The sequence below is a fragment of the Dryobates pubescens genome, chromosome 29 (assembly GCF_014839835.1).
Source record: "Dryobates pubescens isolate bDryPub1 chromosome 29, bDryPub1.pri, whole genome shotgun sequence".
NCBI lineage: Eukaryota > Metazoa > Chordata > Aves > Piciformes > Picidae > Dryobates > Dryobates pubescens.
Genome location: NC_071640.1, coordinates 3,497,887 through 3,552,608, shown reverse-complemented (window position 1 = coordinate 3,552,608; position 54,722 = coordinate 3,497,887). Strand labels below are relative to the sequence as shown.

General features: G+C 53.9%; 4 protein-coding genes, 1 long non-coding RNA gene and 2 other non-coding genes across 7 annotated transcripts; 2 read left to right on the top strand and 5 right to left on the bottom strand.

Moving 5' to 3' along the window:
• The first annotated feature begins 12,467 nt into the window (after positions 1–12,467).
• DIPK1B (divergent protein kinase domain 1B) lies at positions 12,468–19,236 on the top strand. Its single transcript, XM_009907449.2, has 5 exons — positions 12,468–12,730; positions 15,451–15,585; positions 17,176–17,283; positions 17,422–17,598; positions 18,175–19,236. The coding sequence occupies exons 1-5, from the start codon at positions 12,668–12,670 to the stop codon at positions 18,985–18,987; spliced, it is 1,296 nt and encodes a 431-aa protein (XP_009905751.2). The 5' UTR covers positions 12,468–12,667; the 3' UTR covers positions 18,988–19,236.
• A 7,576-nt stretch (positions 19,237–26,812) lies between these two features.
• Positions 26,813–28,775, bottom strand: LOC128898654 (uncharacterized). The gene is made up of 3 exons (XR_008462933.1): positions 28,505–28,775; positions 27,911–27,967; positions 26,813–27,107 (listed from the first exon to the last, which is right to left on the bottom strand). It is a non-coding gene; the product is annotated as an uncharacterized LOC128898654 (long non-coding RNA).
• LOC128898671 (small nucleolar RNA SNORA17) lies at positions 26,881–27,017 on the bottom strand. The gene has a single exon (XR_008462940.1). It is a non-coding gene; the product is annotated as a small nucleolar RNA SNORA17 (small nucleolar RNA).
• On the bottom strand, positions 27,622–27,756 carry LOC128898670 (small nucleolar RNA SNORA17). The gene has a single exon (XR_008462939.1). It is a non-coding gene; the product is annotated as a small nucleolar RNA SNORA17 (small nucleolar RNA).
• Positions 28,776–29,455: 680 nt separating the features above from the next.
• Positions 29,456–31,794, bottom strand: MRPS2 (mitochondrial ribosomal protein S2). The gene is made up of 3 exons (XM_054174174.1): positions 31,618–31,794; positions 31,217–31,410; positions 29,456–30,353 (listed from the first exon to the last, which is right to left on the bottom strand). The coding sequence occupies exons 1-3, from the start codon at positions 31,792–31,794 to the stop codon at positions 29,810–29,812; spliced, it is 915 nt and encodes a 304-aa protein (XP_054030149.1). The 3' UTR covers positions 29,456–29,809.
• A 105-nt stretch (positions 31,795–31,899) lies between these two features.
• Positions 31,900–33,643, top strand: PIERCE1 (piercer of microtubule wall 1). The gene is made up of 3 exons (XM_054174340.1): positions 31,900–32,082; positions 32,175–32,253; positions 33,319–33,643. Exons 1-3 carry the CDS (start codon positions 31,970–31,972, stop codon positions 33,502–33,504), a joined length of 378 nt encoding a protein of 125 aa, XP_054030315.1. The 5' UTR covers positions 31,900–31,969; the 3' UTR covers positions 33,505–33,643.
• Positions 33,644–38,261: 4,618 nt separating this feature from the next.
• PPP1R26 (protein phosphatase 1 regulatory subunit 26) lies at positions 38,262–42,917 on the bottom strand. Its single transcript, XM_009907448.2, has one exon. It carries the CDS (start codon positions 42,856–42,858, stop codon positions 38,815–38,817), a length of 4,044 nt encoding a protein of 1,347 aa, XP_009905750.2. The 5' UTR covers positions 42,859–42,917; the 3' UTR covers positions 38,262–38,814.
• Positions 42,918–54,722: the final 11,805 nt, after the last annotated feature.

Here is a 54,722-nt window from a genome sequence, read left to right as displayed (position 1 = left end):
ACACACCTGGAATGCTGGGTTCGGGTTTGGGTCCCTCATACCAAGAAGGACATGGAGGGGCTGGAGTGGGTGCAGAGAAGGGCAACGAAGCTGGTGAAGGGTCTGGAGAACAGGGCTGAGGAGGGGCAGCTCAGAAACCTGAGGATGTTCAGCCTGGAGGCTGAGGAAAGACCTGGCTCTCTACAGCTCCTTGAAAGGGGGGCATGGGGGTGTCAGTCTGTTCAGCCGAGTAACAAAACGAGGGGAAATGGCCTGAAACTGTGCCAGGGGAAGGTTTAGGTTGGACATTAGGAAAAAATTCATTTGTGCAAGAGTGGTCAGGAAACAGGCTTTGGAACAGGCATTGGAACAGGCTGCCCAGGGAGGTGGTAGAGTCACCACCCCTGGCTTTGCTCAAAGAAGATGTAGACGTGGCACTTTGAGACGTGGTTCTAATAGCCGTGATGGTGTTAGGTCAAGAGCTGGATTCAATGATCTTGGAGGTCTTCTCCAACCAAAACGATTCTGTGAGCCGTGGTGCTGTGTGTGGGTCCCTTCGTGGCACGGTGAGGAGGGCTGTTGAACCCCTTGTGGTGCTCTTCAGGTCCCTTACAGTGCCATACGGTGTCTTTAGGTCTCCTCACAGCATGATGTGGAGATTTTGGGTGCACTTTTGTCATTATCTGGGGGTTCTGGATCCCCTCGTGGTGCCATGGAGGTTCTTTGGGTCCCTCTTGGCATGATGAGGCATTTTTGGATCTGCCACAAAAATTCTCAACTGACTAAGAGCAGCATGGCTCAGCTGCAGGTTTTTGTGACAGATTCCCACTCCCCACATCTCCCTGCCCCTTGTCTCGCCCATATTCTCCACTGGAGCTTGATGCTGGTTTTCCACTTGCACAAATGTGCTGAGTGGCATGGAGCTCTCCCCACTGGCACTGGGATTAGGTCAGGATCAGGCCCTACAGCTTTGTGGGTGCACAACTGGCAAGGGAGATGAAAGAGTGCCTGCAGAAACTGACACAAGCTGTTTGCTGGTTCCCTGGCCTCAGCAGGTTTTGCAACACTTCTCATAGCAAAGCCCCAGCCCCATGGTGGTGGTGATTTCACCAGGGTTGTGTGATCCTGAGACCATGGTCAGAGCATCCTGAGGCCAAGCTGAGGGAGGCGGGGTTGTTCAGCCTGGAGAAGAGGAGGCAGTGGCTGTCCCCAACTGAGCTGCCACCAAAACAGAAGTGAGGTCACTGCTTTTTTGCTGCTCCTCACCAGCTTTAATGCTTGAAGGAGACAAGCTTCTCTCTGGAGAGCTGGAGGCCAGCACTCCCTACAGCTGCCAGGCAATGACATCTTCGAGCTGGTCTCATGATTCCAGCTAAGGCCACAAAGAACCTTTATTGTATTAGCATCTCGACACAGCATTAGATTAATCCCTCTGGCCCATGTCGTGCAGGCTGTTCAGAGAGCCTGGCTCCAGTGTTGTGCCAGCCAGCATATGCCTGGAAGTCACTGAGACCTTTCCAGCTGAACACATGCTGGCCTGCATTATGCTCATGACTTTTTGCTTCTGATGACATGGGAGGAAAGTCACTGGAGATAGAATAGAATTAACCAGGTTGGAAAAGACCTTCGAGATCATCAAGTCCAACCTATCACCCAACAGCATCTGATCAACCAAACCATGGCACCAAGTGCCTCATCCAGGCTCTTCTTAAACACCTCCAGGGATGGGGACTCCACCACCTCCCTGGGCAGCACATCCCAATGGCCAGTCTCTCGTTCTGGGAAGAACTTCTTCCTAACATCCAGCCTGAACCTCCCCTGGCACAGCATGAGACTGTGTCCTCTTGTTCTGGTGCTGGTTGCCCAGGGGAAGAGACCAACCCCCACCTGGCTACAACTTCCCTTCAGGGAGTTGTAGAGAGCAATAAGGTCTCCTCTGAGCCTCCTTTTCTCCAGGCTAAGCTCCCTCAGCCTCTCCTCCCAGAGCTGTGCTCCAGACCCCTCCCCAGCTTTGTTGCCCTTCTCTGGACATGTTCCAGCAACTCAACATCTTTCCTAACCTGAGGGGCCCAGAACTGGACACAGTAGAATCATAGAGTTGTTTCAGTTGGAAAAGGCCTAAGACCACCAAGATCATTAATCCAGGTCCCAAAGTGCCAGGTCCACAGGTTTCTTGACCACCTCCAGGGATGGTGACTCCACCACCTCCTGGGGCAAACTGTTGCATTCCATCTGTCTGTGTGAGCCAGTCTGCTCCACTTGCAAATGCCATTGGTGGACATTAGGACATTAATTGCTGGAGTGTGTCCAAAGAAGGGCAACAAAGGGTCTGGAGAAAAGGTCTGGTGAGGAGCAGCTGAGGGAGCTGGGATTGTTTAGTCTGGACAAGAGGAGGATGAAGGGGGACATCATTGCTCCATACAACTCTGAAAGGAGGTCGTAGTGAGCTAGGGGTTGGTCTCTTCTCTCTGGTATCAGGTGATAGGATGAGAGGAAATGGCCGGAAATTGTGCCAGAGGAGGCTTAGGTTGGAGATTAGGAAAAACTTCTTTGCTGCAAGAGTGGTCAGGGATTGGCACAGGCTGCTCAGGGTGGTGGTGGAGTCCCAGTCTGTGAAGGCGTTCAAGAAACCTGTGGCCATGGCACTTCAGGGCATGGTTTAATGGCCCTGGTGGTGTTAGGTCAGTGGTTGGACTCGATGATCTTGGAGGTCTTTGCCAACCAAAACAGTTCTATGGTTCTCTGATTCCATGAAGATGCAAAGCAACTGCCAGCACGGCCGCGATGCGCTGTGTGGGGATGGCGGCTGTGTGGTGGCTTGATGTGTGGGCTCCTAAAGGAGCTTGGCTGTAATTCCCTTCTCCCCACGCTCTCCCAATGGATTATCCAGAGCAATGCAAATGAAACCTTTAATATTAGGCTGCATCTGAAGGAAGGGGAGTGATTTCTGATGCCAGATTAGAAGGCAGACAGGGGCCTGCCCGCTGGCGAGCGGAGCTGTCACGCCGAGTTATTTCATGAGGCCGATGGTTACGCTGCCAGATGACGACAGCCTGTGTGTTGACATTACCAGAACAAACTGCCTGATGGAGGAGGGCCTGCAAGCCTCAGCATGCTGCAAAACGCACCAGGGAGTGCATCATCACCCCTGAAACTCAGCCATTTAGGGGCAGAGGCGAAGGCAGCCCCTTCCCTGCCCTCCCGAGCTCCCAGCAGCCAGAACGAAGCTGTTCCAAATTCTCCTCAAACCCCCAGCAGCTCACCAGATTGTGCTGCGTGTTTGGCATAGTTAAAACCTCTGACTGAATTACTTAGAGGCATTGCAAGTGTACCCTAGCTGAGGGGGGCCAGGAATGCTGGCAGGAGCAAGCACCCAGGCAGTAAATGCTCTGTGGCAGGTGCTGCCTGTTGAAGGTGCGTGTGGCACCCAGTGCCTTCCAGCACCCTCGGCAGGGACCTGCAAAAGCTGCCTCGAAATAGAACAAGTCTTAGGAAGAGCATCTGAGGGAACTGGGATTGTTTAGTCTGGAGAAGAGGAGGCTGAGGGGAGACCTCACTGCTCTTCACAACTCCTGAAAGGAAGTCAGAGTGACATGGGGGTTGGTCTCTTTTCCCTAGTATTTGGTGATAGAAGGAGAGGAGATGGCTTGAAATTGGCTCATCTTACTGCCCCCAAGTTCACAACAATCGAGGCTGCTTTGCAGCAGGGGTTGCTGTCTAAGAGCTTGAGCAAGCCAGGGCTTCATGCTGCCTGTGCTATCAGCCCTCCCTGGGAGGGCTCACAAGCCACTTACATGCTTGCCTCGACATGGCCCAGCATCAAGAAGCTTGGCTGGTTGCTTCCTCCTGCCCCTGCTTTGAATGTCACCAAACCCAGCTGCTGCTTTCAACACACGTCCCTTGGCAGAGGGGAAGAGAAGCAGGCCGCTGAGGAGAGCTGCCAAAGACACCAGGGGAAGTCAAGGGCAGCTGCACGGTGAGGCAATGGGGAGTGAAATGGAGCCAGCCCTCCTCCAGCACAGGGGGGTCCTCACTGAGTGTCCCCCTGCCCAGCCTGGAGCCTCCTGCTGCTCCACACCTGCTCAGCCCTGCATGGTGCTGCCAGGCAATGGACACATCTCTCCTCCCTTCCTATCCTGCTGAGCGCTTTCCCTCTCGTGTGTGGGAGATGTTCTCCCTGGCTCTGCTTCTTTTCCAGTCAGGAGCTAGGCAGCAGGAGTGAGGTCACACATGGTTTCCAAAGGAAGTAATAAATTAAGTCAAATACAAGATAAAAGGCACTGCCACACTATTGTAAGACATCAGAGAACTAAGGTCAAGGGTAAGGCTCTTGGCTTTATGATCAGCCACAGAAATGCCATCAGCAGCAGCGCCCTGTGGAGCCCTCTGCTCAGCACACATTGCTGCCAGCACTCTTTTGCCTTTTTTTGAGGCAGATTTTCAGAGAATCCTGGAATTGTTTCAGTTGGAAAAGGTCATCAAGTCCAGCCATCAACCTAAGGCCACCATGGCCCTTCAATCCATGTGTTTCTTGAACACCTCCAGGGATGGTGACTACCTGTCATGGGTTCAGCTGAAGCTGCTGCTGCTGTTGTGAGCACTGCAGTAACCCTCAGGACTATGTAGCAATGGAGTTGCACCAAAGACCAGAAGCATGAGGTTGCTCAACTGCCCCAGTGCTGGAGTTCTGCATGCACAGCCTTGGCTGGTCACTGGAAAGAGAAAGAGCCTGAGGTAGTTTGGCCCTGGGAACATGCAATTAGGAGAGAAACATACTGCAAAAGTCTATTAGATCATCAGAGCCTTCCTTCCTGTGACCTTTACTCACCTACAGATAACTGTTGAGAAAGTTGCTGTGATAGCTGCTTGAATGTTCCCTGCAGCTGTGATTTCGTGGTCCTGCTCAGCAGGGATTGGGACACTTTTCAGGCCCCACAGAGCCCCTGCCAGCCCCACAGACAACACCCCAGTGCTCTGCGGGTGCCTTGGGCCACCCAGCCCAGTCAAGGATCACTGCTGGGCCTTACCACCCCACCATGTCCCCCCACCACTGGTTTTTACTTTTCCCTCTTGGCAGACTTTGCCAAAACCAGGAGGCAGCTAAAACATGAGGCTGCAAGATCTCACTGTTGCATTTACACCTGACCACCCAGGACTGGAAATCCCTCTGCACCTGAGGTCCTCTACAAGACATCTCACCAGGAGAGGCTCTGGAGAAGCATGGGAGTGTAGCAAGCACAGGACACAGCCTAGGAGAGAGCATCTCATCTGGCTGCAGCCCCAAGGTTGCAAAATTGGCATGACTGTAGGTTGGTTTTGTTCCAGCTGCAATAGGATTAGGCTTTTCCCCAAATGTCATCTGTAAATAAAGGAAATCAAATTGTTTCTAATGGATTTTGTGCTGGTGGAAGGGGCTGGGTGGTTGACCTGGAGACTGATGGCCTGAACAGGGAAGGTAAAGCTGTTAGCCAAGGTCTTCTCTTGATGGGCAGCCTGGAACTGAAGAGGCATTTGCTGCATGTCCCACATCAGAGACTCCTGTGGCAGGGAGCCACCAGCCAGCAGCAGTACAACTTGCTCCAGCCAGGCTAGATTCAGGTGGTGGTGCTGAGCTCTGAACGTGCTCAAGGCTCTGTTGGGTGCCTGAGCGTGTGCCTGAGGTGCCTGCCGCATGCACCACGGTGCAACCTGCTTCCGAGACAGCAGCATCCTGCTCTGCTGCCTCTGATCCCTGTGCTGTGGACATGGAGCTGTAATTACAGCAAAGATGGAGATCCCCTTTCCCCTGGGAGCTGCTGTAATTACTGCTGGAGCAGCAGGAGGCTGGAGCTTCGGGACTCGAGGCCAGATGTGCCCCAGGGAGGAAAGGGAAGCAGATCTCCATTGGGATCTCTGTCCCTGCCTCCAAAAGGGCATTTCCCTTACTCTGAGGCATCACTTTGGTGCCTGCTCAGTGCAGACCCTGTTCACAGGAGCTGTGCTCCCTCCCTGTGCTCCCTTCAGTATGTAGGCAGAGAGCAGCAGGCTGAGCATGGCATTCCCAGGCTGCCAGACCTGCTGGTGCGGCGCCACAGGGTGTGCCAGAGCTGTGGGACGCAGCAGGACTGGGTGTCCTCTGGGTGAAGTCCACGAGTGCAATTAGAGAGCAGCTCAGCTCCTTCGTCACAGACTGTTCCCCAAGCTGAGCTCAGCCCATATGGGAGCCTGCAGCACCTCCATGGCCTGAGGTTGCCCTGGAGCTGCTGGTTGCTTTGCCTGCAGCAGGTGCTTGGCTTTGAAGGCAATCCCATCCTCCCTCTGCTCGGCACATCTCCAGCTCCTTTTTTCCAGCTCTCTGGGGGGAAAAAAATTGGGCTCCAGCACCTGCACAGACAGTTGCTGGGGCTGAGCACAGGAGCTGCTTGGAGAGGAAAAACGAGTGCTGCTGCCACCACCCAGCCATGGAAATGTACTGGCACCGTTGGGGCAGGGCAGGAAGCAGTGGCATAGCCTGGAGTGCTTTCAGCCTGAGGACCATTTCTCTCACAGGCAGCTCCAGTCTTGCCAAGGAATGAACTCCAGGTCTCACCTGCAGCGCTGTGGGCTGAGCCACTGGGCAGAACCTGAGCTCAGACGTGGGGCTGGATCATTGAGCAAGCTGCTCTCAGCCACTGCACTACTGCAAGGTGGCAACTGGATTGGGCAGAAGCATGATGTGAAACCAGTAGCCAGCACTTTGGGCATATGAAATCAATACCTAGCTCTTGCTGGGACAATGTGTGGGAGCAGAGGGCCTGGGTGATTCAGAGTGCCAGGTGGGCTGCTGGGTGCCTGGAATTGGATGCCACAAACTCCACATCTGGCCCCCTCTCATTGCATGGCTTGGCTGGGAACTGCCAGCATGTTGCAACCGACTCAGGATCTCCTCCAAGTGCCAGAGTCCAGCAGAAGGTGAATTCTTTTCCTGGCAGGTCTCTGTGGCTGCTGGAAGTAAACCACACGCACCAGTGGGCTGAGATCCACAGGGGGAATATATCTCCATGAAACCACCAGTTTCTCTCTCTCTCTGTTTCCCTAGTTATTGATTAATGCCTCTTAATGACTCCAGCTAAAAAAACCTTGTAGTTGCTGCCTGTCAGGGAAGATCAATGGGGCAGCATTAGTGAGAGATAGAGAGGCAAACTGTCCCGGGTGAGTTCTTTGCAGGAGCCATCTCTGGGAGCAGCACTCAATCAATAGTTCATCATGACCTCTCCCTCTTGCTTGCTTTTTTCCCCCCTTTGAGCTAGCCAGGTAGCAAAGGCTGCTCCAGGATTTCACAAGGAGTAGATTATAACTATCTAGATTGATCTGATATGTAAAGAATAAAGGAGCCTCTTAAGCCAGCTGTCTGCACTGGTGGAACTCAAGTGGCAGCGCAGACAGGGTCAGACCCTCGTTAATTCCTGGGTGCTGGGGACCCTGCTCACGCCATGAAACCTGCACCTTAGTGCTCCAGGGACTCAATTAGCCGTGACAAATCCAAACCCACTCGTCCCTGGAGCTTTCCCATTGCTGCCAGGGCCTTTTCAGGAGGCTGTCACCACTGCACCCACCCATGCACTATCCCTCCCAGCCCCCTTCTTGTGGTAACTTCTTGTTTCTCCTATTAACCTTTCTCCAGAATTCATGGTGTGTGGGGAGGAGGTGCTCAGCTTGGGGCCCTCCACTCCCAGAAGGTCATTGAGGTGCTGGAGGGAGTCCAGAGAAGGGCAACAAAGCTGGTGAAGGGTCTGGAGAACAGGTCTGGTGAGCTGAAGAATCTGGGGTTATGTGGTGTGGAGAAGAGGAAGCTGAGAGGAGACCTCATTGCTCTCTGCAACTCCCCAAAAGGAGGTTGTGGTGAAGTGGGAGTTGGTCTTTTGTCTCTGGTATCAGGTGATAGGACAAGAGGCAGTGGCCTGAATTTGTGCCAGGGGAGGGTTAGGTTGGATATTAGGAAAGATTTATTGGTGGTCAGGCATTGGAACTGGCTGCCCAGGGAGCAGAATGGTTTCAGTTGGAAAAGACCTCTAAGATCATTGAGTCCAGCCAGCAACCTAACACCACCATGGCCATTAGACCATGTCCCAAAGTGCCATGGCCACACATTTCTTGAACACCTGCAGTGCTGGTGACTCCACCACCTCCCTGGGCACCCTCTTCCAATGCCTGACCACTCTTTCAGTGCTCTGGCAGCAACAGGACCAATCTGGCTCAGGGCAGGGAGCTGTGCAGAGGGGATGGGGGCTGTCAGAAGCTGCCTGCAGGCACTGGAGAGGGAGAAATCCCCTGGGCTGTGTCTCCTAGTGCAAGCTGTGATGATAAATAACTCTGCTACCAGCTAAGCCTGTGCAGGGATCTGCTTGCTCAGCCTCCATGCTCCTTTGCAAGCTCCTTTTCCTCCTCAGCTGGGAAGAGCCCACGGCTGGCACATGACAGAAATCCTAATGAGAGCAGCTCTCCTCCAGAGCTGTTGGGCTGGCAAAGCTGCAGGGCTCTCAGCCACAGCCACCATGCTCTGCTTTTAACCCCAGCACCAGCTCTTGGGCTGCCCCTCTTCCACCCCATGGTTCAGTGCCAGGGCTCTTGGTGACAGGCAGGGGGTCCCTGGGGTGTCCCCAACCCAGTGGTTGGTGGTGAGTGGAGAGTGAGAGCCCCAAACCATCCCCAACAAGCTCTGCATGCCTGGCATGTGAGGAGCCCCAGCAGCTCCCGTTTTTGTCCCCCTCCCTAATTCCATAGTGCTGATTCCATAGGGATTCGGAGAGGCAGCCGAGAGGGTGAGCATAGGACAGATTGGAGGGAAGATTGTGCTGGGGGTGGCAGGGCTGTCAAGTCAGAAACACAAGAGCTGATTAGCATTTCTAATTATAATCGCTGCGTTCAGCCCCACCAGGGCCCGGCAGAGGCAGCTGCCGGCGTTGTGCGGAGCCAGCTGTGGGTGCCGCGCAGGAAGCTCGGGCGATCAGCCTCAGATCCTTAAAGGATGCACAGAAGAGAGCCTTAGAGCCTGGATCCATCATTTCCTGAGCTGCAGCAGCGCCTGGGAGTGCCGGGTGCCATCACACGCCCCAGGGCAGGAACCGGGGCCATGGAGCTGGTCCTGCCGGCATCGCTCGGAGAGGGGAGTGCGCGGGCAGGGGGTGAGCCTGGGCCCCTCTTTTGGTTCTGGGTTCTGCATCCCACTGCCAGACAGCAGCTCTGGGCACTGCAAGTGATGGCCTTGGGCTGTGCTGTCCCCAGCTGTCCCCCATCACTGGCATCCTGCCCAGAGGGAAGCAGGTGGTAGAAGGTGCTGCGGAGGGCACGCAGGGCTGGCTGGTTGGAGGTCCTTGCTCACAGGTCAGCGCTGCTCGGTGCTTTGCCGCTAGCTCTGGCGGCCAAGAGAATTTATTCAGAGTTGGAAAGCGTTGTCAGGTAATTGGGTGGATATTATGGGCCAGCAAATGACCCTTAACAAGGCTGTGGGTACCCTGAGAGCTCCCGTGTCCTGAGGGCACAGGGATGTGCCCGCAGGGTGGCCTCATGGCTGGGAAGTGATCAGAGGTGAGCGTGCAGCGTGCTGCGGGCTTAGCAGACGTTAGCAGGGCTTCGGTGGGCTGAGTGACCAGGAGAAACTGAAGGGACTTCAGCAAGGGAGCAAGGGAAGGATTCCCAAGGAGATCAGCACTGACTGCTTTCTGCATCTTCTGGATGCTGACAGCTGCTGGGGGACCACGTTCCCCATCTCCACACCACACAAAGCAGCTCTGGATGCCTGCCTGCTGCTGAGAGACCAGCTTGGCAGTGCCAGGAGAGTTTGGGAAGAGGAGAGACCCCTGGCACAGGGGCAGCCCAGGCTTCAGGAGTGGGATAGCAATGCAAGCATCTCCAGTGCCAGGTCCTCCATGTTGCCTGGGATATAAACAGGAGATGGGCACCGTGGGGAGAGCTCTTCCTGCCTGTGCACATGGAATATAAGATATAATCACACCTGCAGAATTTGGATTACTCTTTTGATTGGATTAATTAATCATTCAGTGATAACTGCTCATTAAGCATTCCAGCGGTCAATACTAATCACTTAATTACTTGGTGTATTACAGCTCAGGAAGGTCTGCTCTGTCCTAATTAGATTCTCCAGACAATCCAGCCCTGAGCATTGCAGAGCCCTGCAGCTGAGATCATGGCATTTCAGGCCCCTCTCAGCTTTGGCCCAGGCATGTCACTTCCCATCTCCTGTGAGGGTCTCATTCTGCCTGCATGCACAGTGCTCAGCCTCCCCCCCCCCCATCAGGGCTCAAGGCATAGGGAACTGCAGCAGGAGGCTGCTGTTGAGCCCAGGCCATGGGCACAGGGGTGACTTCACTACAGGCAGCCACCCCAGCAGGACAGCTACCAAAAGGCATCCTCTGTGCTTAGTTCTGCTGAGTTTCAGCAGGCAGGAGATGAGGTAGATGTGAAGGGTCCGGGGTGGGTAGGGCAGGAAAGCTGCTGCTCAGCCTTCTGAGATGCACTGAAGGTGCTGGGAGGTAAATCTCGGTGAGGAAGGCTCAGGCAAGCGTGCAAGTCACCATCTCCTGGCTGGGAGAGAAGTAAGGGATTTATTAGTGCTTGAGCAGAGGAGCTGCTTTACTGTAGCTGTGAAGGAAAGCAGCACTGGGAGCTCTGGGAACCCTCCTCATCCTCACAGCTGGCGCAGCTACCAGGCACCCAGCAATGCATCTTCCTGTCCCTGCTGCTTTCCAAATTGCCAACCCCACCATAAAATAAATAAAAACCACAGAGGCTGACTCTTTTACTGTGCTAATTAAAACTAAAAATAAGCTGTGTAAGCTCCAGAGAACCATCCTGGCTGCAGCAGAACATAAAAACCTGCACAAACGAGAGCTGGAGGAGGATGAGGTGACATTAACCTAGCCCTGGTGCCAAAGCAATGCTGGGGGCAGCCCTGGCTGGGCAGGAGGTGAGCACAGAGGTGGTGGTGCTGAGCTGGCCTTGCCCAGTGTGAGAGCAGCAGGGGTCACCTCCATGGCAGCAAACAAGCCACAGGGCTGGGGTGCTTTGGTTCTGTTTTGTTCTGACGCTCATTATTCATTGTCCTTGTTCTGACGAGGCCAGCAAAAGCTTTTGGTTAAGTGGTCCCTGGGCTCTTGGTGCTTGACACTGAGTAGGAACCAGCGAGTATGAAGCAAGCAGCTTGTTTTCAAAGGTCATTTTGATCCAGATTCAAACATAAGGAAGCAATCTGAACCCTGAGAAGGGGACAAAGGAATAAACTGAACATTTGCTAACAGTGACTGAGGGATTATCTTAACGATGGCCTCAGGACTGACCCTCCCAGACCATTTTCTGTCGTTTTTGCTTCTCTTTCCTCTTTGCTGTACCTCACCTCCATGAACTGCAACCTCCCTGGAACAGAGGCTGCCCCTGGCCTGTGTGCTCCCTGCCTGACACAAAGCAGCCCCTGTCTTGCCTTGAGGTTTCCCTTCCCAGAGCAATGCAAACAGGGAGCACAGGAGCTGCTGCTGCTGCTGGGCTTTGAGACTGAGGTAAGCAGGAGCCATAGCTGATCTCAGCCCTGAGGGGGAAATTCAGCCCCCTTGCTTGCAGACCTGGGGGGCTCTTCCAGGCTGACACCCAGAATTGGTTTAAATTAAACCTGAGCTGCTGTGCATGCTGGGGTCAGGGGGGTGAGCATCTCCAGGAACCATTCTCTGCTAGGGTCAGCAACACCTTGAGGGGTTGCTGGGTCCAGTTCTGGAGTCCTGAGCACAGGAGAGACAGGGAACTGTTGGAGCAGACCCAGAGGAGACCACAACGATGATCCAAGGGCTGGGAGCCCTCTGCTGTGAGGACAGGCAGAGAGAGTTGGGGTTGTTCAGCCTGGAGAAGAGAAGGCTCTGGGGAGACCTTCTGGTGGCCTCTCAGTACTTAAAGGAGCTGAGAGGAAAAGTAGGCAGGGGCTCTGCATGAGGGATTGCAACGATGGGACAAGGGGTGATGGCTTTAAACCAAAAGAGTGAGATTCAGACTAGAGAGGAGGAAGAAATGTTTGACACTTAGGGTGGAGAGACCCTGGCCCAGGCTGCCCAGAGAGGTGGTGGATGCTCCATCCCTGGAACCGTTCCAGCTCAGGCTGTCTGGGGCTGTGAGCAGCCTGCTCTGGTTGCAGACGTCCCAGCTGGCTGCAGGGGGGTTGGACTGGATGAGCTTGAAAGGTTCCAACCCAGACCAGTCTGTGACTGAATCTGTCACCTGCCAGCGCCTGTACGGGACCCCTGCTGACCCTGGAGGAAGGATGCCTGGGGAGGGTTGGGGTGCTCGGGGAGTGGGATACTTGGAGGGGTGGAACCCTCGGGCCTCGGGGTGGGACCTCGGGCGGGATCTCGAGGTCTGCTTAACCCAGCGTGGGTTCCACCCACGGAGCACCTCGAGGCCGGTGGGGGGTGCTGATGCTTCGGGGCGGAGCCGTGCCGGTCTGAGCCGAGTCGCGCTTTGCCATGCTGGGAGGAGCCGAGCCGAGCCGGGCGGAGCCGAGCCGAGCCGGGAAGAGCCGCGCCGGGCGGAGCCGGGCCGGGAACTGCAGCGGAGCGGCTCGGCCTCCATCCCGGTCCCCCCCACCCCGGCCCCCGGCGACGAGGCAGGGGGGGGGGTCCCGGCCATGCCCCCCGGAGCCTGAGGCCCGCGGCCGCGGGGTGCCCGCAGCATGCGGAGGATCCGGCGGCTGGTGCATCTGGTGCTGTTCTGCCCCCTCTCCAAGGGCCTGCAGGTACCGGGGGCGATGCACCGGGGCTCGGAGGGGTGGTCCGGAGCTGGGGAGGGCGGGGATGATGCGTGCCGAGGGGGCTCAGTGATGCCCGTCTCTGCATCCTGGCACCAGCCGTGCACAAAGGGATGCTCCGCCGCGGTCCCCACGCCGACCGGTGCAAGGGGTTAGGGGGCCGGGGACCGGCACTGGGGAACCTGGAGCAGCACCGGAGGGACCTGTCCGGCACCGGGAGCCGCAGACCGTTGCATAACCGGTGCTGGGGGAGCCTCACTGACCGTGGAGCATCCGGGCAGCCCAGCCCTCCGCCAGCCCGCACCGGGGAGCGAAGGAGCCGCTGCAGCGGCAGGGATGGATCCTTCCCTCTCTTTCTTTTCTGTTTCATTCCCCCTCCCTCTTCCCATTCCTGAGCTGCCGAGGGGAATGGAGATCTGTCTCAGTGCTCTGGGATTCTATGACAGGGACTGGGGTGTTGGCCTGGGTGTTTTCCCTGCAGCCATGGGATGAGAAACCCAGATTCTGGTGAAGGTCCTGGACCAGTGAGGTTATCCCCCTGGAGGTGACATGGAAGGGGATATCTGTCAGGCGTGGGATGCTGGCAGGAGGTGGGGTCAAAGCTGGGACAAAGCCCTGGGCTTGCCGTCTGCAGGAAGGGCTGCACGGCCAAGGGGAGCGTTAAGAGCATCTGTGGGTCCCCAGGACAGCTGAGAACTGGCTGGGTGCTGCTCCATGCCCAGGGGAGATGGACCTTCGGCTTCTGTCTTCTCCCAAGACAAAAGGCTTGAGGAGCAGTTGTGAGGGGCCGTGGTGATGGGCAAGGGCTGGGGACTGGGTCTGGCAGGGTGGGCAAAACTGTGTGCAGAGTGAGGGTGGGTGGGAGCTGGGGGTAGCCCTTGTGCTGGACTCATGTGCGTGGATCCCCCACGGGAGGGAGGTGACAGTCACTCCAGGCCACCCCTGGGAGCACAGCAGCCCTGGCACAGTCCCCACTGCTGGGACTCCTCAGGAAACAACTCCCTGTGTTCCCAGGGTGCTGCAGGGAGCAGTGGGGATGGAGCAGGACTTTGTGATGCTGCATGCACTTTGCCTTTGAAGTCAGGTCCAGAACAAAGTCACTTCCAGGTCCTCCAGAATCATCCCAAGTATTGCATGGGTGAAGGGGTGACACCCTTTGGCAGAGGCTGTTGGCCAAGGTGATGTGCCTCTGTGCCTTGAGACTGAGCCTCTGGAGGAAACCTTCGCACCAGTTATGAATCCAGAATACTCCCAGGGGAACCTCTTGTAGCAATGCATCCCCCACCTCCTGCTTCTTTCCACCATTTAGGGATGAGGAGGTGAGAACTTGGTGCTGGATTCCCCTGTCAGGTTGCAGTCCTGACCCCCATCTTCTGTCCCAGGAGTCTGATGGATTCTAGCTCTGCATGAGCAAAAAGGGGTGTTTTGGCTGTTCCAGGGCTTTGGCATGCCAAGATGTGTCTCTAGTGGGAAGTCCATGGAAGGAGCCCCTTTGCTAAGGGCAGGATCATGTACCCACCACTGGCCACTTTTTTGTGGGACTTCCACACTGAGGTTGCTGTGGTGTGTGTCTGACCTCAGGGACGTGAGCTGGTCTGTGGCTCTCAGAAGCAGCCACCCATCCTTTGTCTTTGCCAAGTCCTCCCTGTGGCTGGGTTCTCTTCAACAGGCATTAATTAGCAGTGCCCTTGCTCGATGGGCAACCTGGGCATCGTGGCCACTGCAGCATTTCCAGCTGACTTGCAGGGTACCACGACCTCCAGGCAGACCTGTCACCCTCACCTGCCCACCCCTGCGAAGCTCATTTGTCAGGGCTGGGGCAAGCAAGAGGGCAGGAGGCTTCACCAACTCTGCTTCCTGCTGTGGGGCAGCGTTGGGAGAGGTTTTGGGCTACAAGAATCAAGCCTGGATCCCTGGCAGGTCCTAATAGTGGGGCAGCCACTGGGATCCAGCAGCTGGCTGTGGGCTCATTTGCTGATCCAACACAAGGAGAGAGGAGGGTTTGAAGGTGGCCACTGGCCCAGGGCTCTCTTGGCCTGGCATGAGGGAGAAATTATCCATAGAGACCGGAGGGAATGGGATGTTTGATGCAAGAATTAATCCCTACCTTCAGGAGTCACCAGGGATCTGTGCTGTGCCACACAAGTCAGGTGAACAGCCTCCACTGTGGGGAGAGCAGATGGCATCAGTGCTGCTCTTAGCAGGTCAGAGGGCAAGAGATGAAGCCAGGAAAAGAAAATCATGCTGGGAGCCTGAGCTGTTTGCAGGGGCTGTTACCCCTACCCTGCCAGGTTTGCTACTTGCCCTCTCCCCCACTGGCAGCAGCAGCCTCCTGTGCCCATGGGGATCTGCAAGAGGGGTCTGCCAGGAAGGGTCTCCCCAGGCAGGATCAAAGCCTCTCACAGCCCTGCTGGTGAACCTCAGGCTTGGCAGGAGAGTGCTGGGCATAGCAGCTGCGGCTCCTGGGCACAGGGATGTGTGGCAACCAGCTCCTCACAGCCCAGTGCTGTAATCTCCCTGCTTTTAGGGAATTTTAAGTGACCTACTTGCAGCAGGAGTTGCATAATAGCCTGGTGGCTATATCTAAAGAAGGCTGTGAAGGTTGCAGCAGTGCTCAGGTTGGTTTGGAGAGAAGGAGCTGGCCTTGCCCCCCAGCTGCTGACCCCTGCAGAGCCCAGGCCTTCACCAGTGTTTCCTTTTCCTTCCAGAGTCGCCTCCCGGGCATCAAGGTGAAATACCTGCTGGTGGTGTGGCTGGGCATCTTCGTGGGCAGCTGGGTGGCATACATGCACTACTCGTCCTACTCTGAGCTCTGCCGTGGCCACATCTGCCGGATGATAATCGTGAGTGGGGGGCAGCAGCCCCTGCAGACACACACTGGCCCCAGTCCGGGCTGCTGGTGCGAGTGAGGAGCTCCATTTCTATCTCCCCAGGCTCTGTGTGGTGCTTTGCAGCTGGGCAGGCAGTGCCAAGGCAGCATCCTGCACAGAAGCTGGGCCGGGAGCCCTCCTGGCAGCTGCTGCCGTGGCATCACGTGGAGCTGGGAGAGGTGACCTTATCCTGCCAGGGTGACAGGGACAAAATTTAATGAGATGTCAGAGGGAAGCAGGCCAGGGCAGGCTGGGCAGGGCTGGCCAGATTAATGTCTGTGGAGATGAAGTTGCAATGTCAGAGCAGGATCTGCAGGCAGGCAGAGCATCACCCCAGGCCCCCCTGAGCTCTGCAGAGCCAGAGAAGAAAGGGGAGCAGCCAGTCCGTGGGTACCTCTCTGTAACTGGTGGTGTGCCCTAAAGAAAGCAGCAGCCTGCACAAAGAGCAGGCCCCTCTTGGAAGCTTGCTTTCGTGCCTTTTCCCCCCTGCCTGGGGTTTACAGGCTGCTCCCTGCAGCATCCCTGGGGGCAGCAGCCGAGTGGAACCCCCCTGGGACTGCCGTGTGCGCTCCGTGGCAGGGGAGCAGGGCTCTCACCCAGCCCAGGAGAGGAAGGGGACGCCAGGCTCTGGCTGCTGGCGCCTCGTTCATCAATCCTTCGGCAGAGGGGGGAGGGAGGAATTGCCATAACAACGGCGCCGATCGTTTAATTTGATTTTCTGCACGACTCTGACCGCGGGGGGCTCGAGTGCTAATTCCTGCTCTGAGCTCGGGGCTTAGCATGCCGTCTCCGGCCGTGTCCCCTGTGAGCAGGTGAAAGGGCTAATTCCCATCCCTGTCGAGGGAAGAGAGGCAGTGAATGTCTGCAGCTCCCGTTTCCAGCCCTGAGGCTGTTGTGCTCTCGCCGAGAAGCTGCAGAGCTGCAGCCTTTCCTGCCCGGAGATGGTCTCCAGCTTCTGATCGAGCTGCCTGGCTTGTGGAGCCGAGCCACTGCCTGTCCCTGTCCCCACCACTGCCTGGACTGGGGCCAGCTCATTTCACAGCAGGGGCTGCTGCTCTGCGGAGCACCGTGAGCTGCTGCATCTGCATCTGCATCCTCATCCTCACCCAGCTCCAGGCTGCCCTCTCCTCCAGCCCTGGCAGCTCCCCTAGACCTCTGAACTTGCAGCAGGAGAAGCAAATCCCCTAAGGTTCCTCCAGCAGCACAGGGGGAATCCTGCCAGGCCAGCCCAGCACCACCTTGCTCAGGACACCAAGTCATCCCAAAGGGCTCTGCCCAGAGCTGCTTCCCTCTCAGCCTACATGCTTCTCTCCCTGTATCTCCCCCGTGAAAATCCTTCCTCCAGGGCCAGCAGAAATCTTTGGGTTTGAGGCTGGGCAAGATTTTGGGCTGGGATTTCTTTGGAAGAGAGAGAGTAGGGAGTCTGGGGTGTTAGAAGGGGCTGGACTCTGAGCAACTGGCACTACAGCTCCTCAAGGGAAGTGGGGAGTACAAGGCCTCCATCAGGCTTCTTCAGGTGAACCAGGAGCTGCCCATGCTGAGATCCTCTCTCTCTCTCCCCAGTGTGACCAGTACAAGAAAGGGATCATTTCTGGCTCCACCTGCAAAGACCTGTGTGAGGAGCGCAGCCTCATCTTCCAGCACTGCCTCTCCTCCTCTCCCACCCAGCAGGTAAGGTCTCTGCCCCAGCAAGGAAGCCACTGGATGGGTGCAAGCATCAGACTCACCTGAACCAAGACAGAAACCAGTTCTCTGCTCTGCCTGTGGCTTTCCCCCTGTCACAGCCACGTCCCCTTCCCTCTGCTGTAGGTTTACAGTGGGCTCTGGAGGGGGAGGGAGGTGATCATCAAATGCAGCATCGAAGAAGCCCTGAAGGCAGACCACCACCCAGACTCTGTGCCCAGGAGGGACGTGGTCCTCTTTGACAAACCGACACGAGGGACCTCGATGGATGAGTTCAAGGAGATGCTCCTCAACTTCCTAAAGGTCAGTGCAGAGGATCCCTCTGGGACTCTGTGCCTCTGTAATGCCACAGAGCTGGGAAGGCCAATTGTGGCTTTCCTTCCCCTTAATTAAGAGCCCATACCCCCCCCCCCCCCCCCCCGCCCCCAAGCAGCTGCTGGGTGCTGGGGAAAACTCTTTAGATATTCTGCAGAGCAAGTGCTGGACCAGCTGAGGAAGTCCTGCAAGCTCACATAGCAATTCCAGCGACCCTGGAGCTTCTGTGCTGTTGCTGTGGGTGGAATCCCTGATGGGCAGAGCTTCCTCATGAGCCCACAAGAGGCCCTGGCAGTGCTGCAGCAGTTACCTCACTGCAGTGGTAGGACAGAAGAGCTGCCTGGCCTTTGCTCTCAAAAACTTGTTCCCACCAGGGTCTAGAGCTGGTAATATTCTGCTGGAGCTGACTCCATCCAGCCACACTCATTAGAATCTGCCCAAGCAGGGTAGCCGTTTCCTCCTCCCCCAAGCTCAGTTCTTTGCTTCCCCAGTTGAGATTTGTGCCATGAAGCCCAAACACAGAGAGCTACAAGGGTCTGATGCCACTTCTCGTTGCGTTTGCAGTCCAACCTGGGAGACCAGCCATCTCTTGCAGCCTTGGTGAGCCGCATCATCACCATGGCAGACGTGAACCGGGATGGGAAAATGTCTTTAGCAGAGGCCAAATCCATCTGGGCACTCCTGCAGCTCAACGAGTTCCTCCTCATGCTCTCCTTGCACGAGAAAGAGCACACCCCCAAGCTGCTGGGGCACTGCGGGGACCTCTACGTCACCGAGAAGATCCCCCACACCTCCCTCTACGGGGTGGACCTCCCTCCCTTCCTCCAGTCAATGCTGCCCTCAGTCGTCCACCAAATCATCCACCAGTGGTTCGCCCCAGCGTGGCCCCGGCGGGCGAAGATCGCCATCGGCCTCCTGGAGTTCGTGGAGGAGATCTTCCATGGGACCTACGGGAACCTCTACATCTGCGAGAGCAGCCTCAAGAACGTGGGCTACAACGACAAGTTCGACTTCAAAATGGTCCACCTGAGGAAGGTGGCCACGGAGATGACAATCAGAGGCTTCCTCAAGGGCCGCCACTGCGAGCAGAACGGGGACTGCACCTACGGCAAGGACTGCACGGCCTCCTGCGACAAGCTGCTGAAGCAGTGCAAGGGCGAGGTGGTGCAGCCCAACCTGGCCAAGGTCTGCGGCTTGCTGCAGGACTACCTGCTGCACGGAGCCCCCCTGGAGCTGAGAGAAGACCTGCAGAAACAGCTGCGAACTTGCATGACCCTCAGCGGCCTGGCCAGCCAGATGGAGGTGCACCACTCCCTCGTGCTCAACAACCTCAAGACCTTGCTCTGGAAAAAGATTTCCAACACCAAATATTCTTAACGAGGCCAGGGGCGGGTGGCTGGGTGGGGGGGGAAAGCATGGCCCTGGGGCTTAAAAGCTGCAATCCAAGGGCTGAAGGCTTGGCTCTCTCCATCCTCTGCTCCACACAGGGAGCTCAGCATAGCTGCAGCCCCTTCTCCCTCCATGGCAATCCAGGCTTCGTGACTCGCGCCGCCCGGCGGGATCAGCGACAGGGTCAGCTGGAGCTGGGGCGCCGGGAGCCAGGCGCAGGGGGAGAAGAGGAGCTGGGGACGCCAGCTGGCCACGTGGAACTGTTGGCTGATGAGCAGGAAGGCAGCGCAGAGCCATGAGGATGAGTCATGCACGCTGTACCTGTCACATCTCCCTTTGATGAAGGTCTCTGATGTAAATAAACAGCTTTTACGTGAAGCGCACCAGGACACCGGCAGTCAAGCTGCAGCTCTTTGAGTGCCAGCTCGCTTTCTGATAGAAACAGGAGGGGAAAGGCAGAGTTCCCTATTCACAAATCTCTCCTGAAGTGTCTGAGTCACACACACCACCCCACCCCCTCCAGCTCCAGCTGTAGTTTAGGAGGCAGCTAAGCTGTCTTTTCCACAGTGGAGAGTCCTGGCAGTTCTTCCATTCCTAAGTGCCTGACCCCAGACAGCGATGCTGCGGCTCGTGTGAGGCTCCTGCCCACGGTCTGCAGCTGGCAGCAGAGGCCATTCCCTCTCATGTGTGTCAGCTTTGGAATCCAAGCCCAAAAATAGCTTAAAGGAAAAGAGCTAACCATGAACCACCCTGATGGGGTAATGTGTGTGCTCCGTGGGGGACTCCTGCGGGACCAGACTCTTCTCAGTGGTCCCCAGTGACAGGGCATGAACTTGGACAAAGCAAGTTCCATCTAAACAGAAGGAACTGCTTTACTTTGAGGGTGGCAGAGCACTGGAACAGGCTGCCTTGAGAGGTGGTGGAGTCTCCATCTCTGGAGCTGACTAAACAGCTCCTGCTCTGCCACCACCACTCCTGCACCCAGCCCAGAGCCAGGGGCAAGACCCTCACCAGCCAAGACACCACCCAGAGGAGCTCAGCCCCAGTGAGGAGCCCCAGCCAGCACCCATGGAGGATATTGGAGGAGTCATCAATCATAGCCCTAACAACCGGGGGGCCACCAGGCCCCCCGGCCTTTGTAGTCACCACCACCATCACCCAGTGTGCACCACAGGCACTCACCAGCGATGAGAGGAGGATCCTCCAGCCCAGATGGGCTCAGCTTAGGGCTTCTGCCCTTCCTGTGGGGGATTAAATAGGGGAGTGAGTGGGGAGGGCCAAGTGGCCACACCTGGGGTGGGAGGAGACTCCAACAGAGCCCAGGTGCTTCAGATTCAGATTGGATGTTAGGAAGAAATTCTTCCCCATGAGGGTGATGAGAGACTGGCACAGGTTGCCCAGGGAGGTGGTGGAAGCCTCACCCCTGGGAGTTTTTAAGCCATGCTGGATGTGGCTCTGGGCAACCTGATCTAGTGTGAGGTGTCCCTGGCCATGGCAGGAGGGTTGGAACTGGATGATCCTTGAGGTCCTCTCCAACCCCAACAATTCTGTGATTCTAAAACAATTGTGCAGTTCAGGCTGGGTGTTAGGAAGAAATCCTTCTCAGAAAGAGAGATTGGCCATGGGAATGTGCTGCCCAGGGTGGTGGTGGAGTCACCATCCCTGGAAGTGTTTAAGTAAGACTGGATGAGGCACTCAGTGCCATGGTTTAGTTGATTAGATGGTGCTGGGTGATGATCTTGAAGGTCTTTGGTGCTGGGTTGATGATCTTGAAGGTCTTTTCCAACCTGGTTAATCCTGTGACTCTGGAGTCTCCATCTCTGGAGGCTTTCAAGGGCTGCCTGGTCATGCTCCTGTATGACCTGGCTCAGGTGATCCTGCTCTGGCAGGGATGTTGGACTCGATCTTGAGTTCCCATCCACCCCCTGCCATTCTGTGAGTTACTGCTCACAATATTCAAGCAGGTCTAAGCCAACCTCTTGGTTTAATTCTCCTAAAACTCAGCTGGGCTTGCCCTGGAGAGGTTTAAGATGAATGCCACAATAACCTCATGCTTCTCTCATCACTAAAATGACTTTCCAGGCAAGCTTTCAGCAGCATCGATTTGGCTGTGGCAGTGCCACCATGTCTCCAAACCACACCCTGTTGCCTTTAAAGACTCAGTTCGTGGGAACCTTTTAAAGCTACAGGTAGGGAGGAAAGAGTTGTGGAAACCACCCTGGGCATGTCCTGTCCCCAGCACAATCCAGCAATGGCTGACTGGAGTCTGTCTGAGGTACAGTCACCGAGGATAAAAATTCATCTGACAGCATGTGGAGCCGCTGATGGCAATGGGTAGTGCCATGGCTGGGAATTTATGAGCTCTTTGGACCAGTATTTCCTTCTATTAGTTCCATAGGATCATCATTACCTTTCACTGGTATTTATGGAGGAGATGTTTCAGTGTCAACAGTGCTCTAAATCTAGCAGGCAGCAGCGTCGCTGGCTTCCCACAGAGGAGTTGGCTTCGCCTCGTAACTCATCCACAGTGAGGCTGAGTCTTGGGGGAGGTTTGTGCCTGAAGGGTGGTGGCAAAGTTCTCAGTGCCTTGGAGCCACCAGTAATTCTGGACAAATACTCTGAAGGCAGCCCAAGTCCCACCTCCAGGCTTGGCCTGGTGGGTGCTGGTGCAGGTGGGAGCGTTTGGAGGGCAAAGGCAGGGACGATTGGGCGAGGAGGCCCCACGCAGCCAGCCCAGCTATTGTCCTTCATCCCCATGGCAACCAGCTCCACTGACAAATTAATTTTCTCCTGCTATTAGAATAAAAGGAACTGAACAGCCATGCCAAATCCTCTCTGCAGATCTGCAGGAAAGCCATTTTTCACCCTTCCCTCTGTGCCCGAAACCCACCAGTGAATTCCATCCAGCAAAGTGGCATTTCCACCCTTCCATCCCTCTGCTCCCCACCCCAAAAGCAGCAGGTAAACACCTAGAGAACTACCACATTCCCTGATGCCCCACATAATCCTAAAGGCTTAAGGAAGCTGCTATTTAAGCTTGAGCCAAGCCCCTCCTGTAGCCAAACCCAGCTTTATTGAAGGGAGAACCAGCCCAGGACTGCCACATGCCCACGTTCTGAACTGCACCCCCCAGAAAGAGCAGGGGCCCCTCCCAGGAATTACTCACCCCCAAAACACCCAACTTTTGTTCACCACTAACAAAAGGCCAACTGTGCTGCAGCCACGTGGCTCATGCTTTACAAGCTCCACTGCAAGAAGGGAAGAAAATGACTCAAGGCAAACGAGATTTTACACTCATGCCTTCTCCAGATTTCCCACATGAGCTGGGGAGAAAGAAAACAAACAAGGAAAAGGCACTGAGCCTGAGCCCAGCAGCTGCTTGGGTAAGGTTTGTGCCACAGGGGGATGGAGTGGAGCAGCAAAACTTCTGCCATTCAGTGTTGAAAGGGAAAAAGCCCTACCCCAGCTCTCCCAGCCATAAAGTCTTCAATCCCACAATGGTTAAAAATGGACACAAGAATCACTGCAGACTTGTCAGAGGTGGCATCTTTATTTAGGATAGGATTTCAAACTCTTTCTCAATCACCTCTCCATCCCAGCTTGCTCCACAGCAACCCTTTAGAACATGGCTGTGCAGAGTGTCTGAGCTGAGGTGACTGGGAGAAGGGTGAGGGGCCAGCTCATGGCTCTTTGACAGGACAGCCAAGAGCAGGATACAGACAGAAAAGGTTTTGAAACAGGCATTAGGGTACAGAGGTTGAAGGAAGCATCAAGCAGCACCACAGGCACTTGGGCTGGCTGCAGGGAGCTTGGTCCACCATAGGAGAAAAGATGAAGCTGCAGCCAACTGCAGATCTTCAGAAGCTGCCACCATTCATTCCTGTTGCTGCAGCCAGGTTTGCCAGAGCTTCTACAACTCCAAGCACGATCTGCAAATACAAAAGGGCCAGGATGTTTAGACAGCTTCAAATACAGGCAGTGGAAATTAGCATTAAGCAGCTAATTAATCCACAGCAGCCAACCCAGGCTCCTGCTGTTCACTGTGAAACAGGATCTGAGCTAAGGTGCTGCAGCTTGTCACGTCCAAAGGGCAAGGAAGCTGGTGAAGGGTCTGGAGAACAGGTCTGGTGGGGAGTAGCTTGAGGGAACTGGGGTTGTTTAGTCTGGAGAAAAGGAGGCTGAGGGGAGACCTTTTGGCTCCCTACAACTCCCTGAGAGGAGGTCAGAGTGAAGTTGGGGTAGGTCTCTTGTCCCAAGGAAAGAGCAATAGGACAAGAGGAAACAGCCTCAAGTGGTGCCAGGGGAGGTTTAGGTTGGACTTGAGGAGCAATTTCTTCCCCAAGGCCTGGAACAGGCTGCCCAGGGCAGAGGTGGAATCCTCATGCCTGGAAGTGCTCCAGAAAAGTCCATGCAGCTGTGATGGCTTAGTGGTGGGGAGTTCTGACTCACAAACTGCAGAACTACATCGAGGTTTGGCTTGGCAGTGGCTAAAGATTTTACACATCCCAGAGGAAATGGGGAAAAAAAGCTTCCCAAAATGAAACTGAAATTCAGGGAAATCATCAGGTGGACTTTTGTGATCAGCACCCACAGGGAAACAGGTGGAAATTGACTGCAGAGCCACAAAAGCACCTCCATTCCCACTGAGACACTGAGGGTCTGCACACTTGTGGTGGATCAGGACCCAAAGCAGTGGCAGAAGGCAAATGGCACTAATGAGAGATTGATTTAGGAGCAGCTCTTTGCCACTAGATCAGAATGGTTTGGGAGAAGTCTTCTGGCCAGGCAGAGAGCACTGTGGTGAGTCTGAACAGAACAATAGCTGGAGCTTGCTCTTGGTTGCTCCACTTCAGACTCCCTGAAAAAAACACCAAGGTGAGTTTGCCTGGCTCAGTGCAGAGCCAAGCTATTAATAGTGCAGAGGAAGAAAAGCTGGGCTAATTCCAGCTCAGATGACATTAACCAGGTCTAAATGGTGAAGTTAATGTGCAGAAAGATGTCTTTAACTTATCTGAAAACCACTTTAATACAGACTATTAATTTCTTCCACAGCTGAGAGCCAGGGAATTCTGTCAGCAGTGAGAGACTCTCAGCCTGGAGAAGCTGCTTAGCAGCTATCAGGGAAATGCCAACAGCTCTCCCATGCCTCACAGCTAAATGCTAGAGACCCATCAGGCACTCACTAGCAGAAGAGGACTCTTGATGTGGGTCAAGCCTGATGAAAAAAATCCACAATGTGACTGTTTGGGTTAAAACAAGTCAGGAAATGCAAAGAAGTCCCATCTTAAGGCATGGCTCTCTGCATACCCACACCCCAACGGCCCTATTAGCATTCTCTCCCCAAAGCCACCGCTGCTCTGCACTGACTTCTCCCAATTAACTGGCTCATTTTGCAGCCAGCAGCTCCCTGCTTGGTTAATGGCACCTTTGGCCCTCCTAATGCTCAGTTAATGAGGACATTTTCCACCATTTAGCACTGCCAGATTCTGACTGCAAAGCCTCTCAGTTTCACAAAGCTTTATCTATGTGTAGCCAGAGCCTCTCTCACCACTTGTTTTAATGGCACTGGCACCACAGCACCCACAAAAGAGGAGAGACTGGGATGTGAGCTCTTCAGCAGCTCACTGCCTTTGGAGGTCAAGCTCTCTGCCATCACACCAGCACATAAAAAGCAAAAAAATCTCTAAAGAAGTCAAATTGAGCTCAGCTACACTTTTGTTTGCTGACTTCTAGAAGATGATGCACCAGGGAGCTTGATCTTGAGCAACACTTCACTGCTGCACTGTCTGCAAGCATTTCTAAAGGACTTTAAACAGGCTTCAGGCTCTTTAGCATTCAACTTTCACTTGGATTGCCCAAATCCATCTTTTTATCTCTTTCTTCACTCTGCCCAAGACACAGCCTCATCATCATCTTGCACATCTGTGACACAAACAAGAAGTACTTTCAGTAGCATTTTGAGGCAGACTGCAGCAGTACCAGAGGCTGTTTGGATAACACAGAAGGGTGAGCGCTTCAAAGTACCTTGTTCTGACTGACAGCTGCCCTTCAAAGGGTGCCCTTGGGGAGCTGGGAAAGGCCCTTGGAGGAAGTGAAGTTACAGTATCACAGTATAACCAAGGTTGGAAGAGACCCCAAGGATCATCAAGTCCAACCTGTCCCAACAGACCTCACAACTAGACCATGGCACCAAGTGCCACGTCCAATCTCCCCTTGAACACCTCCAGGGACGGCGACTCCACCACCTCCCTGGGCAGCACATCCCAATGACGAACGACTCGCTCGGTGAAGAACTTTTTCCTCACCTCGAGTCTAAACCTCCCCTGGCACAGCTTGAGACTGTGTCCCCTTGTTCTGGTGCTGGTTGCCTGGGAGAAGAGACCAACCCCTTCCTGTCTACAACCACCTTTCAGGTAGTTGTAGAGGGCAATGAGGTCACCCCTGATCCTTCTCTTCTCCAGGCTAAGCAACCCCAGCTCCCTCAGCCTCTCCTCACAGGGCTGTGCTCAAGGCCTCTCCCCAGCCTTGTTGCCCTTCTCTGGACACCTTCAAGTGTCTCGATGTCCTTCTTAAACTGAGGGGCCCAGAACTGGACACAAAGTTAAGAAGTTCATCAGAAGAGCATTTAAAAAAGAATCACTTACAGAAACTACTGCATTAGCAAAACAGAGGAAGCTGAAAGCACTCCACCTGGGCAGAGGTTTGTCAGCAAAAGGAGGAGGAGTAAAGACTGAATTTTAAGTTCTTTTTGCACTAGGGGCAATTTCCCCCCTTCCCCTCCCCCTTTTCTATTTGGCAGCATCCTCCAAGTCAGGACCAGATGTACCAACCCACAGCCCCACCCCCTGGCTTGGGTAACACACCCAGGTTTAGTTTGTTTCCAACACATGATCCAACGCCCACCTTCAGCATCTGGAGCAAGTTCTGAACCCTCAGCCTTGCTCTTCAGAGTATCTGTAAGAAAAGAGAAAAGCTTTCAGTCTGGGGCTTTTATGGAGGAAGAAGTGTTTGGGTTTAGTTTCTTTCCCCTCCTCTCCAAAAACCACATTTCAGAAGGTTGCTGATTTCACCCTCTGGCAAAAGCTTCCTCAAGCACCCTGAAAGTCCAGACCTTGGCTGAGTGTTTTATTGGTGCTGGGAAGCTGGTGCAATTTTCTCCACACCCAGCTGCTTCTAGATTTAAGCCAGTATTTTGCAAACAACCTTCAGTGCCTTTCTCCTCCACTCCCAGGTGGGAGTCTTGGTGCCCACATGATGCCTACCCCTGCAAAACTCAGAAGCTGTCCTTTCAGAGAGCAAGCAGAGACATCTTGCAGCCCATAAAGAATTGCTGCAGATAAAAATAGAACTTCTGAACAGAGCTCTCACTTCCAGGTGTCCTTGCAAATAAAAGGAAGGACCTTGCCCTGGTGCAGTTAAAAGTGGCATCATTTTAGCTGCTCCTCACAGGAATTCTGCTCCACCTTCCCCTGATTCTCTGGAGGAAAGAGGCCCACATGGAAACAATGTCAGGCTGCTGACCTCTGAGCAGTGACACCTTTCAAACACAGGAAACCCTTTCATCTCCCACCCCTAACCACAGTAACATGGCAGGAGAGCAAATCTCCAAGGCCTCAGGAGTATTAGGATAAAAATAGTGGAAAGGAAAGATGAAAGAAACCTGAATGAGCTTTCATCATCACATGTTAGCAGAACAGGAGTTTTACTTCTAAAACCTTGAGCATGGCAGAGAAATCAGCTCCTCTGTGTCACATAAACAAGGAGGTCACTAAGGTGAAGGCTCTCTGCCACAGTGAAGGACTCTGCCCCTCCACAGCTTTTTATCCTTCATGACATAAGATCAACATTAAAGGAAAAAGAAACAGGAAAAGGAAGAAATAATCTGTCAGGCTGCTCATCATTCCCAAGTGCTCACACTTTCCAGAGCATCAGCAAAGAATGACACAGCCTGTTGCTCTCTGCCACCTGATGACACAAACCAAGGCACAGCAGCCACGTCTGCAACACGATGGGGCATGGAGCTACTCGGCAGGGGGAACCAGAGCGCACTGCTGCTCACCTCGGGTCTCGGAGAAGCCTCCTGGGGCTGCCAAACCACACAGCCTCTTCTGAAAGAGAAGTGGAAAAGTACAGCATTTATTGTATAAAATCATAGAATTGCCTGGTTGGAAAATACCAAAAAGAGTCCAACAATAACCTGTAAATACTTAAGACATGCTTCAAAGCCTGCTCAGGAGGTTATTGTTCCACTGACAGACAGAGATTTGCAAGGCCTAGTAAAAGGAGGGGCTAAAAAAATGCACAGCACAGGGATAGCTTTACTTCCAGATAGCAACAGGGTCAGGGTTGCCAGCACAGGGCTCCCAGGGATGTCACCCACTTGCCTCATGGCTTTAGCCAGATCAATTTAATCTGCTGAAACACAAACTTAGCTATCAACAGGACCCCATTATTTGCAAGGTGAAATGATTAGGAAGCTCTAAGTAATCAGGAAAGTCAAGCAGGGCACCTCTTTGTCCTATTCCACACAGCTTTTAAAAGCAACTACAGAAAGCAGGGAAGGCTATACAGAAAAAATACAAACAGGAAGGGGCCCTCCAAGGAATCAGGCTGCTTACAAAGGATGTCAGGCTATCAATCACTCTGAGTGCTCACGGGGTGCAGAGCAAACGAGCGTAGAACATAGCCTCTCTCTCTCTCTGCCACCTAATGACACAAAGATGCCACAGCAGCCACCTTTGCAACGCCTGTGGCAGGATGGAAACCAGACCCCAAGGACCCACAGAGCGCGAAGGACGTGCCACCTGCAGGAACAAGAGTCGATCACCCACCCAGGACGCAGCACTACAACGACCCTCAACGTGCACTAAGGGTTAGAGCTCAGATGGCCTCTGGGTCAGGCAGTACTTACCTTCCCTTTCTCGAGACCCCCAAGCTTTTTTCACATCAACTTCTGTCTTCTGCCGGGCTGAAGACAGGCAAACAAAGAGTCAGAAGAGTGCAGTTAACGACAGGCAAGCGTTCAGCCGGCTGCATAACAACCTGCTTTGTGAAGTGCACCGCTTCACCGAAAAACAGATTAAAAACGTTTTAAAATGTTAAACCAAGCTGTTGAAGGGATTCACTTCAGTCAAAACAACTTTGGAAGGTGCTGGCTTTCCATTTTTCTCCCTTCTTTCACTCACAACCCTTTCCCTTGCCTTATTTACCTTTATTTTAAAGCATTTCTACAGCCAGTCGATAATATTCCCGGTTGATAATATTCCTACGCTGGACACAGCAGAGCCTGGAGGGGACTGGGGGCCGCTGCGGGTCCCTCTCCTGCTGCCACGTGGCTGATGCGGTTTGTCCCGAATGAGGCCAGGAAGCCCAGGCAAGGTGAGGGGGCAGCCCTGAGGGAAACCTATGGACTAAATGCCGATTTTCCTAGGGCTCACCCAGCTCCGCAAAGACCAGCCCCTCGCACCCGGCCGGGCACAGCAACCACCCGCACCTCCACTCACACCTTTCTCTTCCTCTCTCAGCATAGGGGTCCCTGTCGGTCCACAGCCACGTCCTCACGCCGCAGCCTTCCCTTGCTCAACGACAGGGCGCAAGAGGAGAAGCGGGGCCGGCCACCGCCGCCCAGCAGCCGCCATCAGGGCCCGGCCTGCGGAGGCTTCGCTGCAGCATGGCGCGGGGAAAGGCGCTGGGGAGAGCGGCCGGCGGCCTGAGCGCTCTGAGTGGCATGGGCACTGCCCGGCCGGCATGGGCCTGCCCCCACCGCGGGACCCGTCCGCCGCCGCTGCTCGCCGCCCCGCACGCCGCGCCGAAGAGGCCGCAGCGCTCCCGCCTCACGCTTATATAGGGCGGGCGGCCGGAAGCCCCGCGGGGGACGACCTGCGCCCCGCGGCCTCCGCCCGCTCCCCCTGCTGGCCGGGAGGACTCAGAACAGGGAGCAGCCGGGGCTTGGGACTCCGGACGTGACAGGGGTTGGGCACACGGGACAGGGACCTCGGCCCCACACCTCTTCCCCACGCTAGACCAGACTTCCATCACCGCTGCAGGCCAGCTCTAAGCCTTCCCCTAGAGACACAAGGCGTGTTAGGGGCCGCATTTCCCTTTTCTCAGCTGCACCCCACAGCCCCTGCTTCCCATGGTGATGGCAGAGGTCAGACCCTGGGACTAAACAGGGACCATCCAACCCTGTGTCATAGAATCATAGAATCAACAAGGTTGGAAAAGACCTCAAAGATCATCAAGTCCAACCTGTCACCCAAGACCTCATGACTACTAAACCATGGCTCCAAGTGCTCACACCAGCCAGCCCTGCATCCCACCCTGTCCCCAGGCCTGTGATGCCACGAGGGTCCTCAGGCTTCAACACCCTTCACTGCACATCCCATGACCAGAAGCATCTGCCAGCCACCCTTGTGCTTCCCCATTTCACAAGCAAAAGAAGAGAAAGGATCACAGGGACCTTTATTTGTCAAGAGGAGCAAGGTACAGGTGATTTATGTGAGGTCACAAGCTCAGGAATAGGAAGGCCACAAAACAGAGGCACCTCCTTGCAACAGGGACAAACACAAGGACAGGAGCTGGCTCTGGCCTGGCTCCTCTCCCTTTGTATCACTCTGGACAATCTTCTTTGGAGCCAGAGACCATGGGATCCCTGCGCAGCAGCAGAGCTGGGGGCTCCCTTCCTCAACCAGCCCAGCTCTGCCAAACACTGGTGCTCTGGGCGCAGGGTCGGTCTCGCAGCACCCACGGGAGCAGAGCAGGGTGCCCATCACCAAGCCACTGGGCACGGCCCGAGCCTGTCCTTTGGGCTCTACTTGCCCTCCGCTTTGCTGCGCAGCTCTTCGAAGGCCTCGTTCTGCTTCCTCTTGTCCTTGGCGCGGATGATGGTCATCTTGAAGAGCTTGCAGTAGAGCTCCATGGCGGAGGGGCTGTCGTCGTTGCCAGGGATGGGGTAGGTGATCAGACAGGGGTTGCAGTTCGTGTCCACCACCCCCACCGTGGGGATGTTCATCTTGGCGGCGTCGCGGATGGCCACGTGGGGCTCGAAGACGTTGTTGAGGCTGCTGAGGAAGATGAGGAGGTCGGGCAGGCGCACGCCGGTGCCGAAGTGGCTGTGGGCGTTGGTGAGCAGCCCGCCCTGCCAGTAGCGGGTGTGGGCGTACTCCCCGCACTCCCGCGCCGTGCTCTCCACCAGGTGGCAGAACTGCCGCTTGCGGCTGACGAAGAGGATGATGCCCCTGCGGTAGGCGATGTGGGCGGTGAAGTTGAGGGCCAGCTGGAGGTGCTCCATGGTCTGGTCCAAGTCGATGATGTCCTGGTCCAGCCTGCAGCCGAAGATGTAGGGCTCCATGAACCTGGAGGGACGGAGTGAGGGCGAGACAAGGGGACAAGGTGCTACAGGCATCGAGCGGAGTTTGAGTGTGGTGTGGCCCCAAAGAATCCTTCCCACACTCCAACTCCCAGCTGATACCAGAGATGCTCTCTGCTTTCTGACCAGTCCCTTTAAGTGCAGCTGATACCAGAGGTGCTTCTGACCAGTCCCTTTAAGTACAGCTGATACCAGAGGTGCTCTCTGCTTTCTGACCAGTCCCTTTAAGTACAGCTGATACCAGAGGTGCTCTCTGCTTTCTGACCAGTCCCTTTAAGTGCAGCTGATACCAGAGGTGCTTCTGACCAGTCCCTTTAAGTACAGCTGATACCAGAGGTGCTCTCTGCTTTCTGACCAGTCCCTTTAAGTGCAGCTGATACCAGAGGTGCTCTCTGCTTTCTGACCAGTCCCTTTATGTGCAGCTGATACCAGAGGTGCTCTCTGCTTTTCTGCTCCTTCAAGTACTGAAAGGCCGCCAGAAGGTCTCCCTGGCACCTTCTCTTCTCTAGCTGAACAATCCCAACTCTCTCAGCCTGTCCTCACAGCCCTTGCATCACTGTTGTGGTCTCGTTGGGCTTTGCTCCAACAAGCCCATACCTCTGCTGTGCTGAGGTCTCTGGAGCTGTCCCCAGCACTGCAGGTGAGGTCTCAGCAAAACAGAGAAGCAGAATCCCTTTCCCTCCACCTGCTGGTCTCTTTTGCAGGGCAGTAGCCATGCCCAGGCAGAAACAGGGGCCTGTGTGGGAAGCTGCAGACCCAGACCGATTTATTACAGCCCTTAAATGCTGACATGGTCTAGGAAAAACTGATGCCAGCAAGTACTGAATCATGAAAGAGGGTCCTGCTCACCTATGCCGACAGCCCTTTTTGTGCCCCAGGTGCACACGAGCATCAAAGAGATCTTTCAGGGAGAAGAGCTCCTTCACGTTGAAGTAGTCAGGGTGGCTGAGTGGCATAGTGAGCAGTTTGTCATCCACATCTGAGAGGAGGAGAGAAAAAGAAATCAGTTTCCTCTTGCTGTGTTTGCAGAAGCTGAGCTGGGACTGGAGAAAGAGACCAGTCCAGCCCCGCTGCTAAAGCAGGGCACCCACAGCAGCCTGTCCGGGATCACAATGTCCGGATGGGTTTGGAATCTCTCCGGAGGAGACTCCACAACCTCTCTGGGCAGCCTCCTCCAGGGCACAGGTGCCAGCAGTGCCAGCAGCGCAGGGAGCGAGCCCCGGGAAGGGACCGGTGCAGGCAGCACTCACCGCGGGGCCGGGCCGCTGGGGCTGCTGCCGGGGCCGGTACGGGTAGGGTGCTGTAGAGCCGCGGGGCTGCTGCGGGGAGAAAAAGACGGAGGTTACACGGGGGGAGCGGGACGGGAACGGCTGGGCTGGACCGGGCAGCTGCCGCTTACCTGCCCGCAGGAGCCGGGGCACCGCCATGCTCCGCACCCCGCGGCCGCAGGGCGGGAGGAGGAGGAGGAGGAAGGTCAGACAGCGCTTTCCGCTTCCTGCGCGGCGGGGGCCGGGCGCGGGGCGGGGCTGAGAGCGATCCTTGCCCGCCCGCAGCGTCTCGTCTCCGGGCAACGCTTGGTGCCTCGGCGCGGTCCCGACCGCCATGTCCGGCCCGGAGGCCGCGGGCAGCCCCGGAGCCCGCACCAGCGACTGGTACCGCACCAGCCCCGGCCTGCCTGGCCGCTTCCAGCAGCCCTCCTGCTTCCGCGGATACGGGTGAGCGCGGCTCCGGTCCCGCCGCTGGCGGGGCGCGGTCCCCGGGGCAACCCCGGCACCTCCCCGCTCCCATCTGTGCTCTGTCTCCGCAGGCAGCCCGAGCCTCACCCCCTGTACCGGACCTCCAACGGCGAGTACGGCAGCAGAGCCCCCACGGTGCATGAGGTGCCGGTAGGTAGCGGTGTGAGGTGCGGGGGGCACCCCCGGGCTTTGGGGACAGTGTCCCAAATTTTGGTCTCTGCGCTGTGCCCTGGAGAGGATCTCCCCGAGGCAGATGGAGAGTTGGGTGGAGGTGAACCTCATGAGGTTCCATAAGGGCAAGTTCTGCACCCGGTGAGAAGCAACTCCCTCCACCAGCACTTGCTAGGAAGCAGTTCCACGGAAAGGACCTGGGAGTGCTGGAGGACATCACGTTCACCAGGAGCCAGCAATGTGCCCTGGTAGCCAAAAAACCCAATGGCACCCTGGGGTGCATTAGAAGAGTTTGGCCAGCAAGTCCAGGGAAGTTCTCCTCCCCTTCTACTCTGCCCTGGTGACACTGCACCTGGAGACTTGTTCGTTTCTGGCCTCCCCAGTTCAAGAGACAGGGAACTGTTTGACAGAGTCCATCAGAGGCTACAAAGCTGCTGAGGGGCCTCAAGCATCTCTGTGAGGAGGAAAGGCTGAGAGACCTGGGGCTGGAGAAGAGCAGCCTGAGAGGGGATCTGATCAATGCTCAGCAAGAGGACGGGGCCAGACTCTTTTCAGTGGTGCTCAGTGATAGGACAAGGGGCAATGGGCACAAACTGGAACCCAGGAGGTTCCACTTAAACATAAGGAAAAGCTTCTTTACTGTAAGGGTGCTGGAGCCGGCTGCCCAGAGAGGTTGTGGAGCCTCCTTCTCTGGAGGGATTCCAAACCCAGCTGGACACTGTGATCCTGGGCAAGCTGCTGTGGGTGATTTATCAGGGGGGTTGGACTGGATGATCTCCAGAGGTCCTTTCCAACCCCCACCAGTCTGTGATTCTGTGTGACTCCATGAGCCCTGGAGCAGGCTGACCAGGGAGGTTGTGGAATCTCCTCCTCTGGAGACTTTCAAAACCAGCTTTAGCACACGGGTTGGATCGGATGATCTCCAGAGGTCCCTTCCAACCCCTACCATTCCATGATTCTCACAGCACCCAACCTTCTCCCCGGGGCAGGTGCTCTCACTGTTGCCATTTGAAGCATCCCTACCCCCTTTCCTTGCTCTCACAGACCTCCTTCCACGTCACCTCCCACGCCTTCACGGACGGCCTGGCCCAGCGCGGCATGTACCGGGACAGCGGACTCAACACCTGCCTGGAGAAGAGCCGAGTCACCGGCACAGCCAACTTCATCACCGCCTCTGACCACCTCAACTTCCACCCCAGCTACAGCCCCCACGGCCCATCCTTCTGCTAGACCTGCAGCAGCACAACCTTCAGTTTGCTGCTGGCTGCCTAGATGAAAATCAGACACCCTCCCCCCCCAGCTGTGACCGAGCAGGCAACAGCACCAACCTTATCCTGGATCTGCTGCTGGGCCCCACCTGAGAGCGTGGCAGGAGGCACCACACCACGTCAATGCAGGTGCTGCACGAGGGCACAGGCTGGTTCATCACACATCAAGCAAGTTTCTGTTATGGTTGTGCCCTTTGCTGGGACCAGGGACTCTGGTTAGAGCCCCAGGTCACCTCCCCTGATTGCAGACATTGAGTGTCACAGCTGTTAGCACCCAGGAGAATTAGAACCCCATAGCCCATCAAGAAAACAACTGATGTGGCACAAGTATCAGCAACAGGTGACACACTTCACCACCCAAAGCAGGACTTAAGGACAGTTTTTCTCCTGAACACAGGAGAAACTCCAACATTTCAGCTTGGTAATGTGAGCCTTGCTATTGCAGTGTGATGACCAGCCACAGAATCAACAGGTTAAAGGTAACAGCAGACATCTAAAAGCAACCTTCCCCAACCCAAACTGCTCTAAGTGTGGTTTCCTACCAGCAAGGTGATAAATGTAGTGGTTTTGGGGGGACAAGCAGCTTAAATCTGTGTTTATCCACACTGAGTTCAGTAATTTGTTAGCAAAACCCACCTCCAGCCCCTCTGCTACCAGCTGAAATGATTTCTATTCAGAATGACTGTTACTAGCAGTAGATTCATGTGGCTCAATGTCTCTCCAACAGCTCAACCATTTGACTTCCTGGGCAGCATGGAGTCATCAATACCAGAACTATATCCATTACCTCTCTGTTCCTTTCACCTCTTCTCTGTCACTGCTGCTCCTTTAAATCCTTGGCTGATCCAACCACAGACCATTAAAATTCAGATTTTAAACCTGTGTCTGGATTGTTTATTGGATAACCAAAGTGCCTGCTTTCCAGAGGGACTCACGAAGCCTTTGGGTGCCTTGTCAACAGCATGTTAGAATTAGAATAAACCAGGTTGGAAAAGACCTTCTGTTCATCATTTTTACCTCTCAAAAGGACACTGGTTTAAGGAATTGTTCAAATAAAAGCAAGCCATCAGAAACAGTGTTCTGAAGTTTTATTGTAACTCCTGGAGTCATCCAGCCAGTGAAACTGCATCATTCAGACACTAACTGCACTAGAAGGAACATCTGAGTGTGTCTGGCTTAAAAAGTAGCCTTGAAGAGAAGCAATGGATGAGCAGTGGTCCTGCCTTACAGGTGTAACATCCTGAGGAGTGTGCTAAAAATGAGCTGAGTGCTACAGGAAATCAGTTTAATGGTGTGTCCAAGTGCCACTGGAAATGATGGTCTTCAGGTTACAAATACTCCCTCTCTGTATCACCTTACAAACCACCCAGGGAGCGTGATGCTGGTGTAATTAAAGCTACTTGAAAGGCAGAGGTATTCTGTTCAGTTAGTGATGGCAAGAAGCAAAAAGCTGAAGAGCAAAGCCCACAGCTTTGTGCTTTTATAAACACTCAAACCCCTGCCAGCATCACGTTCCTGGGGCCAGCAGCAAGATTTCACTCACACCCACCAAACCATTCTGGTTTTCACTTGGTGCCTTTGATTCCCTCAAACAGAAGAGTGGCTAAATTCAGCTTTGCTGCAAACACACCCAGTGCACTGGAACTAATGCAGCTACTAAGCAAAAGGGGGCCTGAAAAGCTAACTTTTGAACTATTTTAACATACCAAAGTAAATAAGTGAGCCTCTATCTTTCACTGCTCTTCTTCTGTTAGACTCTAGGTAACAACTTCAGCTTCTTAGAGCTTCCCTTCCTTCTCCTGAAATGAGAGATAACATAAAGTGCTGAATTAATACAAACCCCTGTGGCAATTTTACATGGAATTGATCCACAGATTTTCCTGCAGGTGGAACAAGTGGGGAGCAACCTGCCTTTTACAAACATAAATGGAACTGCCTTTGTTTTTTGGGCACATTATTTTCCAGCCTCTTTTCATGTTTCATCTAAGGACACTTTTCTTATTCCTTGCCTTAATTTCTCCCCTTTTTTGTTTTATTCCTAGAATGGGCTCAGGTTGGAAGGGACCTCATCTGCTCCAACCTGCCCACCATGGGCCCATGCTGCTAAAGGAGAGAGGCAAGGACAAGATGAGACTCCACTTCCTGACCACATACACCAAGAAAGAAAACTGCTGTTAGGGTTTTGCTAAAATGCTGAGCACCATCCTCAGCCCCACCCCCAGAACAGCCAGGACTTTTTTTTTTCTGGAGCTGTGCACTTTGGAGATTCTCCTTCTTCATTTTTTTTATCATTAAGAATCCACATCTCTAATGATCTGGATTCTGTTTCAGGGTCAGAAGGAAGTTAGAGGTCACTGTCACACATAAGATAACAGCCTTGGGCAGCAGAATCATAGACTGCACTGGGTTGGAAGGTCACCTGGTCCAATACTCCTGCAGTAAGCAGGGACATCCTGAAATAAATCAGGTTGCTCAGGGCCCCATCAAGTTTGACCTTGAAGGGTACAATGCTACCAAAAAAAGACCTCCAAACCCCAAAAGGACCAACACCAGTGGGATCTCCAAGGGAGTGGGACAGTCTGAAGACACACAAGGTTATCCTTCCTCCACGCAGCATCAGAGTGCTGTGTCTAAGCATGGGCACCTCAAAGAGCTGTGGGCCAGCTGGAGAATGTTCAAAGAAGAAACACAAAACCAGGCAGAAAAGAAAGGCTTGAAGTGGGGTCTTCAGAAGCACCCTCTGCAAGGGTGACATCCCTCACTCAAACACCTAACACCACACTAATTGCAGCTTCAGCCTCCAGTCAGGAGGGAAAGCAAGCTAACACAGAACTGCTGCTGACTGAAGGTGATGAGACAAAGCATAGGAGCACTCTGGTTTTGCAGTCCATGGTCAGGACCAGTTTATTAAACATTATAAACTCCATGTACAACCATCTGCTATATACAAATCAAGTTTATCAATTTAAAAAAAAAAAAAGTGCCAGTTGAAATCAGATTTAAAGCACAAAGAAATGGGAATTGCATCTTAAAGTGAATCAGTCCACAAGGAGTACTGAGAGAGAGAACACAGACACATTGACAGGGGGGGCACAAGACACCTTGGAAGTCTCAATGTTGATTTGCTAAAAAAAACACAAACCACCCCAAACTCTGGAGCAGAAACATTCAGCTTCTTTGATACAAACAGTACACAGTGCTGCCACCACCTCTATTCAAACTCAGGATGCAGTTTAACCCTCTGAAAGCAAGGTACTTGGAAAGCTTCTATTGCAAGGTATCAGCCTATTCACCTACTCCAAACAAAAGGCTCCCAAACCCCTGCAACTGAATGGAGGCAGACAAAAATCCAGGCCTATGGAGGCTGGCTGCAGGCAGGTGAGTGAAGGTCAAAAAAAACCCCAACCCAACCAACCAAACAGGAAAAGCACTTTCCCAAGGTCTCCTGCCACAAAAACGAGATGATTCGACACACTGACCTATTCAACCAGCAAACCAACCCACCCAAGGGCTATAAAAAAGGTGGCTGGACAGTAAGAAATGTCAAGTGACCACTACAGAGGTGTTTAAAATGGAACTGCACAACAGCATCAACACACAAAGGATGTTGTTTACCTCTCCACATGCCACAGTTACTTGTTCTACTCTATGCAACGCTGTCATCTGCCAGTGCTCTGCGAAGGGGATCACACCCAGGGATACTCCGTGCCACCCGAGCCTTTCTTGCCTGCTCCATTTAAGGCCAGCCTCCAGGGAGACTGCTGAAGTGACTGAGGAACCAAAGTGGTGGTTTGGCTGAGAGAAGTAGTTCTGTAGGTGACTAAGAGACTACCAATTCACAGGGACAAGATGCAAGAACAAACTACTCAAAAGTTGACTTTGCTACACACAAGAGGGGAAAAAGGAGAGAACCAGCCCACCAGCTTCAATTCCCACTGGTTGGATTTTCCAGTGAAACTAGAGTGGGGGGTACTTTTTTTTTGGGGGGGTGGGGGTGGGGTGGGAGGGTGGGTGTGTGATATAAACAAGCTACTTCAATCCCACTTCAAAGTTAGTACAAATAAAAAGATAGTAGTGAAAAAAACCCCTTGCTTTATTCTGGCTGCTGGCAATGGGAGGCACAGAGAGAGCTACCAGTACGGAAGAAGAGTGCTGAAAAGTATCCTTGGCGTCGACAGGAGGAGCCTCCCTACAGCAAACCCAGCTCTGGTCTATTGCACAAAACTTGCCAAGTGAAACAAACAAACAAACAAAAGTTCACCGAAATGTTAACGTTTTCCAAACCACTCTTGAAAGAGGAGAAGTTAAGGGCACTCGATTCAAGAAGAGTTCGTTTGGGAAACCGAAAGCCACCCCTGGGGTCACTGCAGGGCATCAAAATGAGACTTGGGAGTAACGAGGAGGAATCATTTCAGCCTCGCAGGCCCAGGAGTGCATGAACCTAGAGAAATCCACAGCAATCCTGTTGTCTGAACAGGCACTCCTTCACCCCGGCTGCAGCTGTGCTGGGAGTCATCTGCCAGCAGGAGGTTTCAGGTTTTCAAAAGGTTCTTTCAGCAGCTACTGGGATCGTTTTACACAGGCTCTGCAGACAGGCTTCTATTGACCTGCACCTGCATTTGTGTCTTCAGGGATGGATCTCCTCCGCTGGACTCCTGCTTACTGAACCCACCCAGCAGTCCTCGGGGCGGGGCGGGGAGGGGAGCAACAAGATCCCCCAGCACAAAAGCTCAAGGTAAGGATTGTCCTAAGGCAGCTCAGAGGTGGCCAGGTGTCAGGTAACCTGCTTCAGAAGGCCAGCACTGCTACCAAGCAGGGTGTTCTCCAAGGAGCTCTTAACAGCTTGCCCAGCATACTCTGGGTGCAAACAGGTTTCCTTTTGCTATGTGATCAGAGGCCTCATCATTTAAAGCGTGATTAGCCAGCATCATCTTATCTACAGTCACTACAGCACCCTGTAGCAAGGCCAAAGCCCTAAAAACCATTATAAAAAATATTTCCTTAGAGCACTTTAAATAATTTACAAAATTCTACAAAAGCTACTTGTGTGTGTGTGTGTGTCTGTGTGTCCACCACATCCCTGCTGAACAGGAGGGTTCTGTTTTCACACCAGTGTGTATGTGGCATACAGCTACCAGCATCTCCCACTGTCTTTCCTTTCATGCCTCAAGTTTTATCAAGGGAATTGACAATGAGAGCTGTGTTCTAAAAAGACTGTAAAAAAAAAACAACCCCAACCAACAACCACAACCAACCCCCAAAAAGAGTCTACTTACACATCTGAAACCTTTCCTTTCAAGAGGGAATCTGGGCAGCTCCCTGCAGGGTTGTCAGTAAATTCTGCACAGGCTTTGCCTAGAACTTCCTGCCCTTGGTCCACTTCACAAGCAGTCTCCCTGCTCTGCAGGACAGGTGTTTTTCCTTCCACACTACAGCTGGATACCTGGATTTCCTCCTGCCTGTTACTGTCCTGGCACTGAAGTTTTTCCTTCTTAATGAATGTCTGCACACTGCTCTCTGTGCATGCTCCTCCACTGGTTTTATGCAGCTTTACTGCTGGCACGTTTAGCTCCTGCAGTGGGCAAACTAAATTTAGATGTGGCCTCATGTCCTGCTGGTTATCCTCTCCCTTACTGCTCCTATCTACACTCTGCTGAGATGTGTCTCTGCTAACTTGATCTGCTTCTACCCCTGCCAGACTGTGTTCAGGGTGTGAGTGATCTATGTTTGCATCAGCACAGCTGCCTTTGTGGATATCTCCTTCCTCAGTCCCCATCTGGGTGCTCTCAGCTTTAGAAGCTCCTCTGCAAACCTTATCTGCTTTTACAGCTGCCATGATTGGCTCCTGCAAGGGGAGCCTCGTGTGTGGATCTGACTGGTCTCCTGAAGCATTTCTGCAACCTTCTGCTTCCTCCTTGATGTGCAAAGGAGCAGCCTCCAGTCTTTCACAGGTTTCTGCTACACAGGGACTTGACCTTTGCTCAGGGAGCTTCTGAGAAGAATCAGACTCTTCTATTGCTGTTGTACTCTCCCCACTAAATTCACCTTTTGGGGAGGGGGGTCCTCTTTCCTGGTTAAGCTCATCTGTATCCTGGGACACTTTCTCTGCTCCTAACTCCCTGCTCTGGGCAAGCAAACCCTCTGCTTTCTGCCTTTTGCTCAGAAGCATGGATTTCTTCCTGTCCCTGGCATACTTTAGACCTGCAATAAACTTGCTGGAAATTTTGAGGTGAAAGGTGTTCTTCCTTTTAGCTCTAGACTTTGTGTTAACTCCTTTCTGTACTTTACAACCTTCACTTTTGCTGGCTTTAGGTGGAAGCGTTTTCTGCACAGGCTCTGCATGAGGAACATCTTTTCTACCTGACGGGTTCGCAGACAGCTTACCACCAGCAAAACCTTTCACCCCAACCACTCCTTGCTTAGCTTTTGACTGACCAGTAGTATGAAGATGAACATTCTCTGCAGAGGAAGCAGATTTCCCACTGCCACACAACATTGCACTTTTCCCTTCTGTTCTCTGAGCGTCCTTCCACTCAGCAGTTTGCTGAGACACCTCAGTGTTTTGACTCTGAGCCAGCATCAGGTCAAGCTCAACTGGCTGCTGCTTGGTTTTTCCTTTATTAGGAGTTTGTTTGGTCACTCTCAGTAGGTCCAGACTTGCATCACCTTTCTGTATCTCCAGATTGCTTGCAGAGTCTTTAGCCTTTTCTGCTAAGAACTTCCTGATTTCTTGTTCAATGCTGTCATCGCTGTCCACCGAGCTGCTGTCGTCAGCATCTGACGGCGCTGTGAAAGCATCTGGGCTGATTTTAGCTACCTGCAGGTTGCTCTGGCTGGAAATTGCTTTAGGTTTAGATCCCTTTTTAAGCTGCAAGTTAAACTCCAAGTTCTTCATAGCTTCTGGTTTTTCACTGGTAGGTTTGACGTTGATGGCGTCTGGAGGACTTCTGATCACATTCTCCTTCACAGATTTCCTGGGCTTTGAGGGGCAGCTTTTCACCAGCATGGGACTTTTGCCTTTCCACTCATTTTGTTGGAGGCTACTAAATTCATCCAGCAGCTGAGTTTCTGTCTCGTTAAATCTGGCTCTCTTTTTGTACTGAGGCTTCTGGTCCTTGGACTTCCTTTTCAATTTTCTTTTAGACCGTAAGAGGTCCTTGATAGCACTGTCAAGGTCCTCATCACTATCCAGAGAGCTGCTCTCATCAGTTGAGCCATCCCTCTCCTGAGTTGGGATGGTACTTTTCATAAGCTTTCTTGTGCTGCTCTGAACCTGCATGAAAGGGTTTTCAGTGTCCAAGGCCACACACCTGCCGTCAGATCCAGACAATTTGGAAGACATCAGCTGCTGCTGTTGAGCCTCTTTGCTACTGAGCCTTTGAGCATCACAGAGCTCTGTGGAGCTGCTCAGGGCACGCTCCTCTCGGAGCACAGGAGATTTTGAATAGTTACCTGGCTGGCAAAGTCCTGTCTCCAGCTGTTCAGGTGGTTTTGATGCACCTTGTTTCCCTATTCCACCTTCCCTTTTAAGTCTCGTTTTACGAGTCAGTGACAGCTTCAGTGTTTTAGGAAGAGAAGGCTCAAGGGTACCAGTGAGGCTGTTTTTATCAGAAGGCAAAGGCATCTGGATTGAGTGGGACAGGCTGGGAGGCTTTGTTCCAAGGCTCTCTGACTGTGCTTTCAGAGCCAGAAAAGCCCTGATTTCTTGCTCTATGCTATCGTCGCTGTCCACAAGGCTGCTGTCGCTCTCGCAGCGTGGGGAAGAGAGGAGCTGGGGAGGGAACAAGGAGTCTGCAGCCAGCGATCTGCCGTCGCTTCCCATTGGGGATGGCATGATTGTTTTGGAAATATCAAGGATAGCTTCTGCACACATGAGCTCTGCAGAGGTGTCTGCTCTGCAGGAGGCCTGCAAGGTGAGCTCGCAAGCAGCGATCTTGTTCGCTGGGGGTGCAAAGTGCCTGGCTTTTTTCAGTGGGCTGAAGAGCTTGCTGAGCTCGTTGCTGGTGCTTTCCAACTCGGCTGACTTGGAACCGATTTCTTTTCTCTTGTTGCTCGCAGGGTTTTTAGGGAGCTCCGGTGAGGCACTTTTAGTGGAGCTGATCGTCAGGCTGGCAGAAATGTCTGCCATTCCCTTGGGATCAAATTGCTCCCTCTGCAAAGGGACACAGCCTGCTGCACGAGCTGCCTCCTTCCTGATTTTCTCCAGCTGATAAAGCTGAATGGCCTCTTCAATGCCATCGTCGCTGCTGGAGTCGGACGTGTGCGTGCTGGCGCCGAGAAGGCCTCCTCTGGGCTCCCAGTAATTAGCTCCACTTCCTTCATCTCGCTCCACTAACCAGGGCTGGCTGGCAGTGGCCATGTCAAGATATGCTCGGTTCACTTGGCTGAAGTCACCAGGCTCTTCTAGCACCTGAGGCTGCAAACACTTGGCCTGCGTGCTGGTTTTCTGCAGCTTAGGGTGGTGTCTCAAGAGGAGCCCATCACAGCCTTGCTTTACAGAGCCACAGTTGGGTTTGTTTGCTGTTTCTTTGTTGCACTTCAGGACCGACCCCAGGTGGGAATCTTTTTTCTCCTCCTCCACGGCACACTTGCTGGTTTCTTGCTGCTTCTTCTCGTTCAGGAATTGCACTATTTCAGCTTGTATGCTCTGCTCGAAGGAGTCGTCGCTGCTGATGCTCTGAGGAGAAGCAGGCTGGAGCCTTTTCCCAATTCCCAGGTGGTCAGACAGGTACTCTTCAGAGAGCATCTCAGCTTGGAATTTCACAGGCAGAAGGTCACCAGCCATTTTGTTCTGGGAGAATTCCCTCTTAAACCTCTTGTCTCTGCTTATGCCCTCGGAACACCCTGCGTTCCTCTGCAGGGACTGCTCACTTTTGCCTTTTGCTTTCAGGTACTCTTGAATGGCTTCCTCTATACCTCGGTCAACAGAATCATCACTGTCAGAATCCAGCAAGAGAGGCCTAAACCCCACGTTCTCTTCCACTTGGGTGCTGTCTGAATCAGCAGGGCAACCACACTTGGCATACTGAGGATGCTTCCGGAGCAGCGAGGTGCTCGATGAGACTCTATTGCTTGAGCCCTTTTCTCCCTTTGGCTTCTTCTGCATAATACAATCATACTCATTGTTCATACCCAGGGGAGACTCTTGGCTTTGCAGGTTGTTGATGATCATCTGAACTTTTGCACTTACAGAGGTTCTGGCGACGTTTCCTTCAGATTCAGAGAAGCAAACGGGGTATCTACAGCTCCTTGCTGGTCCAAAGGACTCCCATTTCGTCTGAAGAGCTACCAGAGGAGAAGCATTCATAAGGAACATTCTAGCAGACAACAGCAAAGTCCACAGGGGAACAGGCTTTCAGACTGGTCTGTCTTTCATCCTGCACAAGAGGGGAAAGAAGAAAAAGAGGAAAATACTCTTCATTATTCATCTACCTTCTACAAGTTCCACCTACTAACGCTGGTAACATTAACTTGTAAATGATTAACACTCCTGTGCTGGGTAATCCCCAGAGTTACTTCACAACATCACCCTAAGGGGTAAATCAGTCACTAGAGTCATTAAGGCCAAGCCAGAGAGCACTCAGCCTTTATGGTTCTCAGGCACAACCATCATCCCATTCAGGTCGTTCTCTTCACTTCCAAAGCTCTTCCTGCCTTTCCCGGGAAGGTTGCACTCTCTTTGGTGCACATTCCTAAAGAAGCACAGGTTGTCCAGACCCATCAAGAACCACTCTGCTGATGTCTGAGCACACAGAAGTGTGCAATCCCCTTCGGCACCAGCTTCGTCCCAGTGTTTTTCTCGGGGAAAAAGAGAAAGAACAATTTGAAAGGAAACTTTGCCGGCAAAGCAGAGCTGGTGGGAGTGAAGGACCCTGCAAAACATTCTGCTCCCCGTGTTTCCTTTGGCATAGTTGCCCTTTCTAAAGGACTCCTGCCTCGCATAGCTCAGCGTTTGGGTTTTACAAGGCAAACAATGTTGGCTGTGTCCCCAGGGTATGCAACGGGCAGATGCAAGAGCAAGCTGGCCCTCGAGCTGGGACGGTGGAGCACAAACCAGCCCTTATTCCCAGAGCAGAGTGGCTGGGTTAGCACGCCTGGACTCACACACTGGCCCAAGACTGCTACCAGCTCTGGCTTGGCATTGAGCACACACAACTGAGGGGCCTGGAGCAGCTCAAAGAGGAGGAAAGGGAGCTTATTTCTTGCTGAAACACGCTCCACAGCAACAACCCTGAGACATCAGCCGTTCTGCAGCATAGAAGTTGTGGGGAAACACAAAACTTATAGAGGCTTGTGAAAGCAGGATGAAGATCACAGACTAGTCTGTATTATAGGAGAAAACCAAAGCAGAAGGAAGTCCTGGTTTGTGGAAGAGTGAAAAAGACACCTAGAAAATTCCAAATCATAGAATGGTAGGGGTTGGAAGGGATCTCTAGAGATCATGAAGTCCAATCCCCCTTCCAAGGCAGGACCACCTAGGACAGGTCACACACAATACATCCAGATGGGTCTCGACAGTCTCTACAGAAGGAGTCTCCACAACCTCTCTGGGCCCAAAGAGTTCACAACTCTTTCATCAACAGATGACACCCCAAAGAGTCCACAGCTTCCACACAGTCCCACGAGAGCTGAAGGTTTCTCCTGCAGCATCTTTTGGTGGGATCAAAACTGCATCTGACTGAAGCAGCCCCAACAAAAATCTACAGAAGCTGGATTGTTCTTCAAGCCCAGCTCAGAGTCTCCAACACAAATCCAGTAAGCTCTAAACACAGCATGGCACTGGACTTCACCAACTACTGAGACACACTTCTGCCTCTGAATCCTCTCCAACCTTGTCCTTGTCAATTATTCTCTAGTTCTGGCTCCACATTAATCAGTGGCAGTAACTATTTCAAAGAATTAATGATTCTAAAGTCCTTAAAGCTGGGGATTCATCTGCTACTGAGGACAAAACAACAGAGAAGTGAAGAGGAGAATTCTTTCCCACTCTTAGAAGAGCATGGTGCTCCAACCAAGACCATGACAAATGCCTCTGTCAAAATCATTCTGGGACCTGTGCTCTGGGAGCAGTTTTTTTGCTGTCTTGTTAGCAGAGTAGAATATTCTGGAAATCTTCTTGACCAAGACAGGGTCAGCCTGAACATGCCTCATTTAGAATTATAGACTTGTTTAGGCCAGGAAAGAGCTTTCAGCTCATCAAGTCCAACCATTAAACCCACACTACCACATCTGTTGCTAAACCACGTCCCTCAGCACTGCAAGCACATCGCTTTTAAACCCCTCCACCACTGGCCTGGGCAGCCTGTTCCAGGGCTTGACAACCCTTTTGGGGAAGAAATTGTTTCTCATGTCCAACCTATACCTTCCCTGGCACAACTTGAAGCCACTTCCTCTTATCCTAACCCTTATTACTTGGGAGAAGATGCTGACACCCCACCCCCCCCCCCTTGCTCCAACTTCCTTCCAGCAAAAAGGTCTCACCTCAGCCTCCTTTTCTGCAGCCTGAACAACCCCAGTTCCCTCAGTTGCTCTTCACAGGAGCAGATCCTCTCTAGATCCTTCACCAGCTTTGCTGCTCTTCTCTGGAGCCGCTCCAGCACCTCAATATCCTTCTTGGAGTGAGGGACTCAAAACTCAACTCAGTATTCAGGATGCTGTCCCACCAGTGCAGAGTACAGGGGGATGATCACCTCTCTAGTCCTGCTGGCCACACTACTTTGACACAGGCCAGGATGCTGCAGGCCTGTTTGGCCACCTGGGCACACGGCTGGCTCATGTTCAGACAGCTGTCAACATGATACCCACAGAGCAGTTAGCTCTGGACATACCACTGGTATTTCTTTTGCCATTTTGTTCACTGGTTCTCTGCCACAGAACATCCTGGCAGAAGATGTTTCAACCCAAGCCCTGGACATCAATTTCTGATTGCTTGTCCTCAGTGATAATTCCTCTCAAAACATCACCCCTGCGGAATTCAGTGTAGTGATGAAGAACACCTCCCCTTGCTGGCTGGTACCCAGAGAAACCCAACAGAGACTGTTTAACCCCCCACCTTTTGGTCAACTGAAGGTGGTTTAGCCTGACCTCTGCTCTACAGTGCTCACCCACCACCTGTGAATTCAGCCAGGAACAACCTGGGGAAGCACCTCAAGGCACAGCTCTGAACCTCACCTTTCAGAAACACCTGAATGCATCCACAGCATCTAAAGCAGCCTCCAACACATTCACTAGGGCAAACGTAAAATGAAACCCATTTTTCCTTGTAATAAGCATCTAAGGATCAAAAAGACAGAAATTAGAATACCTAATTATCCTGAAGAAATGCAATTAACACACTTAAGCTCCCAGCTTCATTAAACAAATCCTAACTTATTTCCTATTAACCTATTTCCACAGTTTCTGGGAGAGGGGCAGGTACCTCCCGTCACCCTACGCCAGGATTGCAGTCACCCTGCAGGGATTGCACTGGATAGGACTGGGATGAACCTTCCTGCCCCAGCACTGCCTCCGAACAGAGCACCCAAAGAGGGGTGCAGGCTCCGAGGGGACACTCACAGAGTGCGTGAGGAGACACCTGGGCACACCTCGAGGCTCCGTGGGAGGGGGAATGTGAGGAGACATAAACCTGGGGACATCCAGAGGCTGTGAGGGAAAGCCCACCTCAGGGAGGGCACCCACAGAGGCTGTGAGGGAAAGTGAGGGGACACAAAGGGACACCTGCCTGGGGGAAAGCACAGAGGGTGTGAGAGAGCACCCACCTAACAGGGGGGAAGCTGAGAGGTTGTGAGGAAACACGAGGGGACAGACTTGGGGAGTACCCTCAGAGGGTGAAGGGACACCCACCTTGAGGAGCACCCAAAGAGTCCCCCTGGGGGGCACCCACAAGGGCTGTATGTGGGGACAGACAGGAATGCTCACCAGGGGCACTCATAATGGCTATGTGGGGGCACGAGGGGACACCCTTCTGGGGTGAGGCACTCACTGGAGCTCTGGGAGGGGAACTGAGGGGACACCCACCCAAGGGGGCACTCACTGGAGCTCTGGGAGGGGAACTGAGGGGACACCCACCCAAGGGGGCACTCACTGGAGCTCTGGGAAGGGAACTGAGGGGACACCCACCCAAGGGGGCACTCACTGGAGCTCTGGGAGGGGAACTGAGGGGACACCCACCCAAGGGGGCACTCACTGGAGCTCTGGGAAGGGAACTGAGGGGACACCCACCCAAGGGGGCACTCACTGGAGCTCTGGGAGGAGATATTTGGTGATACCCAGCCGGGGGGTACCCACAAATGCTGTATGAGGAGACGCGAGAGGACACCCGAGGGGCACGGACAGAGGATATATGAGGGGACCCCCACTCGGTGGGCACCCCGAGAGGGTGACCCACCTGGGGGGGCACCCACAAATACTGTATGAGGGGACACGAGGCGACCGTCACCCGGGGGGGCACCCACAGCGGTTGTGCGAGGGGACACGCAGCTGGGGGGCACCCACAAAGGCTGCGTGAGGGGACGCCCACTCGGGGGGCACCCACGGAGGCTGTACGAGGGGACACCCACCCGGGCGGGCGGCCCGGAGCCGCCGTACACGGTGCCGCCGCCGCGGGGCGCCCCGCCCGCCGCCCGCCCGCCGCCCGCGGCCGGCCGGGCCCTGCCCGCGCCGCCATGGCTCCCCCTTCCCGCCTTCCGCCGCCCTCGGCCGGCCGCGTCGGGCCCGGACCTGGGCCTCAGCCTCGGGCCCCGGTGGGTCCCCGCTGCACCCCCCCGGCCGCCACCCCCCTCCTCCCCGCTCCCCGGCGCTCACCTGCCGCCGCCGCCGCGGGGGGAGGCCGGGAGAGCGCGGGAGGTGGGTTAGGTGATGGCGGCTGCCGGCCCGGGCTCGCCGCTCCGCCGGGCTCCGCTCCGCCGCTGCCCGCCGCGCTGGTGCAGGGGCGGGCGGCGCTTCCTTCCCTGCCCCCGGGGAGCGGGAGGCATGCGCCGCAGGGCTCCGCCGGGGAGGCGGGGGCGACCGCCCGGCCTCTGCGGCCGCCGGCTCTGCCCCCGGGAGCGGCCGGGCGGCAGGGGAGCGGAGCGGGTCGGGCCGGGCGGTTCCGCCGCCGGGGCACAAAGGCAGGCGCGGCTGTGAGCGCTTCGCCGGAGCTTGGGAGCCGGCGCGGAGGGGAGGGAAGGGAAGCAGGGAGGCTGGAGCCAGTTTAACGCTCGTCCGCCGGGGAGGAAGGGGCACCCCGCCGGCAGCCTGAAGCCAAGGCCTTGATCAGACCCGGGGCAAGATTTGGGGCCCCAAACGCAGCTTCTGCGAGTTGTGACCGGCTCTGAGCCGGCAGGGACTTTGCAGGCACACGCACCGGCTGCTCACACGCTTTACTTCTGGGGCGAGGGTTGAGTAGAAGGCACGGGAGGAGATTGCTTCACTCCCTTGGGGATGCTAAGGTGGTGGTGGTGGTGAAACTCCAAACGTTTAGCCAAACACCCCAGGGACCGTCCCAAACCCGGAGTTTGGGGATGCAAAACTACCATCGATATTAAGAGAGACGAGGCCTCTTTTTTTCTCCCCCTTTTTTTCCCCAGAAGCTGAAGCAGTTGGTGCTTTGTTTGCTGAAGTTTGCAGGACGGTGTGCATTTCAGGCAGAGGAACAACAAACTTTCAGTGCTGTTGGTTGCTTGTTTTGCTGGCGAGGAGGCTTCTCCCCAGCGGTGCACTGCCAGCGGCATCCGACTGTCTGTGTGCTTCCAGAGCTGAGCCAAGCTGCAGAGCAATTTCCTTTCGGGACACTGGTTTCAACCTGCTCATTCACTTAAAAACCAGGGAGTGAGTCATAACTCTTGGTTTGTAAATCTTCACAAGCAGTTCCATTCCTAGTTTCTGGCAAAGGAAAGCCTGGTCCCTTACCCCAAAGTGCTGGCTTATTTTTGCTTTGCCAGTGCATTTAGTTAGTTGCTTGTTTGTTCCCACGGTCCTTGAACACCTACGGTGCTGCAGAGGATACTCTCATCCTTTGGCTGGGGTGTTGCCAAAGTCCTAGAGGAAACATGCAGGCTAGGATATAGCAGATGAGCAGCAGTGGGTTCCAGCAGGTACTAAGGGTCTCAGGCTGAAAATGGGGTGAGAGCTCTTGGCAGTGCCGGTGAGACACTGCTCATACCCCCCTGGGAACCTCTGCCATGAGGAGAGTGAGTGCCAGTGCATGAGAATCATAGAATCAATAAGGTTGGAAAAGACTTCAAAGATCATCAAGTCCAACTTGCCACCCAACACCTCATGACTACTGAACCATGGCACATCCAGTCCCCTCTTGGACACCTCCAGGGATGATGACTCCACCACCTCCCTGGGCAGCCCATTCCAACAGCTAACAACTCTCTCTGTGAAGAAATTTCTCCTCACCTCAAGCCTAAACTTTCCCTGGTGCAGTTTGATACTGTGTCCTGTTCTGGATGAGGATGTGGTGGATGTCAGAATCTGGCCCCCTGTCCTTAACAGATGTTCTCACATACAATTACTCATTTTCTGTGTCACTTTTCATTCAAAGCTCCAGAGACTTTGCTTCAGTGGTGCTGCTGTTTCTGCCACAGCCTTGACAGCACATCTTGGCGCCACAGCACAGCTCAAAGGTTTAACTCAAAAGCTGGAGGGCAGTTTCCCAATGCAGTGTTGAACACTTCTGAGAATCTAGCCTGCCTCTGAGGTGAATCTGTTCTGTGCTAGCAGAGATGGTGCTGCTGGAGCTGGCAATGCAGCTAGGCTGAACCTGCCCAGTCCCTGTCCCCGGTATTGGTGCAGGATAGGTGCTGGATGTGGTGACTGAGCTGCAAGCCTCTTCACAGATTCAGATTGCATCAGGTTGGAAAGGACCCTCAAAGGTCATCTTGTGCAACTCCCCTTCAGTGAGAAGGGACAGCTTATGCTTATAGAATCATAGAATCAACAAGGCTGGAAAAGACCTCAAAGATCATCAAGTCCAACCTGTCACCCAAGACCAACCTCCAACTAGATCAGGCTACCCAGGGCCACAATAAGGTCTCCTCTGAGCCTCCTCTTCTCCAGGCTAAGCAACCCCAGCTCCCTCAGCCTCTCTTCCTAGGGCTTGTGCTGCAAACCCCTCCCCAGCTATACATGTAAAAGTAACACAAGTTACAAACACAATAAACATGATATGTTTAAAAACACCTAGAGTTCATTCATTCTTAGAGTCAAGGAAAACTCCATATATCATAGCAAACTTGAATGCCTCCAGGGATGGGCCCTCAACCACATTCCTGGGCAAGCTGTTCCAGTATTTTACCACTTTCATTGTAGAGAGCTTCTTCTGAATGTCCAACCCAAATCTCCCATGGTCCAGTTTCAAACCATTGCCTCTTGTCCTATTGCTACAAGCCCTCCTAAAAAGTTCTTCCCCAACCTTCCTGTAGGTCCCCTTCAGATATTTTTGTGCTCAGTCTCACAGAATCACAGAGTCACAGAATTAACCAGGTGGGAAAAGACCTTCAAGGTCATCAAGTCCAACCTATCCCCCAACACCATCTAATCAACTAAACCATGGCTCCAAGTGCCCCATCCAATCCCTTTTTGACCACCTCCAGGTATGGTGACTCCACCACCTCCCTGGGCAGCACATTCCAATCTCTTTCTGTGAAGAATTTCTTCCTAACACCCAGCCTGAACTGCAAAATTGTTATAGAATCATAGAATTGTTGGGGTTGGAGAGGACCTCAAGGATCATCCAGTTCCAACCCTCCTGCCGTGGCCAGGGACACCTCACACTAGATCAGGTTGCCCAGAGCCACATCCAGCATGGCTTAAAAACTCCCAGGGGTGAGGCTTCCACCAGCTCCCTGGGCAACCTGTGCCAGTCTCTCACCACCCTCATGGGGAAGAATTTTTTCCTAACATCCAATTTTTTTCCCCATCCCCCCCCAGTCCTATCACTCCCTGGCACCCCAAGAGTCCCTCCCCTGCCTCATTTCCCTCCTTTTCCCCTCAAACCCACAGCACCTGGGCTCTGTTGGAGTCTCCTCCCACCCCAGGTGTGGCCACTTGGTTCTCCCCATCCACTCCCCTATTTAATCCCCCACAGGAAGGGCAGCAGCCCTAAGCTGAGCCCATCTGGGCTGGAGGATCCTCCTCTCATCACTGGTGAGTGCCTGTGGTGCACACTGGGTGATGGTGGTGGTGACTACAAAGGCCGGGGGGCCTGGTGGCCCCCCGGTTGTTAGGGCTATGATTGATGACTCTTCCAATATCCTCCATGGGTGCTGGCTGGGGCTCCTCACTGGGGCTGAGCTCCTCTGGGTGGTGTCTTGGCTGGTGAGGGTCTTGCCCCTGGCTCTGGGCTGGGTGCAGGAGTGGTGGTGGTGGAGCAGGAGCTGTTTAGTCATAGAATATGCTGATAATTACACTGCTTTGACCTGGAGGCAGTACAGCAACATTCAGCAAGCTTCTGGACACAGCTTTGACTTCAGTTTTATTTTTAAAGAGCATTCACACACAAATTGACTTGGCCCAAGAGTCTCTGTGGATACCAGAGCCCTTTCTTTCCTCTAGAGTAGCATTAGGCATGCATCAAGAACAGTGTGGCCAGCAGGAGCAGGGAAGTTATTGTACCCTGTACTCAGCACTGGTCAAGCCACATCTTGAGTCCTGTGCCCAGTTCTGGGCTCCTCAGTTTAGGAAAGATGTTGAGATGCTGTAAGGTGCCCAGAGAAGGGCAACAAAGCTGGGGAGGGGTCTGGAGCACAGCCCTGGGAGGAGAGGCTGAGGGAGCTGGGGTTGCTTAGCCTGGACAAGAGGAGGCTCGGGGGAGACCTTCTTGCTCTCTGCAACTATCTGAAGGGAGGTTGTAACCAGGTGGGGGTTGGTCTTTTCTCCCAGGCAGCCAGCACTAGAACAAAAGGACACAGTCTCAAGCTCTGCCAGGGGAAGTTTAGTCTGGAGGAGAGGAGAAAGTTCTTCACTGAAAGAGTTGTTAGCCATTGGAACATGCTGCCCAGGGAGGTGGTGCAGTCACCATCCCTGGAGGTGTTCAAGAGGGGATTGGATGTGGCACTTGGTGCCATGGTTTAGTCATGAGGTCTGTGGTGACAGGTTGGACTTGATGATCTTTGAGGTCTCTTCCAACCTGGGTGATTCTGTGATGGGAGGAATATAGTGAAGGGAGGAATACAGTGAAGGCAGCAAAGTTTCCTCACCTCCAGCCTGCAATTCAGCAGCTAAGGAAAAGCGAGTTCATTGTTTCTTCCTGCACCCAGCTGCTGGCTGTGCTGTCTCCAGCAGTTTTGTTCAAGCAAGCCATTTTGGAATACAAAAGCACATCAGAGATCCCAGGGACAAGAACACACAGGCAAATGTCTTATCAGCTGTGTTTTATCTATGGTAAGAGCAGGAGATGAATTGGTGAGTGGATAGCACGGTCTGACCATTTGAAACATGGTCCTGTCCCACATCCCCAGGGTCAGGCCTGGTTTGGTAGGTAGAGGACTTGTGGGGACACAAAAAATTAGAATGTGAGGTTGGAGTCTAGGAAAGGATACAATTCTCCAGGGCAGGAAAGCACACATGCTCCCCAAAGCAGACACCTCTGCAGTTGAAGCAGGAGGAAATCTGTTCTACAGCACTTGGCATATGTCAGCCTCGCTTCTTGTGATGTGTTACCACAGACCTCACTGCCATCTACAACTCCTGAAGGGAGGTTGTAGCCAGGTGGGGGTTGGTCTCTTCTCCCCGGCAACCAGCACCAGAACAAGAGGACACAGCCTCAAGCTGCACCAGGGGAGGTTTAAGCTGGAGGTGAGGAAGAAATTCTTCCCAGAATGAGAGACTGGCCTTTGGAATGTGCTGCCCAGGGAGGTGGTGGAGTCACTGTCACTGGGGCTGTTTATAAAGAGATTGGCTGGGGTGCTTGGTTGCTTCCATGTTCAGCCTCTGAGTTGAAAGAGCAGCAGAGCATCTCCCTGAGGTCCCATTAAGGGTGATTTGTCTTCCTGATCCATAATTTTGGTGGAAATGAGAGCAGTGGTCCCTGTGTCCCCGCTGGACAGATGACAAAGCCAGGAGCACTAATTGGCCCCCTTGTTAGGGTGGCTGGAATGGCAGGGGAACATCTTCCCCAGCCTCAGGAGCTGCTCATCCCATTTGCAGCTGTATTGCAGGGGGTAGGAACAGGCACTCATTAGACATGGCTCTGGATACATTAGAGGCAAAAGCTGCTGTGGGTTATCAGAGGCTGAAATCAAGAGTTCAGGTGAAGGCTTTCTTATTTTTATATAGATATATTTTTCTTTTCAGTGAGGAAAAGGAGAAGATTAAAAACAAACCAGTGAGAATAAAAGGCCTCAGCTCACAGATCTTCTTGACAGGTAACCTGTGGCTTTGTGGCCAATTACAGTTCCTACATGGGGCTGTGTTAGAACACCAGGCTGTCCTGCCACGCTGCTCCTTCACTGGGATGTGAGTCAGAGCTGATGCCAGCTGCAGGCACAGCCACGTCTAGGGCACGAGGGAGGTCAGAGCCTCAGGTTCTGCCAACCCTTTCCTCTGCTGGTGCCGCTCTTGCATTCCCCAAGCGTTTCTTTTGAGCTTTGGGGCCAAAGCAATCCACAAAAGTGAAATTCTGCTGTGCCCCTTGAGGGCTTTTGGGGAAGAAGCAGCAGGGAAAGGGATGTGGATGGAGTCCATCCTGAACTTTGAGCTCAGTCAGTATTGGAGGTCCATATATCATAGAATCAACCGGGCTGGAAAAGACCTCAGAGGTCATCAAGTCTAAACGTGGGTCCACTGAGTTTCAGGAGGCTCCAAACTCTGCTGGGAAAAGTAGAGCCAGTGGTGGCTTTAAAATACACCAAGCAGGCTGCTTCTGGTTCCAAACAGGGCTCAGGTGGGGCTTGAGCACTTATTTCCCTCTTGCATGAATATGCTCATGTTAAGAGCTGCAGTGAGCATGGGGCACAGCCTGGGGTGCAGCAGGGCTGTTGGAGCGGCAGGGCAGGGGCACAGGCTGGGATGCAGCAGGGCAGGGGCACAGGCTGGGATGCAGCAGGGCTGTTGGAGCAGCAGGGCAGGGGCACAGGCTGGGATGCAGCAGGGCCATTGGGGCGGCAGGGCAGGGGCACAGCCTGGGATGCAGCAGGGCAGGGGCACAGGCTGGGATGCAGCAGGGCTGTTGGAGCAGCAGGGCAGGGGCACAGCCTGGGATGCAGCAGGGCAGGGGCACAGGCTGGGATGCAGCAGGGCTGTTGGGGCGGCAGGGCAGGGGCACAGGCTGGGATGCAGCAGGGCTGTTGGGGGGGCAGGGCAGGGGCACAGGCTGGGATGCAGCAGGGCCGTTGGGGCGGCAGGGCAGGGGCACAGGCTGGGATGCAGCAGGGCCGTTGGGGCGGCAGGGCAGGGGCACAGGCTGGGATGCAGCAGGGCAGGGGCACAGGCTGGGATGCAGCAGGGCAGGGGCACAGGCTGGGATGCAGCAGGGCTGTTGGAGCGGCAGGGCAGGGGCACAGGCTGGGATGCAGCAGGGCTGTTGGGGCGGCAGGGCAGGGGCACAGCCTGGGATGCAGCAGGGCCGTTGGGGGGGCAGGGCAGGGGCACAGCCTGGGATGCAGCAGGGCCGTTGGGGGGGCAGGGCAGGGGCACAGCCTGGGATGCAGCAGGTCAAGGTGGTGGCCCTGTTCCTACCTCTTCCTGCCCCATTTAGCTCCTTCAGTCTGATCCCAGGCAGTGAATTAGATGGAGTACAACTGGCTCATGTAGTAACATGGTAAATTGAAGAGTTTAGTTGTTATTTAATAAATGCCAAGGAGACTCATGAGGCCTTGGAGTTATAATAGAAAGATCTAATTTGGAAAAAAAGGAGCAGAGATGCCCATGAAAGCTGCCAGCAACCGGTGCTGGATATTGAACATTTCTATTTGCCTTCTGAACAGAGCAGAAGTGATGTGAGCTTCTTCACAGCAGGGCTTCCTGCTGCCTGGGGAAGCAGCATCTGAGGCAGGAGGAGGTCTGAGGGCAGGAGGAGGTCCAGGAGCAGTTCTCAGTGGAGCTGAGATGCTTTGCTGTGCCTTGCCTTAGAAGACATCATTGCTGTAAAGCACCTTTGGATGTCAGGTTTTGTTAAGAAAAGAGACTCCCCAGCTCTGTGAAGCACATCAAGTGGGAAAGCACAGCACAGAAGCCAGGTTACAGAATCCATTT

Coding starts and splice junctions, on each gene's coding strand:
- DIPK1B (XM_009907449.2), top strand. CDS start 12,668: ATGCGGAGGATCCGGCGGCTGGTGCATCTGGTGCTGTTCTGCCCCCTC. Junction 12,731..15,450: donor CCCTCTCCAAGGGCCTGCAG/GTACCGGGGGCG, acceptor TTTTCCTTCCAG/AGTCGCCTCCCGGGCATCAA. Junction 17,284..17,421: donor CCTCCTCTCCCACCCAGCAG/GTAAGGTCTCTG, acceptor CCTCTGCTGTAG/GTTTACAGTGGGCTCTGGAG.
- PIERCE1 (XM_054174340.1), top strand. CDS start 31,970: ATGTCCGGCCCGGAGGCCGCGGGCAGCCCCGGAGCCCGCACCAGCGAC. Junction 32,083..32,174: donor TCCTGCTTCCGCGGATACGG/GTGAGCGCGGCT, acceptor CTGTCTCCGCAG/GCAGCCCGAGCCTCACCCCC. Junction 32,254..33,318: donor CCACGGTGCATGAGGTGCCG/GTAGGTAGCGGT, acceptor TTGCTCTCACAG/ACCTCCTTCCACGTCACCTC.
- PPP1R26 (XM_009907448.2), bottom strand. CDS start 42,858: ATGTTCCTTATGAATGCTTCTCCTCTGGTAGCTCTTCAGACGAAATGG.
- MRPS2 (XM_054174174.1), bottom strand. CDS start 31,794: ATGGCGGTGCCCCGGCTCCTGCGGGCAGGTAAGCGGCAGCTGCCCGGT. Junction 31,411..31,617: donor CCCAGCGGCCCGGCCCCGCG/GTGAGTGCTGCC, acceptor CTCTTTCTCCAG/TCCCAGCTCAGCTTCTGCAA. Junction 30,354..31,216: donor AAAAAGGGCTGTCGGCATAG/GTGAGCAGGACC, acceptor CCGTCCCTCCAG/GTTCATGGAGCCCTACATCT.